The 72,089-nt window shown below is 36.3% G+C and overlaps 1 protein-coding gene across 1 annotated transcript; it reads left to right on the plus strand.

The window, feature by feature from the left end:
• Positions 1-20,715: 20,715 nt before the first annotated feature.
• Positions 20,716-52,085, plus strand: LOC129248847 (uncharacterized). The gene is made up of 6 exons (XM_054888458.1): positions 20,716-20,947; positions 31,168-31,376; positions 37,627-37,762; positions 45,484-45,749; positions 49,720-49,855; positions 49,919-52,085. The coding sequence occupies exons 1-6, from the start codon at positions 20,716-20,718 to the stop codon at positions 50,587-50,589; spliced, it is 1,650 nt and encodes a 549-aa protein (XP_054744433.1). The 3' UTR covers positions 50,590-52,085.
• The last annotated feature ends 20,004 nt before the right edge of the window (positions 52,086-72,089 follow it).

The raw sequence follows: 72,089 nt of genomic DNA on the forward strand, positions 1-72,089 counted from the left end.
CACCTTTTATTGGGTATTTAGTCGAGCTCGTCCTCCAATTTGTGGTTAACGCGTTGAAGTTTTTCCACAAGCAGGTGGACCCATAGTTGTACGCCACCTCCGAATAGCAAATGGGGTTTCATGAGGATCTTTTTTTAATGCAGAAATACACTCGAAGGCAACACAGGTAATGGGGTTAGATCTAATTTAGTTGCGCCTTAAAATTATCTCTATTCAAACCTTAAAACCAATGACAAAATGGGGAACGCTATGGAATTTAGATCACCCCAGTAAGTAGTTCGAATTACGAAATTGCACAGTTCTTTTGGTATATAATAACTCTGCGCAACATTCATTTATCTACCAAGAAAACATTAGCTGGTTTCAATAGATTTCTATAAGCAAAATTCGAACCAAATCTCAGAAAGAAAATTCACTATTGCCATTTTTCACAACTAATAGGAGATAACAAATAACTAAAATGCCGTTGATTTTTTAAGGTAATACTTTTTCAGGTAATACTGCTTCGGAATGTAGACAATGTTTTTCATTTGGCTGCTGGAGAGTTCCAATAAATATTCCAGTTAACTCCAGACTTGACTGAGGCCTAATTTCCCAGGTTGACAGTCAACTTAGTGCTGCACTAGCTTTTTTGCGACGATGTTATCAACGACTCGTAGGTGAGCAATGGCGAAGCCAGTCGTCCGTTATCTGAACAGATACAATCAACCGTTCCATGTTTTGCACCAGGGAGATGCTTCCTTTGAAACAAGTGGAGTGGCAAGCGCTAGAAGAAATTTTTGTTTAAGCTGCTGGACTGTGGCGCGCCTTCTTTTATATCCCAAAGCAGTGTACATATGTACAAAACATATTAAGTAAATATTTTTCAAATAAAGAATTATTTTATTTTACTTACTTTGTGAAAATATAATCGAAGAAACACTCACACACGCAACTATTCGCTCATTTTGATATTTAATTTGACAGAGAGTGGCAAATAGAAAAATATAGATATTTAGTGTTAGCTAACATAAGTTTGTGAATAGCAAAATCGTTAGTGCAAACGGCAAATACTGCAGCTAATAATAACAATTTTCGAATTGTTAAAAGTTAGAGAATCGCACTGCTGAACTCGAAAAACTTTAATGCAACCGGACAGGTTCTGTAATTCACTTTTTAGTGAATTTCTATGCAATTGTCAGATAATTTTAAGTCAGAAATTACTACTTAAAAATCATAACTGTCAACAATGACGGGAGTGCCGATACGCGAGTGCGCCGACTGTTTGTTTGATGACCGGAGGTACTTCGTCTTGTCCTCGTTCACCCCCAGACCCATTCGCTTTGCTTCTTTATCCAGTTTGGAAAAGGCATAACTAACAACGCGGTTATTAAGGCCGATGCTGTTAGTATCATCGATATACGCCTGCAATTATAAAAAATTGTGCCCGAGCGATTAAGTTCGGCGGCTCGCATAATCTTTTCCAGCGTCTGGTTAATGAAGTTACATGACAGAGAGTCACTATGTCTTGAAATCTCGCTTGGGAGGTCTTTCCCAATTATGATTGAGTTGCTGGTATTGCTCAATGCCTTTACACAGCGGTATACGTTTTGCGGCCGCCGTAGCTGAATGGGATGGTGCGTGGGTACCATTCGGAATTCACCGAGAGAACGTTGGTTCGAATCTCGGTGAAACACCAAAATTAAGTCGGAGTCGGCTTGAAACTGTAGGTCCCTCCATTTGTGGAACAACATCAAGACGCACACCACAAATAGGAGGAGGAGCTCGGCCAAACACCCAAAAAGGGTGTACGCGCCAATTATATGCATATATATATATACGTTTTGTGGCATATGACCAACTTCTCTACGTGTGGCTTTAAAATCAACGGAAAGACGATGTGCGTCGCTTCTCCTTTCATGAGTCTTTTCCAAGGCATGGGGTTTTGTGAACATCTGGTTTATTGTGCATTTCTATTTCTAGAGCCACATTGATGTACTGCTGTACTGGTTTACTAAAAATGAATCACCAGAGCCTTTCTCAGTTGTGGTGAAACTGCTATTGGACCAAATGTTTTGTGCTGCTATCAATTTCTTCGGCTTCAGTCATATTGAGCTACAAAAACTCAGTGCGGTTTCAGTTCGGCTTCAGCGAAAAGATCACTGAACTTTGGCCGAACATTTCGGTAAATTTTTTTGTTAAAATTGCTTTTTTAAATGTGTTGTTAAATTTTTAGGATACTGGTATCAAAACCTAGCACGGCTAGCAAAATGAAAACGCCGAAGAGCTAATATTTTTATCTACTACTTTCAGGTACTAAAAAATTACTGCATGCATACATCGAAGAATGAGTTTAATGTAATTGAGATTTATGCACCTTTTGAGCTTTTTTATTAATAGAAATACTGGTTATTTAAAAATCAATTGTTTGTTTATTACTTGAACTCTTTAAAAAGTTTCCTTCCGTTTCGGCTTGGCTTCGGCTGAAACGGGATGAAGTGCGGTGCGGTTCGGTCTTAAAAATTGGTACCCGTTCGTTCTCTATTCCTAATATTGCTTTGGGAAAATAATCAGCTAATTCGCACACATTCCTTTCATCAAGTTCCCCCGATCTTACATATACTGTACGGCGATTGGTGGAGGACTGTCAAACTGTTTTAATAATTCCATCGACCAGATTGAGATGGCTTGCTCTGTATAACATACAAATGAGGTTTTTGAAACACTCACGTATTTATGAGAAGCAATTCGAAGAAAGGCATTAGAATATCATAATCGTCTGCATCTAATGTGAACAGGAAATTTTAAAATGCGAGCGCTCGCAATACAACCTATTTAGAATACTTACTTTTTCTATGTAGTATAGAAAACTAGATTCCTTAAATTAGAAAAATTAAATTCCCATTCCCTCATCACTGCATCAGTCTCTTGCGGCACCACTGGGTTTTTCTATTTTACCGCCACCGTAAATATTCATATCTATAAATACTTGTGCATATACCCAAGAGTCTGCGAGAAGTCTCACTTCATCTCTAGCCATCTGCATGCCTTATTGTAAATTGATTAACCGCTTAAGATGTGGTCAAATTCCTTAAGGAATATCTTAAATAGAATTCCATAAAAGGCATAAGCCAAATCGACGAGAGCCAAACAAGCCGAAACTTTCAGCAACGCTTTTGGTGGGCACTTTGAAGTTCAATAAAATTTATAACCTTACCGATAAGCTACATAAGGCCATAGCAAAGACCGTGTAGGATCAAAAGCAGGGGCAAACGGTTGCTGAAAGTACGCAAGAAAACTTGACTGGTAGCTGCACAGCAGTGAGCGATGAGTCCGGCACGCATTTGTACAGCAGCCAGCAATCATCTTCGGCCTTGTGCGTTGCAGCTGTTTATTGCAGCCATTGTTATGTGGAATTCATGGTTTGGTAAAATTGTTATTTGTTGTTCTTGTGGCTCAACCAGAGTTGAAAGTGTGAAAATTGAGCAAAATCCCATAAGTATTGTTAACAGATTGATTTAGACGATATGCTAAATCCATTTGTCCATAAACGGCAAAACAGCAGCGGAGAGTAACCCAAACCGAAACAGACATGGCAACAGCAAAAGCAGGAACAACATGAGTATCAGCAGCAACAATGATGTTGCTGATGATGACAGTAGCAGCAACACAACACACAAGCACGTTATCAGAAGACAAATCCGAAATTTCAAAGCAATGAAAAATGAACAAACCATAGAAAAACAACAACAACAGCAACAATAAGCAATATTAAACTCAACAAGATAAGCCAAACATTCGGAGAACGCTCTGCTAGCTCGCCCAGCTCTAGTTAAGAGGGTGCACTGAGCGAAGATGGAGAAACATTGAAACTAAGGGCCCTTTAAGTAGCGCACAAAAGGTTACCTGCGGGTTATCTGTGAGATTCATCAACTCTGCTGCCGTTGGTTCAATGTCCGTTGTGTTTGCTACTTTGCTTATCCGCCGCCTAAAGCAATTGTATAAGCAAAAGTATACGTGTGTGTGTATGGGCGTGTGTGTTTGAATGTTTGCAGTTGTTGCGGATGTCGGATGTCGTTGCCATGATGCACAATTATTTTTCAATAAACAAACAATAAACCTACAGCCGGGCTTTACCAGCTACAACAGCTCAAAATCGATTTCAACCGAAAACAAATGCAGCTTTTTACCGCACGTCCCCACCTCTCTAACTTCACAGCTTCCTCTTGAACTGCTACTTTTTCGTCATGCCACTATTTGTGGGGTTTTCGGTAATTTGTCGTGTTTCCTCTGCTCATTTGTTTGGTGTCTACGCTTGTATGTATGTATGCGTATGTGTGTGTATGTATAAATGCTCGTGTACCACCTACAGTGCCATGGCGTCTATTTCATCACGCCGGCATAGATTATCCGTGCTCAAGCACGCTTCAATTTATATCGTTTGTCAACGATTTTAGTTGTTTTTGTTACTTTTACAAGCATCGCCAGAGCATTTCCTGCTGCCTCTCATCGATTATTAATTGTTTTCAATTTATTACCAAATAGAAATTTCGTATAGTTGTTGGTCTGTATGTTGATATCTTTCTTTGTTTGTAAAATATAACGAAACGACCTTTCACTGAGTGATTATCGAATGTCTACCGTTTCTTCCGTTTTCAATTGTGACTTCTTCTTTCTTTCGTATATACGCCTACGGTGCGCTGGTCACTTATACACTCGTAATTGTGTTTGTTGTCAATTTGTAGATTTGTAAATTTGTTTGTCAATTGAGAAAAGCACGTGCAGATTTCTCGTGTATCTGGTTACTCTTCTGAGGATTAGTCACAGATACACATACAAATACATATTTCAGTGCAATGTTTATTTTAAATTAATATTCAGATTTGATAAATTGGTATACTAAAATGCGTTTATATGAGAATAAACAAGTGAACAGGAAGCAAATATTTGTTTCTTCATAATTCATATTCGATTACACGTAGGAAGTGAAGGTAACGGCATAAACGAAGGATGTTGGCGTAATTATGCTGAATTTATTCATCCGTTGACGTAAACTTATTAGCCTCATCTTGCAGATAATTTCAATGTAAGATTCAAAAGTTGGTTTCGAGAATTTTTTTTAATTAAATAGAATAACCCTAAGAAAATACAATAAAAAAAAAATTAAATACAAAAAAAAAATAAAAAAAAAAAAAATGAAATAAAATAAAATAAAAAAATATAACAAAATAAAATAAAATGAAACAAAATAAAATAAAATAAAGAAAAGGAACGAGAAATAAAGTAATATTAATTATTTAGAAAATAATATTATTAATTTAAAAGAATAGTATAACATGGAATAAAATAAAACAAAAAGAAAATACAATAAAGTACAATAGAGGAAAACAAAAAAAAAAATGAAATGCTGAATAAAAAAATAAATAAATAGAGTAATAAAATAAATTAAGATAAATAAAGGAAACAAATTGTAAAATAAAATAAAATAAATATAATAACACATAAAATAAATAAACGAAAGCAAAAACATTTAATAGGGTAAAATATATTGAAATAAAATAAAACTAAGAAAATAAAAAAATATCTGGATACCGGGTCACAGTGGATTCGAAGGTAACTGCAAAGCTGATGAGCTCGCAACAGCTGGAGCTGCGCAATCAAATGTTAGTAACTTACCCACAATCCACATTCCGCTCTCAACATGTAAAATGATCATTGATCGAGAATTTCACAGCATTGCTGATCGGAGGTGGCGAGTGGAAACTACTTTCGTTAGGACCAGACAAATCTGGCCATCCTACAATCTGAAACAGACAAAAACCCTTATAAGTCTTTCGAAACACGAACTAAGGCATATAATATCTCTTATCACCGGCCTTTTCGGCACTCACGCACGTCGGCTCGGGGTTCCTCAAAATGACCTGTGCAAATACTGCGAGGACGAAGATGAGGAAGTATCGAGCAGACATTTGCTGTGCAGTTGTCCCGGTCTAGCCAGAAGTCGACTCGCTCTTCTAGGCTCTCCAGGAACTGACAATCTTTCAGCACTCTCGGACCTGAAAATCGAATCTCTCATCAAATTCTCGAAAAGAATTATAATCTGTGACCAAAATCTATAATAAAAATCTCGGTTAGGTGGGGAAATCATACAAGATAATGAGCTCTAGGATAACACAACGGACCCAACTTGCGGTCTATGTGGCACTCCGATGCGGGGTCACCCTTAAACCAACCAAGAAAATAAAATAGAACATAACAAAATAAAACGGAACAAAAAATATAATATTGTAGCTTGGATAAAAATTGAATCAAGATTAACAACAAATAAAAATAAAATAAACAAAAGCAAAAAAAAAAAAAAAATATTAAATTAAATTAAATAAAAAAATAAACAAAAAAATATAAAATAAAATTGAGAAAAATAAGGTATGTCGAAATGGAATAAAAAAAATTAATATTAAACAAAATAATATAAAATAAAGGAAAAAAATATAATAAAGTTACCATAAATTAAAATAAAATGAAATGGAATAAAAAAATAATAAAATAGAGAAAAAATGAAAAAAAAATATATATAATAAAATAAATAAAAGCAAAAATATAATGAAAGAAAATAACACTGAGAAAGTAAAATAAAACACAAACGAAGTAAATTAAAAAGAAAAATAACATATGAAATAAATTATGTTGTTCCACAAATGGAGGGGCCTACATTTTTAAGCCGACTCCGAACGGCAGATATTTGGCAGAAATACACTCGGAGGTTTGCCATTGCCTGCGGAGGGGCGACCGCTATTAGAAAAAACTTATTTCTTCATTTTGGTATTTCACGTAGTTTCGAACCTACGTCTTCGAAATCATGGTCATGCACCATCTCATTCGGCTACGGCGGCCGAATAATAAAATAAGTAAAAGCAAAATATTGAAATACAAATAAGTTAAAGTATAGTAAAATAAAAAAATAAAAATAAATTAAAAAGGTTAAAAAAGGAAATAAAATAAAACAAAGAAAAGAAATTTTTAAAAAGTGAAGAAAAACCAAACAAAATAAACTTAATAAAGTAAAATAGAATAAAATTCAATTGAGTAAAAAAATGCATAAATACAAATATTAAGTTAAACAAAAAAAATTAAATACTCGTCAAAAATAGACCAACCGCTTGTTGAACTGTTACCAAGGCTGAGACAGTAATGCATTATGGGGGGAGCCTGGTTTATGAGGTCTAAAAATTGCATCTCTTTGCGATTTTTTTTTTTTAAGAAAAAATTACTTTAGCACTGCAAAGTTTTTTCTATCTTTTAATGAATATTTAAAAAGGTATACACAATTTTTGTACTGGTTAAAATAAGTAGAAAAAAATGTTTAACATAGAAATTAGTAGAGCGCTGCAACGCTGGAGTTTCCAACCGGTGTACAAGATACACCTCGTAATTATTATCCACAGCAAAAAATTCAAATGGATTTCTAATTATTGTGATTTTTTATTCTAGATGAACTAAGAAAACTAAGAGAAATTCCAAGATTTCAACTTTTTGGAGGATTTAAAGAAAAAAATGCCTTTCTATAAAAAAAAATTCACTTCAACTTGGTATAAAAATCTTGAAAAATTTTTTTTAATCTATTTTGTTAGTTCAAATAGAAGAGAATTTAATAATGAAGGGAACAAGCTATGATCCATTTCGAAAGGTTCATTAGTTTTTTTCATTCATGTACGCCAATTCAAAGAAATCATAAAAATGAAAAGTCGAGAAAAGAAGATAACGCTTGTACTATAGCTGTCCGGTCACAGCGTAACTACCTAATGCTCGCCTACCTTTGGCTTTGTATCTACGAAAATATTGAGAACTAGGCTCTGTAACTGTGTGAATATTCTGAAATATATTAGGAATCGCTTAAAACGAAATAAAAAATTGATTTTTTGTGATCTTATAAACCAGGCTCCCCCCTTATGGGAGAAATGTATATTGCTTTGAAAGAAGTCAGAACCTATTTAAAACCTCACACTCAAGAATGATATTAAGATTGTCAGGTTTGGACATCCTAAGTAAAAATGTGAGAGTAACAGACATATTCCCACACTCGTCCATTTAGTCGTAGTTCAGAAGGCAACGAAGTAATATAAGAGGTGGCTGTGTTGATTGTTTTCCATAAGTCACCAACTCAGTCTCAGTATTTTTCTAAACAAACCGCTGTCATATCCCCATTTACGTTTGCCAATCAGCTCATTCCTTCAAAATTAGTGAGAGCCGATTAACGGTCTTATGTTGACCACACTTCTGCATTTTAAACATCGTGTCTTGTTATTGTTTTTTAACTTCTTTTCCCATCATACTTATCTGGTCACCCTATATTTGTAACACTAAAGATAATAAGATTACAAAAAATTGTGTTTGTTGCTCGCGGTTGTACAGTTTGAGAGAAAGCCATCCATCCGTCGGTGCGGGAATATCGAAATCAGTAGCTCTGTGAGCTGTCATATGGCCCATTGAATTGTTATTTCTTCTTGCGATACTGATATGAAATAAATTATTATTAATTTGGGTACTCACTAGAAATGTTAAAACTTTGTATAGCTATATAAATCTGCTGTCTAGTACATAAATGGCTAAATCAAAGATTTAAGCTAAAAATACATTTCCCAGCTGCATCTGCGTAAGCTTTTTAGTAGAGAAAGAGAATTCGCATTAACAAAATAAACAACAAAGTGTGCTTATGCGAGAGCTACTAAACGATTCATGAATAAAAAACTTTACTTTACTATGGGTTCGTTCGTATGTGTGTATGCGTGTGCGACAGGCAAGAGTAACAACAAATGAGAGCAGATTAGTAGTCGTAAACGCGTTTATATAAGTGAAGATATAAATGCACACACATACAAACATACATATGCATAAGACACACATAAACAAAACGCGCCAGCTAAGCAATGAGGAGCTCACACACTGAAAGCTTTTGGTATCCTGCGCTTTGCTTGCAATTTCATATAATTGAACCACAAATCTTTCAACTTTATACGTCCCACTGATAATAAATTAATTTTTATTTTTCCCACATGTTGTTACTCAGTGGCCACACGACCACAAGGCCGCAAAAAACACTTAGTTACTTGCATATTCACTTATATACATATATGTATGTGTGTATGCATAGGTTGCATGCTTTACCAAGTGTAACAAGTGTGTATGGGCGAGTTTGAATGTCCTTATATGTGAGTATGTGTGTAGATATATGAGCGAGCATTTGTTGAAGCGCCTTGTGTACATTGTGTGGCCGCTGATGGCACTACTGCCATTGCTAATATCTTTTGCATTTTATTGTTATCTCAGAGCAAATTGCCACAGGTCATCTGCTATGCTTGTATGCATGTGTGGGGCTATATGAGTCGGCATATGCATATATACATACATACATAAATAGAACACTAACATGATTACGCTGGCGCTGGCTGGAATACAAATGGTAGCAGCACACACATGCATGCAAACATATGCACTTATGTGGATGTGTGGTATGTATATTCCCTGAATGCTGCGCTCGAGGCATGAATACGTTATATTTGCGCTTAGCGTGAACTCTTTACCTAATACGTTCTGGGTGATGATGCAAACACAGGCTTACACACACATTAAGGCAGGTCAATTTGTATGGAACGATTTTTTCGACATTGTTCGGAGCATATTCGGATTCTATATAAAATGCTGAGAAAAAAGTCCACTAGAGCATAGTTCTACAGTCAATTTCAATCCCCCCAAAGATATTGAATAAATATTAAAAATATGAAAATAAAGAATTAGTTAGGGCTTTGAAGATAGAAGCAAAAATACACCTCGTCTTGAAATTGGAAAGTATTTAATGATAAATAATTGTATCTAAATATTTTGTTAATTGTAAAAATATTATGATTAATGATTACAAAATGCGCCTAGAATCAGATGCTAGGATAATAGGATTTGCCATCAACAAAAAAAAAAAAAACAAATATAAGGAAAGTTACGCATGCAACGCAACACGCATATTATAAATCGGCAGCTATGGCTTCGAAAAAATCAATGCATTTAAGTACCTTGGAGTTATGCTGAGTATGCAGAAAGATATTAGTTTGGAGAAAAAAGGATGTCCGCAAGGAGGAGTTCTTTCTCCACTGCTATGGTCCCTACTAGTTGATGACTTGGTGCAGCATCTAAACAATAAGGGATTTATAACCATTGGTTATGCAGATGACATATCTGTTATAATAAAAGGCAATCATGAAAGGACACTAACAGACTTAATGCAAAATGCCTTGAACGCAACATGGAAATGGTGTAAAAAGGAGGGGCTGTCGATCAACCCTAACAAAACCACAATTATCCCCTTCACAGGAAAAAGAAAGTTGGAGTTGCCTATATTGAAAATAAATGAAACAATGATAGAACTAAAGGAAGAGGTCAAGTATCCAGGTTTAACCTTAAATAAAAAACTCACTTGGGAGTCACATATAAATAATATAACAAAAAAAGCCACGAAATCTTTGTGGACAACCAAACAATTACTAGGGAGATCCTGGGGTATCAGCCCTAGTATGGCCCTCTGGATATACACCCAAATGGTTGGACCAATCATACTGTATGGGGCACTAGTATCGTGGAGCAAATCTATTAAAAAAACTGCAGCAACCAAACTGGGAAAAGTACAAAGACTTGCTTGCCTATGCATCACAGGGGCTATGAGAACTACCCCAACAACTGGCATGGAAGCACTCCTTAATCTCCCACCACTTCACATAGCAATGCAAGAGGAAGCAGCTACGCAAGCACTCATGCTACACATGAAAGAAAATTTGAAATTCAACCTCACCGGTCACCTAAGTATCCTAAATAAAATCAAAAACACCATAAGCATGGCTCAAGTTTCAGACCACATTGACCCAACCCTCTGTTTCACAAAAGGATACACAGTTACCTTTGCTGAGAGGATGGAGTGGAAAACAAACCCAAATTGGATGAATGATGATTCACAAAAATGGTACACTGATGAATCAAAAACACCTTATGGTGTAGGAGCAGGAGTAGTGGGACCCAGAATCCACAAATCATTCACTCTAACCAGGGACACCACCATCTTCCAAGCGGAATTATATGCAATAATGGAAGCAGCAAACATCATGCAACGTAGAAACCACAAGAGAGTAAAGATTAGAATTCTCTCTGAAAACCAATCGGTTCTAAAAGCTTTAGATAGCTATACCTACAACTCAAAAACTCTCTTAGAATGCCACAAGTCACTCAATAACCTGGCATCCAAAAACAATCTCTCATTAATTTGGGTACTAGGACATGAGGGATATGACGGCAACGAAAAGGCAGACTTTCAAGCCAAAAAAGGGGCAGATGTAAATTTCATCGGACCTAGTCCCATGTTTGGATATAACAAAAACAACCTAAAATATAAAGTAAAATACTGGACTAAAACTCTAACAAATCAGCATTTGAACAACGTAGAGGGTCTTAGACTCCCAAAAAGTTCTTAAGTTTCAATGCTAAAAGAGCTAACATGGCTCTCACGTAAAACAAAAAGAGCATTCGCACTCTCACAGGCGCCCTCACGAGTCACTTCACCTGCAACAAACACTTACATAAATTAGGCATAACTAACACCAGCACCTGCAGATTTTGCTGCGAAGATGAGGAGTCAATAGAACATCTCATCATCGAATGTCCGGGGTTGACGCATAGAAGGAAGAGGTCTTTAAACAAGTTCATGCTTACAGATGAAGACCTTCAATCACTCCCTCAGAAGGAGCTGGTACAATTCATAAGCATACTTAACAGTCAATAGACAGCATAGGGTGCACAATAGATCAATATGGTCGCAGTGCTAAAGGCCCATACCATAACCCTTTACTACCATTAACCATTAACCATTGACCGTTAATACATTATTCTCTCGGTAGATGACTAGAAATTAAAGATCAACCATAAAATAATGGATTTCTTTTTCCCTAAACTAATGCAAATAAGTCTTCGTTCGCGCATACAAAACTGATGAAGAGACTACTTTCCAGAAACCTGAAGCCTCTAACGTAGAAAACCGTCATAAGACCTACACTCACATACAGTTGGGTGCTCAAATCAAAAGAAGTTGACTAATTAATTAATTTCGAAAAATATACTCTCAGAAAGATATATGGCGCTGTCCGACTTGAAGATGATACTTACCGCATTCGCTACAATGACGAGTTAGATATACTTTTCAGAGGTGCAAATGTTATCAGATATGTTAAAGCGCAAATAATTCGATGATACGGTCTATTGTGAATGAGAAACGATAGAAGTGTAAAAACCAAACTTCGAAAACAGGTCCACAAGGCGATAGAAGAGGAGGACGGCCGAGAAAAAGATGGAGAGATGACATAGAAAAAGACATATGAACTATGGGCACATCTGATGTCAAAAGAAAAACTGAAGACCGAGTGACGTTGTTCAATGATTCATCCTGAACTGTGATGCTATGATGGTGATGAATGATTAGAAACAACAATTTTACTGCTACATTTTTAAAGTCCAGTAAACTGTAATTGTGTTTATTTTTTTTTTACAAAACAAATCATTTGCATTTTGCATGATTACAAAAAGATGCATGATTAATGATAAAAAAAATAAATTTAAATATTGTAAATATTAATGATTAATGATTTGTATAAAACAAAATAACAGAAAATGTATAAATAATGAAAAAAAATAGTTAAGCAAAAAACTGTTTCAAATATTGCAAAATTTAATTGTTTTTGGCTTCTTTGCAAGTTTTAGGTTGATTTGTATAAAAAAATATACAAAAAAATTTATGTTTAATGATAGGAAAAAAATGAACCCAAACAAAATTTGCAAATTTAATTGTTTTTGGCAATTACTTCCCGAATGGGCATCCCGGATCTAAACGGCGTAGAACTGACGCTTAAATACCACGCAAAGTACCTTGGAGTAGTTTTGGATAGCAAACTATCATGGAAGCCCAATATATTGGAGAGGAATAAAAAGGCCCTTAACGCACTATATGCATGTGCAAGAATGCTGGGAGTTATATGGGGTCTATCTCCTTCAATAATGTATTGGTGCTACTCAGCTGTAGTAAAGCCAATAAGCCAAAGATATGGTGGACTCTAGAGTGGTGGACTGCATTAGGAAAAATTACACACAAAACACATGTGGAAAGTATTTCATGTATTGGTGAACTTTGCACGACAGGGGCAATTAAAACCACTCCTACGGCAGCACTTGAAAGAAAACTCAACCTACCACCGATTGACATTGCGGCAGAAGGTCTAGCAGCTAGATCTGCCGCAAGACTTAACGCAACAGGGTGATTTACCTCTAAAATATTCGGACATAGTTCAATAAGTATGAGTTGTCGGACCAATACGGACTATATGACTTCGAAATACAGTTGGGTGAAGTGATTCCGAACAACAAATAGAAGAAGAGGTGTGAAAAAGAGGAATAAAACCTAGCCCCAATGCGCTCAACATGTTTATTGACGGCTCGAAAATGATGGACGGAGTAGGTGCAGAGATTTATTGCGCAGAGCTGGATATCAGGTGGCCAATTAAGCTCCCTGACCATTGCAGTATTTTTCAAGCAGAAATCTTTGCGGTAGAAAAGCTGCAGGAATACCATAAGAAGGGCCATCGAGCAACTCCAACATAAATATATAAGTTGACAGTCAAGCGGCAATAAAGGTATTAAACTCTTATGAAAATTCATCTAAAAACGTTCTTAGGACCCGGGAAGTTATAGAGAGACTAGCCGCAGGCAGACTGAAACCTTTAAATACGGTATACAATGACATCGTTGCCGACATAAAAATGCGGGTAGACCTGAGGTGGAACAATCTAGCCGCTTGTAAAACCGCGAAAAGCATGTGTACACAGAATGCAGATAAGTACGCCAGATTCATACTAGTCCTGCCTGATGAAAGGAAAGCAGAATTATCGTTGGTATATTGACCGGCCACAATTTGTTAGCGGCACACGCATTCAAGATGGGAATTGCAAACAATGATAGCTGCAGATTTTGCAATCAACTAGAAGAGAGGCAAACTCTTCAACACCTTCTATGTTCTTGCTCTGCATTAGCTAGAACCCGAATGAAATGTTTAGGAGCTTTACAACAAGAGAGGTTAGAATGTCTCTCGGGGTTAGAGCTTCAGTGCTTACATAGATTTGCAAAAGACGCAGGCTTATTACAAGAAGCCTACTAACTATAATACAAAGAAACGTAAGGGTCAAGCTCCATCTGGTATCAGTAAGGACCAATAGGTCTATGTGATGGCTTTCACCCAGCTAGATCAACCTAACCTAACTTAACTTAATTGGATTTGGTTTTTTGGAAGTTTGAGTTTGATTTGTACAAAAAAAAATTCATAAAACATATACGATTAATGACAAGAAAAAAAATTAAACAAAAGCAAATTTTGATTTTTTGTGCAAATCGAATATTATCTGCGTGTAATTTATTTGCCTGCTGTTGCTTGTAAACAAACCAATTATCAGCCAGTGATCAGTAAAGCAACCCTAAGTCTTCAACCCTTCGGATAGGTATGTAGGTAGTTAGGTGAAATGCTTGAAGTATCAGTCTTATACTCCTCAAGTAGCACTAATGCGCCGTTTTGATACCATTATGAGACCTCGAACAGGCAGATATCTACAGCCAGGCAGAGGTGTTGATATAATGGAGCAGATTGATTGGATTTAGGTTGGCGCACTGCCCCAGGCTGTCGAAGATCAACCCTGTGAACTTAGTCGTCTAGCTGCCGATCCCGGACATTTACAGAGAACATGCTCTATAGTCACCTTCTCTGAATGGTCCCCACAGCTTCTGCAATGGGGGTTGAATAGCAACCCTAGCTTTTCCGCGTGTGTGCCGATCGTCCAGTGACCGGTAAACATAGCTACGAGTTTGGAAATTGAATGGCGAGGAGTCCAAACAACTTTCTAAGTCCTTCGTATATCGTATTGGGGCCAAAGCGTTTTCGAAATAGCGCATGAAGAAATGGAGATCCATCTTTTCCGCGCTTTCCTGAGATATAATTTGTGACGTCGGATAAAATAGAAACAAATCTAAATATTTTGCCGCCGTAAAAATATCCGACGGCAAAAAATCTGTCCCCACTGCAATTCTGTGCAATTTCATGCTACGATATTTGTTCTAATTTTGCCAACGAGTACTCATCAACTCGTTACCCGCTGTCTGCTGCAATTCTGTTAAAAGGGTTACTTTTATTAGCTGCTCCTATTGATTTATAACTCGTAATTTATGAAATATCAATAACTCTCAAATCGATTTTAACCGTTACTTTTGTAACTATAACTCGTAGATAAATAGCTCCTTTGACGAATATGAAAAATAAGTACATATTTGAATACTTTTCAGTGCTGTGTACATAAATTTCAAGCACGAATGAGTTTTATTTTGTGCAAAACTTGTGCAAGATCGGTTTATATTTTAGGTAAAAGTATGATTACCCACTTTAAAAATAGGGTTTTGAGAAAAAAACTCGACCTGACAGGCCTACTTAAACTAATGAGCAACACATCTCAAGGCCTAGTTTCTAATTAAAATACAATTTTGTTAGCATAATTCCGTTTTTTTTTTTTCATGAATACCTACAATTTTTTATTAAGTTTATAAAAAAGTTGATTTTCAAACTCAAGTAGCTTCGTGAGCTATCGTAGCTAACTACATATATACAATTTGGAGCTAAGGCAGTTCAACTTACTACACTGCAGGGAAATACACATAAATACCTATAAGCGAATAAAAAATAGACAAACCCTCTGCTAACCGCTTGCACTGGTGTACTAAAGCTCTCAATCAGACCATACAAAGTAATGGAATGTTACGTACAGCTTCACTGTTAAAGCTCATCTATCTACATACATACTCGAGCTTACATACATACAAACGCATGCATTAATATATTGGTTTGCTATCGCCGTGGAATAACCACAAATATTTTACTTTGACTTGTATTCACCATTTACCGTTTGCCACTTACCACTTATTTATGTATGTATCTGCGTACATATGTACATGTAATTGGTGTACATATAAAAAGCAGACATGTGGGTGTGCGCGTGTGCCATCAATATAAAGAGAAGACAGCTGCGTCTTTTTAAATTACATTTTATTCTGCCGTCTCTCCTTAGGCTATTCATCTCTTTACTTTTGCAAACTTTTATGTTTAAATTCTCAAGGTTTCTTGCTCAAAAAGGGGGATGCTGTATTGGAAATATACATTTTGGTACAGTAACTGCAATTATAAACTCGGTCATGGCACACACCTAAGATGAGTATCAAAATACACGCCGCGAAAAACTACGAGGTGGGTCCAAATAAGGGTGAATTTTCAAATTTCGATGGCTACATAAATTCGATTTTCCATTATTATTATTATTTTTTATGTTGGTACACTCCTCTCGAAGATATCTTCTCGCTTTTAACAATATACCAGGTTTAGTTTGTTTGTGAGAGGCATAAATAAGACAAGTGGCTTGCGTGTTCGGCGATTATCTGCTATTGAAAAAGTGGATTAAAGAACTTAAAGTCAGTTTACTGACGATATTTTAAAGTGACAACGTCATAAGAAAATAGTAACGTAATGGTTGCATTTTTCAAAAGAAAATTTTAATTTTATTTGTTTGATAGATATTTTGTATGGATATAGAGAAGGAGGTAAATGGAATCGCAATGGAATAGGTCAAGTTACATTTACCCAAACTTGAAAAATGACGAAACATTCATCAAATTCATGAAAGATATCTTCAATTTCGATTGTGCATCAGACGTTAATAAGTCAACAACACTAAGAGGCAACATCATCGATTTGGCTTTTCAAGAAATATTACACTCGAAACTCTCCCTTCATTTCCTACTTTTTCTATCATCGTCCTATTCTCAACAGAGAAATGGTTCATTACCATGCACACAGGAAGAAGGCATATGCAAATACAAGTATGTGAATTTATATACCTACATATGCGCATATACATACATATACATACATATATATGCTCACTCAAGTAGGACAGAGCCAGATGTCGAACGTTGCCGAACGCGGGGGCCGATTGTGCCTCTTTGTCGTTTGTTCCGCGCTCTCGCTTGCAGTTCAAGCAAGATAACGACGCATGAGCACGATAACGACGCATTTTTTGGTGCGTGCAGCTGGCTACATCGAATTATAAGACGTTATCACGTCAAAATGGAATGAAGCGCTCAAAGCACTTTACATGTTGACAGTGGCATACAGTGAGAGTACTCTGAATCATATAAAATTTTACAAGTGGTACAAGCTTTTCACAGGAGGTCGAGAAGATGTGAATAACGACGCCTGTTTTGGACGCCCCAGCACATCAATTATCAGTCGATGAAAATGTTGAGAAAGAAAGAAAATTGTTATGGTGAATCGGCGAATAACCATTAGAGAAGCTGATGAGATTGTCGTCATATCGGTTGGCTCATGCTCAGCAACCTTTTCGGAAATTTTGGGCATGAAGCGTTCGAAGCGAAGTTCGTTCCGAAATTGCTGAATTTTGACCAAAAACATTGTCGCATGGGTATCGCTCAGGAATTTTTGAATGATCGAGATTTGCTTAAAAGGGTCATAACTGGTGACGAGATATGGGCATATTATCATGACATCGAAACCAAAACCCAATCGGCTCAATGGAAGAGTGCAGGTGAGCTAATACCAGAAGAAGCATGCCAAGTTCGATCAAATGTCAAGGTTTTGTTCACTGTTTTCTTCGATTACCATGACGTAGTGCATCAAGAGTTCTTACCACGAGGTCGTACGCTAAATAAGAAGTATTACCTTGAAGTTATGAGCCGTTTGCGTGAAGCAATATGAAAAAACGCCCGTAATTGTGGAGAAAAATTCATGGCTTTTCCATCATGATAATGCACCTGCTCACTCATTTTTACTTGTGAGAGATTATTTGCCAAAAAAAAAAAACACCGTTAACATGCCTCAGCCACTGTATTCACCACTTTTGGCTCTCTTCGACTTTTTCCTGTTCCCAAGATTGAAGAGACCCATGAAAGGATGGCGTTTTGCGACGATTGAGGAGATAAAAACCGAGTCGCTGAGAGAGCTCAAGGACATACCAAAAAGTGCATATCAGCACTACTTCGAGGTTTGGAAAAAACGCTGGCACGAGTGTATTATATCTGAGGGGACTACTCTGAAGGAGATAAAATAGAAATGGATGCATAAATAAATATTTTTTGAGAAAAATTAAAATTCACCTTATTTTTTGAGCCCACCTCGTATACTAACAAAACATTTTTTTTTTTAATAAATTTGTGATTTTTTTATATGAAAATGCAGAACACGTCGGTGTTAGTTATCGATATCGATTGTTCCCATGCAGCTAGAAAGACATCCGATGCAAAAAATTCAACAAGCACCGACTTTGTACCTTATAACTTCTTGCTATTCTTGGTGGTTGCTCCGGAGACGCTAATTCGACATGACTGAAAAGATAAAAATCAAATGGCTGCGCGCTTTGAAATTAATTTCGAAGATTGGAAAAATCGTTGCCATGAATTTATTAAATCAGTACTACAATAAAATAAAAAAAAACAATATTTGGATAATAGTTATTAAATGCACTAAATGCGGCCGCCGTAGCCGAATGGGTTGGTGCGTGATCACCATTCGGAATTCACTGAGAGGTCGTTGGTTCGAATTTCGGTGAAAGCAAAATTAATAAAAAAAAAAAAACATTTCCCTAATAGCGGTCGCCCCTCGGCAGGCAATGGCAAACCTCCGAGTGTATTTCTGCCATGAAAAAGCTCCTCATAAAAATATCTGCCGTTCGGAGTCGGCTTGAAACTGTAGGTCCCTCCATTTGTGGAACAACATCAAGACGCACACCACAAATAGGAGGAGGAGCTCGGCCAAACACCTAACAGAAGTGTACGCGCCAATTATTTATTTATTTGTTTTTTTAATGTACTTGAGTCTCAAGTGTGTTTTGTATGAATTAGATATAAATAATATAAATGAACAAAAAAATATTGTATCAGTGGTAGCATCCCGCAGATGATACGATAGACACAGAAGAATAAATAAAGATTTTAGAGATTACAGGCAATTTCTGCCTCCTTTTTGATTACAGTAAAGCAAATTTATAACTCAGTAATATTAATTTCTTCAAAATTGGCATAATTTATTTGCAGAACGTGTCTGTGACTAATTTGGAATGGCAGCAGTGGCTTCCTAAAGTTGCTTGTCAGCCTCGAAATTCCACTAAGCATTTATTTTCACCTTTCATATGCTTCTTATTTTATTCGCAGTTCCTCTCACAGCCACTCTTTTTCGCCTAATCATATTCCTCTGCCTCTATTGGTTTGCCATGATTTATAGTATTAGTTTCACATAGCGCTTTCACTGCCGCTGCTTCCGTTTCTCTACTTCTGATCCAGCAAGAGCAGACAGGCAGCACATTTTTCCGACAAAACGTTGATGGGTTTCCTTTAATATTCATTACAACTGCGGAGCATTGCTTCCGCATTGCCATAGCCTTGTTTTTGCATTAAAGTTAGCAAATAAATTCATTGAAAGAAGCTGTTGCTTATAAATAAATAAACTTAGCAGAGAACCTACAAAGCACTGACCGATATGTACAGCTGGGTTAGCTGGGCCAAATAAGCTTGTTATGGGCTTAGTAGTAGTCGTGTAAATGTACGTAGTTCTTTAGTTATGGTCTTGTTCGGCACGTGTCATGTTGATTTACAGGTTCTTCTGGCAAATTCGTTCTTGTTCAATCAAAAAAAAAAAAAACAACAACCAAAAAGTAAATAAATAAATAAAACAAAAACAAAAGAAAAAAAAGTAAGAAAAAATATAAGTGAAGAGCAGAAATTTTAATACTGATCAACTGCCGAAATAGTTTGTTTTGCTTTCTTAGGCTTGCGGCTTATGTATTTATTATGTATGTGACTTCCGCTCAATACATTCACTTGCAGTCATAGCCGAAAAGGTAATTTAAGTAGACTTTATGAGTAGTGAAACGGAACTCAATAATAAAGTGGCACTAAAATAACTTTGGCAGCTGCGAAATATACGCTTTCTCTGGTAATAGACAGGTCTGTTAATTTATGTTTATTACGAAAACATAAATTAGTTTCATTTTTATATGCATTATATTCAGCAGGTATGCTTTCACTTGTTAATTAGCCCAACATATGTCTGTACAGGGTGTTTAGTCTAGCGTCTGGAATTTAGTTCCACTATAAAAGACGCTTGAGCAGTTTCCATTTTTGTTAGAAAAAGAAAACCTTGCATTTAAACGTGGATTACAATTTAATTGAATTGACTGGCCCATTCTGTCTAATAATAGGTTCACATATGACTCGATTATCTAGTTTTTAAAGCTTAACTCCCAATCCGTTATTAACCCGGCGAGCGTAAGGTTGGGTGAAATTCACCCAGCCTGTAATAAACCGTTTGATATTTTCTATTCCGTACGTCAAAATAAGTTGTGCGTCTGAGTAGCTGCGCGGGGGGAGGTAGGCATTCGTTGTGTTTCATGCCGCAGTTGACCGCCGACTGGCGAGGTGTTTAGATGTTGTCAAAGTTGCGGCCGGGTAAGTTTCACCCACCTTACGCTTCGTGTTACAAATTCGAGTAAATACTTTTTGTTTTATATTCGTTATATTTTAGTTTTATTTTTTTTTTTCAGCTAAATAATTAATATGTCATACGAAGAAACCCAAAGAAGATTATTGAGGGTTTTCGAAGCAGCTGATCAGGATGATTCTTGTGATGATTCTGGTAGTGACTTCGAAATTGATAATGTTGGCCAAAGAAGCTCTGAAAGTGATTCGGAACAAGAGGTAGGATTACCGAATGAGGAAGAAAACGAAGCTGAGGGATCTGAAGAACGTGAAAGCAATGATAACAGACCATATTTTACTGGAAAGAATGGTACAAAGTGGTTTAGTGTACCAGAAAGGTCTAACGTGCGTACGAGATCAGAAAACATTATAAGGGAAAGGCAGGGCGTAAAAGATATTGGCAAAAATGCAAAGACAGCTGTTGAATGTTGGAAACTCTTTCTTACTGATGAGATTTTGCAAGAAATATTGTTACATACAAATAGTCAAATAAATCTGAAGAGAACTGCTTGTGAAAATAGTCACGTAAAGAAATATATCATGGCAGACTTGTCATCGTCAGAATTAAAGGCTTTTATCGGTCTCTTGTATCTTGCAGGACAGTTCAAAGCAAATAAGCTGAATTTGAAGGATCTGTGGATAAGTGATGGATCAGGGGTTGAGATTTTTAGGACAACGATGACTTTGAAGAGATTTCAATTTATTCAAAACTGTTTACGGTTTGATGATAAGAATACTCGGAGCGAAAGAAAAGCTACTGATAATTTGGCTGCCATTCGTTCTTTTTTCGAGAAGTTCGTAGCAAATTGCCAAATTGTTTATACACCATCTGAGTATACAACTATAGATGAACAACTTCCATCGTTTCGAGGCCGTTGCAGTTTTCGCCAGTATATGCCCAATAAGCCAAACAAATATGGCTTGAAAATATATGCCTTGGTTGATGCAAAGTCGTTTTACGTCATCAATCTTGAAATTTACCCAGGAAAACAACCAACAGGCCCTTACGCTCTCAGTAACAAAGCTTATGATGTTGTGGACAGACTTGTGGCTCCAATTTCCAAAACCAATCGCAATGTCACCTTTGATAACTGGTTTACCAGTTATCCGTTGATGTTACACTTATTGAAAGAACATCGTTTGACAAGCACAGGCACTGTTCGAAAAAATAAGCCCGAGATTCCAAGTCAGATGCTCCAAACGCGTAACCGAGAGATCCCCAGCACAGTGTTTGGATTTCAAAAGGATATATCTTTATTGTCCCATGTGCCAAAAAAAAACAAGGTTGTTTTGTTGATGTCAACATTACATCACGATGATAGCGTTGTTGCTGATACTAATGGCACACAAAAACCAGAAATGATTATTTTTTATAATCAGACCAAGTGAGGCGTTGATGTTGTAGATGAGCTGTGCACCAACTACGATGTTTCGCGAAATACAAAGCGCTGGCCAATGGTGATTTTCTATGCAGTTTTGAACATGGCTGGTATAAATAGCATAATAGTTTACAAGTCCAATAATAGTAGCAATTTGTCACGCCGAAATTTTCTTAGAGACCTGGGTATTGGATTGGTTTCAGAACATTTACAAAACAGAAAGGAAAATCAGCATTTACCCCGAGAGCTTCGCAAACGAATTCTGGACCAAGTGGATGAACCCTCACACTCACAACGACCTCCAAATAAAGTTCCTAAGCCTATCAGGAGATGTCAAATATGCCCTACTAAAAAAGATCGCAAGACTAAACACACTTGTTATAAATGCAATCGCTATTTATGTATGGAACATGCTGTTTTCACGTGTCAAGATTGCGCTCAAACTGAAGATGATTACGAGAACTCTGAATAACTATATAGTAAAAGTTTTGATCTCATATGTTTCCTAATTTTATAAGCTAGAAGTAAAAGCTATTCGTTTTGTTTTTTTTTAGTTTCTTTTTTTTATAAAATTATAATACTAAGTGTTACACTTTGTTTAAATGAAAGAAAATATTTTTGTTAATTTCATAAATAAAGATTTAAAAATATTTGTTTGCTTTATTTTTCCTTCCCAATCAGTTCTTGGGTTATTACATAATTGTACTAGTAAATAAAAACATATAAAAATATTATGAACACATTAAAATATCTAGCTCAATATATGGGTTTGTTACACCCAGCTTACGCTCAATGTAATAAATATTAACCTTACGCTCGCCGGGTTAAAAAGCGCGATTTCCCATACAAAGATTCTCTACCGAAATCCGAGATTAGAAAATAAAATTAAATCTATCGGCAATTATTATACCAAATGTAAGGAGCAAGGTCGAAGTAAAAAGTGAATAAGCTTTTTATTTTTTTTATTTTATTTTAAATTTACATTGCGGCTAATTACTAGGAAAAATTGTATTAACTAACGAGCAATTTGAATTTTTAATATGAGGTACCTACATACAACACTTAAGGTGTGATTTAGTTTAGTCCATTAGGTCCATTGGTTTTTGTGCGTGTCAATATTCTTCCCCAATTAGTTGGATTAACAAGAATAGAAACATCTGTATTGACGTGGTTTTTAATTCTAATATAATTTGTGTTAAATATTGGGAGTGGGAATAAGTTTCTGTCCTTTCTTAGCTTAAGTTACGAATTATTTAAAAAATTAAATAATACTTGATGTTATGTGAAGTATGTGCCATTGGAAGCTACAACTTTACTTCATCTTTCAAGCAGCATTCGGATTTCTCTGGCGAAAAATTTTGACTTGATTTATTCATTGAGCCAGTTTGCGATGCTCTCGTAAGCAGTGAACCGCTCTCCAATAAGGGCTGACTGCATTGATCGGGACAGATGAAAATCCGAAGGTGCAATGTCTGGGGAATACGGCGGGTGGGGCAAGATTTCCCTCTTTTCGAATTCAGTCCCTCTAAACCAATTAAGCAAACTGTGGCCTGGCGTTGGCATGCAGCAAAATCAGTTTGTCATGTCTACCGTACCACTCCGGCAGCCTTTCTTTGAGAGCTCCATTCAAACGCAATAGATGCAGTCGGTAGCGATCACCAGTGATGGTTTCAGATAGTTTGAAGAGTTCATAATAGATGACACCCTTCTCTGAACACCCTTCAACCTTTAAGGCATGAAAATTTTTTTTTCGCTGTCGATGGACCTGGTTCACCTGGCAGAATCCAACATTTTTGACGTTTAGGGTTTTCATAACAGATCAATTTTTCATCGCCAGTGACAATGCGTTGCAGAAAACCTCACACGCCACCAAATGTCTCTCAATATCTACTTCAATCGAAAAAAAAATATCGCTCTTTGATGATGCCACTCGAACAAAATTCACACCCAATAGTCTCTCGTTTTATCTTAAATAGCAGTCAATGTAAAAAAAATTGGTAGCTCAAACAAAAATTGAGATGAATCACCCTGTATACGTATGTATGTATGCAAACAACTGAGATAAAATACCATGGTAACAGCATAAAGCAATTTGTTTATTTGCAAATAATATTTGTCCGGTAATTAATACGAAATATGACGAATTCACGAAGTTGTATTGAAATATCATAAATTGGCAAATATTAATTTGAATTTTTGACTTTGAATTTAAAAGTTTATTTACTGAAAGGGATTTATTGTCAATCAGGTTCCCGTGTGTATGCAATTTATGGTTAATAACGTCCAAGAGTGGCCGCCGAAGCCGAATGGATGCTGCGTGGCTACCCTTCAGTAATTCATAGGTTCGAATCTCCGTGCATGCACATAAAATAATAAAACAAGTTTTTAGTAATAGAAAGAAAGTGTATTACTGCTATGGAAAAGTTCCTCACAAAAGCCAATTGTCGTTTGGAGTCGACTTTAAACTGTAGTTCCTTCGATTTGTGGAAAAATATCAAGACGCACACCTTAAATTGGAGGAGCAGCTGAGCCAGACACCCAACGAAATGGTGTAAGCGCCAATTATGTACATATATTTACAAATATAAAGTCAGAGAGCTATAATTGTGTGCACGAGATCTGTTGAAAGAAAAGGCAACCTTTAATTTTCTTCGACAAATATTCATTTATCCCTCAATATATGGTATATTCTGTGAACCTCAAAATAGTCCTCAATCCAGATATAATACATTACATCTATGTCAGCTCTTTTTCCAATCCTCGAAGCAGTTCTGTCTCGGCCTTCAGCATTTCGATTTTGTATCTTCAGTTCCAGAAAATTGTCTTCTCTTATGAGCCTCTTCAGTTTTACTAGGGTTGCCTTTTTTATTTCGTGCCTTTACAGCACTACGTGTGATGAGCTGTAATTCGATATTTTTATCAAAAAGTTTGATATGTTGTAGTTTAACCCCTACGAGCTTCATTTGTTCTTTTTCAGTTGAAAAATTCATCCCGCCTAAAAGATGGTATTAACTCATGAAAAATTTCGTACATTGATTTATTGCGATTTTCGGCTTGGACAGGGGACCAACATTGGCTCTGTGAATACGAGTATGAGCCAGAAACCAAACAGCAATCAACAGTATGAGTGTGCCAAATCAAGCTTAGCCCGACAAATGTTGGTCCCGGAAGAATCACCACAAAGCAAATCGTCAACTGTTTCGGAGGTATTCAGAAAATCTGGTCATGTTGCAATTGTATTACTCGAAAAACTTAAAACAGTCAATACTGAGTAGTAAACTACCATTTGTTTGCTTGAAGTTTCTAGAGAATTAAGGAAAACCAACCGCCGAAAATAAATTATCCTTCACCAATACACCGCGAGGTGTCACGTGTCGGCTCACGCAAGAGAGTTTTTGAACACTCAAAAGATCGAATCAATGAACTATTTGCCTTACAGCGCTGATTTGGCACTAAATAATTTTCTTTTGTTTCCGAATATCAAAAACAAAATGCGGTGTCAACATTCGTCATCACCTATGAAAGCTGTTGAAGCCTTTAAGCAGCTCGTTTTGGAGGGTTTCACTTCTGAGTGGCAAAAGTGCTTTCAAAATTTGTTTTGGTGAATGCAGAAGTGTATTGATTTCCAAGGAGAGCATTTTGGAAAACAAAAAAGCTATTTTCGTTGCAACCCTCTTAAGAATAGAAAAAAGGTGTAGGGGACAAAATCGAACGCAGTGATATTTTTGGTTAAAATATCATATATAGAACAAGCAATAATATGAGAGCTGCTGCATTTGACACCCCATACTCCAAATGGGAGTTAAAGGAGCCTATGGTATATATATGATGCATTATCTAGGTGTATTATCCGTGACTGATTGTTCCAAAATTTTTTATTACGCCAAAAAAGTTTAGTTTCAACGAAATTCCTGATTGACCATGCAACCTTCTGCTAGAACTCAAGATGTAACATGCAAAACATGTCGTGGGACAATTAAGCTTAGGTCATATCCATATCGCCATGTTGACAGATTCATGTTGACGTCTGATCGATGCTCAGTAAAAATTTAAGAATATCGCATTAAAATTTGTAAAGAATGCCAGAACATATCAAATGTTTATATCTGTCAAGAAATTCAAGTTTTGATATGTTAAGAATTTGAAATCCAGAATGTCTTCTTCACCGTTTATTTAAGAATTGATTCTGCTATGGCCTATTTTTATATAGAAGCATATTTTATTACATTGTCTGATCTGTTTTGCGTGCCGGCAGATCCCGACGTCCAGCACTCATCCCACCCTTTTGGCGGTCTTCCGGGTCGATTATACGGGTCTGCTTCTATTAGCTTTGCCGTAGAATCCTATCTTCTCCAGATGCCCATTCGGCATTCTTCGGACGCGATCTCTCCATGCCTTTCTTCGATTTCGGGCCCATTTCGTTATTTCTGCTACGTAGCAAATGTTTCTTATTTCTTGGTTTGCCTTTCGGTACACGATGCATCCAGCTATTACACCCTTGTTTTCTCAGCATACGGGAGCATTGGTCGAACTTGTACTCGTTTCTCCATATAGCAGTTCTCAGGTAGCCAGATAGCGATACCGCTTTTACTTTACCTCTATTGTTAGATCTCTATGGCTGGTGATTTTGATTCGAGATAGGTAATTTCAAGAAACTGTTCTATCGGCTGGTTACTGACTACCAATTCACATCTTATGGGTTCCTTGGATACGATTAAGCATTTGGTTTTTCAGCAGATATTTGCATGCTGCACACTTCAGAGCTTGCTAACATTTAAAGAGAAGTCTCTGTACGTTGTCCTCATTCCTCAAAATAAGAACTGCTTCGTCTATGTAACTAATTATCTTGTAATCGCTGGGAATCGGATCCAGGTGTGGCTATTTGAACTTGATCAATTATGTATTTCGTTCACTATAATCTTGGACTCAGGCCACCTTGCCTAATTCCTGATGTTATTGGTATTAAACATGCTTGTTTTGAGTTTATTTTTGTGGCTGCTTTGTTCTCACAGATTATTTCCAAGATATTTTTTGCAACATGTTTCTTTTTGCAGATCAGCTCTACTACGGCTTTTCGTCTAACATTGTCGAAAGCATTAGTAAGATATACAAAGCATAGATAGGCTAATTTTATTTTATTCTAACGATTTTTCTCATAATGAATATGAAATCACTAGCTAATCTGTTTTTCGGAAGCCTTGTTGCTCTACGCACATACATTGAAAATGGGAAAGGATTGATCCATGATTCTGCCGATGTATGTAGTTGTTATGTTAACAAGTTCGTCAATAGGATACTTGTTTTAATTCGGAGCCATTTCCCCACATTTTTTTGGCCTCCATATGTATTTTGTTCCATTTCTAAGGTGAAAGTCTCCCAAAAGTTCTCTTTTATTTTGGTGATTTTTGAATCATCTCCCTTTCTGGTTGAGTCATTTCGGATCTTCTCTCATAGTGCATAAAGCAATAAATTTTTATTGCAATAAGAGGATAGTGGAAACCCTGAAAAACTGCAGACTTAGTGATAATGAAACCTTTTTTTTAACTAGCACTAAGAAATTATGGGTATTGCAATTTAGTGGCAGTAAAAAATGCCCAAACCTGTTCCAGAGTTTATTGAAAGAAAATTATAGTAATAAATATATCGAGTGGAAATATCACCTAAAATTTATCATATCAGTGGTCAAAAATAATATATACATATATATACATACTTACACAAGGTGGCACAAAATTAATCACCCTATCATTTTCTTATAATTTTTGCAAATGGGGTCGTACGAAGTGCATATTTGGACAGCTGCAGCTTACAAACAGGCAAGCAATGGAGTGCTTTAAAGTCAAAATAAGATTTCCATCACTCAAAGTCATTGGTTTTTATTTAATAAAAAGTTATTCAAAAACAAACCTTGTATGTATCTATTTAGTTTAGGCGGTCAGTTCAGGTTAGGTTTAGGTAAAGTTTTATATATTACGATAGAAAACTTATATTCACGACTTGTGAGTCTTCGTTAACCCACCTAAAATTTTCTGACAAATATTTTTGTACAAAATTTGAGCACAGAAATGTTCTTTTTAAAAGATCTTATAGTACTTTTCTTGTAAAATAGATCAAATTTACCTTTAAAAAGGGAGAAAGGAAGGCTAAGTTGCTCCGCAAATATTATTTTCGTGAAATTTATAGAGTATTGGCAGTACTGAATATTTTCCACATGTTATACGAAGACTTCTACAACGAAAATGTGTGAATTTTGATCCAATTAAAAAATAATTGAGGCGGATAGACGGTTAAGATGTTCCACAAAAATTATCACCGTAAAATTCTACTACAGAATATTGGCAATAATATTTATATCTCAAATTCACTTATTACATTTTTACATATACAAGAAAGGTTTTGTGGAATCCTTGGCCTACCTAAAAAAAATTTTTTTAATGTTGCAAAATTTTCGAAAATGTTTGGTAATTTAATGTGCTCCCAACCATTAAAGTCTTTCTACGCTTTTATACTAAACTCTTCTCTTGCTGCAATGACACACACACCCAAACACACACTCATGTACATGCGTGGTTACGTAAATTGGTTTATCTTTGCTTTAGAAAAATTTGTATATCTGTGCAAAAATTCTACAAATATTTATCTTCAATTTGCATATTTTTGTTTACATATCAATGATGTACAATAATTTTCAATAAATACTTAAATAATGGATAAAATATTTGGTCATAATTTTACTTATTTCCTAAACAAGTTTCGGCAATTTGGTTGCATTTATTGTTTGTTTATTAAATGATGCGTGCAAAATTAAATTCATATTGAATATTTAAATATTTTGATGAATTTCATTTTCCAAAAAAACAAAAGTTTTTCATGTATTGTGGCATTTCTTATTTACTTTAGGTGCTGTTGCACTAATTTGTTGCAGTTCATATGAAAACATTTCAACATTTAATTTATTCCCCCATTCGAATTGTAGTCAAATATTCAGCATTTCCAATTTTTAATCAGATTGTGATTAAAAATTTGTTTGTACTAATTTGGTGGGATAATTTTTGTGAATTAATGGAAAAATTGAATTTTTATGGTAAGCAAATACTTAATAACTTATTTGTAATGTGACATTGGAAAATTTAATGCAATCGATAGCAACATTTTTTTGAGTATTCTCGTATCTGCTCTTTAAAAGTTCTTGCACTTGTTGCAGTTGATTGGGGCATCTAAGTTTTGGACACCAAATTATCATAACACACTTACATATGTACGTATGAGCATGCAATATTTCTTGGTATAAAAAATTATCGAAACAAGTGACCTAAAGTAAAATAAAAAATGATTTAAGAGCCTTACTATAAACACGACACATGGTGGTGCAAAATAAATAAATTTTGTTCATCCAATTCCGGCCATAAAAAATTGTTAATCATCTCTCGATATCAATAGATAACACCTGTTATTGAAAAAACCTTTATCTATTGCGTAGTCGAAAAAGTCTTTTCGTATTTTGTCAATAGATGTCGTTGGAGTCATCTATCTCCAGTGCTACCAATCACATTCTGTCATATCTTATGGTGTTAGAAAGGTGACATTTTAAGCTTCATTTAACCAAAAAATAATTAAATTCGGAGAAGTTGAAAAAAAGTTATAGCTGTTCAAAAATGTGTGAAAATAATGAAGAAATTCGCTATATTTTAAAATTTTGGTATAAAAAAGGGAAGAATGCCACGCAAGCCACCAATGAAATTTGTGAAGTTTACGAAGACGATGCTGTATCAGTTCGTGTAGCACAACAATGGTTCGCTCGCTTCCGTTCTGGAAATTTCAATGTGAAAGATGCACCTCGCTCCGGTCGATCTATCGTTGAAAAAGTCGATGAAATTATGGAAAAGATTGACCAGGACCATCACATAAGCTGCCATGACATCGCCAAGGCTTTTAACATTCATCCTCAAACGGTTTTGAACCATTCTAAAAAGGCTGGTTACAAAAAGAAGCTCGATGTTTGGGTACCACATGAATTGTCTGTGAAAAATTTAATGGACCGAATTAACATCTGCGATTCTTTGCTGAAACGAAATGAAATCGAACCATTTCTGAAGCGAATGGTAACAGGAGACGAAAAGTGGATCAAATATGACAATAACGTTCAAAAAAGATCATGGTGCAAGGGTGGTGAAGTTCAACAAATGAACGCAAAGCCAGGATTGACGCCTCGAATGGAAAGGAATCATCCACTATGAGCTGCTCCAGCTTGCTCGAACGATTGATTCTACACTTTACTGCCAACAACTGATGAGATTGAAGCAAGCAATCGAAAAAAAAACCGCCAGAACTGATCAGCAGAAAGGGCGTCGTCTTCCATCGGGGCAACGCTAGGCCACACACATCTTTGATGACTCGGCAAAAACGGGGAGGGCTTGGCTGGGAAGTTTTGATGCATCCACCATATAGCCCTGACCTTGCACCATCGTAGTGCCATTTGTTTCGGTGAAAACAGAAATCCCTTAATGGAGTAAAGTTGGCTTCAAGAGAAGCCTATGGAAATTACTTGTCGCAGTTTTTCGCCGAAAAACCACAAAAGTTTTACACTGATGGAATAATGTCTCTAGAAGAAAAATGGCAAAAGGTGGTCGACCAAAATGGTACATATTTGGTTAAATAAAGTTCATTATAAATATAAAGAAAATGAGTTGAAGTTTGATTAGAAGTACGAAAAGACTTTTTCGACTACCCAATATATACTATTCATAGATATGCGAAAACTTTCCTGGCTAACTAAAAAAGTAGATTTCACGTGGTTTTACTACACTTAACATTTTTCGGTGATAAGAAAAGCATCTCTACTGAAAGTGAAGACTTCGGCTATACTAATTCGCGTACAGGCCCAGATATTCTGCATTTAAAGGAGAAACTTTTAACGCTAAGCAGCTGGCGATTGCTGGTATTGGGTGCATACGTGCCCTTCTAGTGCCGTACGAGTCTCTGTATAATAATAGGCACACAATTGTCGTACAACATCGTGGCGAAAATATAAAATACAAATTCTCTTATAAACTTAATTATATCTCACACAATTTTCCAATTCTTTTACTCATACTTTTACTTCTTTACTTCTTCTTCCCTCTCACTTTCTCGGCGCGCAATTCATTTCCAGATTACACACAAAGTTTACGACTCGTCGAAGTGCGAATACCAAATTACGTGGTTAAGGGCTCGTCAGCACAACTGGAATGCCTTTACGATCTGGATGGCGAGGCGCTGTACTCTGTGAAGTGGTACAAGGACGGCAATGAGTTCTATCGATACGTGCCACGAGACATGCCACCGGCGCAAACATTTCTGCTGCCCGGTGTATCAGTGGAGGTAAGTCGAATATACCTACATATACAATTGCAATAACAGTACATTAGGATGCGCGTATGGAGTATACACACACATGCATAAGTAATGGCAGGACAAAGAGCGTCATAGATTTACGCCCAAAATTTAAGCTGACGCACACAAATTCATAGATGTGCACAAATTATGCATGCAAATGTATGCAGAGGTGTGAGTGTATGCGCAAAGCCATTGTAGCAGGTGATGCCATCGACGATCAGACGCAGATCGCCGATTGTATGCAAAACTTTCGTATAAAATCTTAGTCAGGTGCCGAACACACTTGCTCTACTGCATACCGGCACACCTGCGCGCCTGCAAGGTACACATACAAGTGCGTTCATGCAAAATTCATGCCTGCTTGTGAGAGGTGTGTCGGTGGACGAGTAGCGTGCAAAAAGCGAAAGTGTAACTGCACAAGTTTTGTCTTTGCATTTTTATTTTGCTGATAAAGGAATCGTGTGTGCGCCGCTGAAATGGACGAAAAAACAGAGAGCCTGGTGCGCCATGTGCATTTTGTGCTTTTTACTCAATAAGGCGTGGGAAACTTTGCGCTTTTTATGCACCACATACTCAACCGAAAACGATAAAATTCAGCAAAAGCGTTGCGCCAACGTGAGTGAAATAGCAACAACAACAACAAAATGAAACAGCACGTTTTGACAGTCAGGTGGTAGGTTTTTTCTTGCCTTTCTTCTTGTTTTAGATAAACTGCAGTGAAACTCCTTTAAAATAGGAAAGTAAGCAAGTGAACACGTGCCTGCTTCCAAAAGTTACGCACACAAATGCTGACATGTTTAGTATGCTCGCATACAAGCGCATAGAAGTGCATATGTTTGCATAGAAAGTTCACGAAAAGTGACTTGGATGTACTTTGCAGTACTTGAGCATTTGCTTACATGCTGCCCAGAAATGTACAACGTAAGGCGTTTGCCCAGTCCAGTCACAAAACTACTCACAAGTGTAGTGCGTGCTCGCTACTTGGGTGCATTCATGTATAGACTTATACATGTGTATGTACAGACGCAGTCGAGAAAATAGTAGTGGAGCCAGGGTAAAGGCTAAATAGATTATAAAAACAAATTTTATAAATTTTTTTTTTCTCAATATATATATATAATTGGCGCGTACACCCTTTTTGGGTATTTGGCCGAGCTCCTCTTCCTATTTGTGGTGTGCGTCTTGATGTTGTTCCACAAATGGAGGGACCTACAGTTGCAAGCCAAATCCGAACGTCAGATATTTTTATGAGGAGCTTTTTGATGGCAGAAATACAGTTGGAGGTTTGCCATTGCCTGCCGAGGGGCGACCGCTATTAGAAACATTTTTTCTTAATTTTGGTGTTTCACCGAGGTTTGAGGCCATGCTCTCTCTGTGAATTCCGAATGGTAATCACGCACCAACCCATTCGGCCAAGGCGGCCGATAGCAGCGATAATTAACTTGGGAACTAAGCTGTGAGAGAATTTCAGTTTAATATAAATAAAATTTAAGTAACAAAAGTACATCGTGAAAAAGTACAGTATCTGTCCAACGAACCACGAACGTTAAAGAAGTAAAGGGTTTACCAATAACAGGTGTTATCGATCGCTATCGAGAGATGCTTAACGATTTTTTATGGCCGGAAATGGATCGTATTAATCTGGACAACGTTTATTTTCAACAAGGCGGCGTTACCTGCCTTACAAGCAACGAAACCATTGATCTTTTACGGAACAAGTTTCCGGGCCGTGTTATCTCTCAAAGAGGTGATCACAATTGGCCACCGAGATCTTGCGATTTAACACCTTGTGATTTTATTCTTTAGAGCCCCGTAAAAGAGAAGGTCTACGTCAATAGCCCAGGGTCGATTCAAAACCTCAAAGATGGAATTCGTGAGGCTATCGAGGCCATAGGGCAGCCACTCCGAAATTCGGTTATGGAAAATTTCATGAAAGGGATATTGTCCTGTAAGCGTGGTCGTGGTGGTGATTTGTCTGACGTTATTTTCCATTATCAACGGCATACCTTTCTCTTTATAATGAAATAAACATCCTATCATTTGTATTAAAAAATAGTATTTTTCTTTGAATACCAAAATAAGACCTATTATTAGATAACCCTATATTATAAACTCCAACTAATGAAATAAAAATACACTTTGAGAGCCACACTACCCGTGGGCGGGTTGATTCCAATTTAGCGATTTTTTTAATGATTATTTTCATTAATGACCGCCGAAGCCGGATGGGTCTGTGCGTGTTTACCATTCGGTTGCCTGGGCTTTCATTTCCAAAATAGGCATGACACATCAATTGGTTTAATTTTTCCACATATCAGCAATATTTCTTTTGGAAAATTAGAATTACTTGTATTACTGTAATTTACTGCTACCTTTCTACACCTTCATTTTAAAGAAGAAGTAGACATTTTGCGTGATTTTCGGTAAAATAGATAAACTTGAATGTCGTGCGTTTTGAATGCCGACCGAAAGCAATCGACTTACGCAATAATATTTATATCAATTCATTCGACTCATTCGATTTGTCGCACAACATTAGCCGAAGCTATAGGTGGAAAGCCTTTGGTTTTTTTTTGTTCCTTGTTCACTCCTCTTGAGAGCATAGGGTCTCGACAAGACTTCTCTTTGGTTTCGTTAATCCAATTGATATCTGACAGGGTCGGTGATTAGCTTGCCACTATCAGTCATAAGTAGTGGGAACTCCCACCTATTGTTGCTTAGGAGCAACGCCTTCTAACATCTTGGAGCGCCATCTGTGTGTCACATTTTTCTAACAGAAGGATCATATAAATGGTTGAGGACTTCGCTAAATTTGGCGTGTCTGCGCTATTATCGCTATTGCCCGCTTCCTATTGCTGGCGCCACTCATGCATTGTGTAATTGCGTGTTTTCCTTTGTTTTTGCTTGTTTTAGCAGCCACAATGCAAATAATGTACTGACCATTGTGCGGAAGAAAGGATGGGAGGAATAAGTTTTTGGGGTTGAGGAATGAGATTTTTGTTTGTTTGTTTTGTTTTTTTTAGAGGGAAAGTAGGTAAATTTGGAAAAGTGCGAGGACCGTGCTTTACGTGGTTTCGAACCCACAACCTCTGAGATGGCAGACTAGTGCATTTACACTAGACTACCGAGGCCGCTGAGTAAGTCGGTGGTTTAGGGTCAGAGAAAGTGAAATCGAGTGCATTCGTTGGATATGTCATGGCCAGTGTGTTTTGTGATGCAAGAGGTATCTTGTTTAGCAAATAAAAAGAAAAAAAATCGTCTTTCAGCAGCACAACGTGACAAAAGGAACTAAGAAAACTGCTGGATTTATGATTTAATTTGCATGACCATGCACTCTATTCTCCTGATTTGGCTCCCTCAGACTTCCTTTTGCTCTGAAACAAAAAAAAGAACATCGAAGAAATTTGTTCGTGGGAAGCGCTTTGCTTTCGAAGAAGAAACTGAGAGGCCCGTATATCGATATTGACATAGTCTTTTAGGCTCTAACTTCTGGAATGGAATACTGCTGTTGGAAAAATGCTGGACCAAGTGGGTTGAAGTCAAGAGCGATATTGCAGAAAAATAAAATAATTTTTCAACTAAAAACTGCAATTTTTTAATAACAGGCAGAGGATTTTTCACCCTACCCTCGTAGATCTAATAATTTTTAAATGAATTCAAATCAGATTACTATACGACTTCGGTAGTATACATTACTTTAGGGAGACATTTTATTTCTCGGTAGATATCGATATCTTATTATCAAAGTGACATTTCACCCTAAAAAATTAGTTTACCTTTTTGTTTGTTCCATTCACAGATGTTGGCAATGGAAGCCAACGGTACATTTTGCAGTTTTTCTTTGATAAAGACGAAAATGTCAGCCATGCCGCTGAAATTGTGAATGGTTTTATGGCGCGTTTAGCTGTAACAGCTAATTACGTGCAATTTCATTTTTAGTGTTAAAGGAAATGTCGAAAATGTCAATAAAATCACAGAAATAATCGCAGTTGACCAGCGGTTAGTGGTCGTAGTATCGCCCAGGAGCTAAAGATCGACCATAACTTTTAAACCATTTGCGCAAAAACTTGTACGCAAAAATAATGGATTTCTTTTTCTCCAAACAAAATCTATGGCTTATGTTCCAAAGTTTTTTCACAACTTTTCTCCACTCAATCCACGGCGACCCTCTTTACCACCTGCAGTTAAAGGTGAACGTCGATGACACCCAATTGTCGGCCGTGAACAATCGCAGAATTTTCTGGTTTTCTTTGACGATTTGCTCTCTTTTTCGCCGCATACAATGGCAATTTCTCGCAAAACCGTAACAAGGTCCTCAAATCGCTAGCCCATAGCACTTGGGGTGAGGACAAACAAATGTTGCTGGCAAAGTTTAAGGCAATTGGTCAGTCGATTCTGAATTACACTTCGCCAGTCTGGGCGCCTGAGAAGAAGCTCTGGATATCTTGTTTCTTCAATTAAACTTTTACCTATCCAGAATCGGCCTCGCCATACTCAATGTGTCAGTATATCTGGAATGTGAATATATCACGCGCGTGACTAACCTATTCACATGGCCTCTTAAATCCGCTCACCTAGCGCCTCTCTTCCTTTAGAGTCAAATCGCCGAAATAGCATGTTTCTTGGGCCTACCATTAGATGAGATAGACGATGACGAGCGGTATCTGTACCTTACTGACAGGGATTGATGAACTGCTGCAACAACAACAACAGCTTTGGTAGTATCTCCAAATTTTGCTCGGTTTGACTACTTATGTCTGCCTTGTCTGAGTATGTAATATTATACATATAATCGTCTATTGGATTTTCTGGGGCACAAAAGTGTTTTAGATCGAAGTACAAACTTCTTATAATTCTGTTTCTATTTCTAATTGATGCTCTGTAGAACTTAAATGTGTGGGTGTTCTATTACACGCCTAAGTGATTTCAATTCACCTTTAGCTCGATTTGCTCAGTAAACCGAATTATTATGTATGGAACGCATTTTTTAACCCTTTGCGGTTGATGGCACCAAAGTGGCGGCATTCGCAAATTGTCGTAAAAGTCGGGCAAGATGCCACTAAGTGGGAGTCAAAGATTTCCAGGATGAGTAGAGTTGAGATCAGTAGGAAGCACAAAAAATCAAAGCCAATAAGCCACTTTCAACGAATTCACTGATTTTTAATATCCACAAAGTGGTTTTACATCACTCAGGGAGAAATAACTATCAAAAGTTAAATTTGCTCCGACTAGCTGGTACTCTCATCAAAGAAATTTGGCGATCGCAAAAGGTAAATAGTTGTTGCACTAAATTCCTTAATTTTAAAATCTGGGCCTGTTGGGCGTTTGCGTATTTTACTATAAGTAAAATAAAATTCGTAAAAAATAGATGAAGAAAAGTGAAATGAAATGCTTACTCACTACAAACACTACTACTTTTTTGATCGCGCCTGTACATACAGTTTGCACATATATATATATATATATATCATCTGCTTTTATAGCAGTAACTTTGGCAGCTAAAGTTCAACGAATTTGGTTGGAGTTGTTAGCCAACTTCACTTTCAAGTAAAATAGCAATAAATTTGCTGATTGCGGTGCATGCACTTAAAAGTGAACGAGTCGAGTTAGTCGTTCGGTGAGTGAAGCAGCAAAAGAGATGAGAAAAAAGTAGTGCAGGAGTGTACGACTATACAAAATAACTAAATCACGCTCTAATAGATCAGCACACAAAAGATTAAGTAAACACAATACAACTTTTCGTAGCTACTTACTTAGTTAGTTAGGAATGCGAATAGAATAGACAGCCATATCAAGAAATGCATGTAAAAACATCGGTGCATAGAAACGGAAGTACGTTTTGGCTGTCAATTTAGTGGTAAAGTTTGGTCAGCAAGATAAATTTTATATGCGGCCAATTCTCAACTAAATTTTCCGTAGTTATGCGGCAAAGTTACTCATACGCCCCGTAAAATATTTATGCGCATACTTGCTTAATGCCTTTTGGGTGTGTATATGCACATGTATATGTACACGTTTGCATTGTTATGCACTGTTCTTATTTGAATAGTGCTATTTGTTTACGCTTTTATATACTAATGTGCATTTTTGTTATGTACTTTTGCACACAATTCCCAAAAATTCGTTCACCCGTTTGCGTTTAACAAACTACTTCTACTTTTCTATGAGTCTCTGTGTACCTGGAATTTGCTTTAATATATTTGCTATTCACATACATTTTTTTACTCTTTTTTAGCTCCAAAATTCTAGTGATGCCATTGTTACATTGCGCAATGTCAACCTGCAGTCGGCGGGTCGTTTTCGTTGTGAAGTTTCCGGTGAAGCGCCATCTTTTCAGACAGTCACTGAACATGGCGATATGGTTGTGGTCTGTAAGTATAAAATAATTTCAAAAATTTACGAATACACATGTTATTTAGATGTTTAAGTTGGTGTGCAAGTAGTTGAGGTAAGGTAATGCGATGCAACTGTTCTCCATAATATGTTATCACTCGCTTGGTTGCGATATTTCAATCAGTAAAGTGTAGTACTGGAAATATGCGATTCTGATCTAATTACGCATCTAACTGGATAATGCTTTTCTGGGAATTTTTATAGAAATTAAGCTAAACAGAAGTTGGTTATAGACGTAAGAGGCCGAGAATTATATCCATTATTTGGTTTAACTTAATTTTTTACCAATCTGTTGTATGCAGGTTATAGAAAACTCAACTTATAATTAAAAACTTAAATATCGGTGGACAATATATTAGGAAATTGCACATATATAAGTATATTTATGTATAATTATACAGATATACATACATATATGTTACCTCCAGTTGAAGCGTAGGGCCAGTCTGGTTTCAGGAAAGAGCTTATTTCGAAAAGATGGGGGATTAGCCTAGGTTTCCTAGTCGAATGGTAGGGCTGCTGCTTTTGATGGCTCATATAGCAGCCACTTAGCATATCGACATGACTTTGATGCTCATTTATATAGTGAGCCGCCTGATACAAGACAGATGCCTGTTGTAGCTATTACTACGCTATAGATAGACGCTACTTTGTGCTTTACGGTATATATGTGTTACATGGATTGTTCTTAGCTTCGGTGCTCACCTTCGACGCTACCGGCTTATGACACATCGCTCTCGGGGATCATTGCACTTACTGAGTGCACTCATTATGACAAGGAGGTAGCAAATTATGGATTTATGTACATTGAGGGCCTGGCGAAAATTAGAGTTACCTTAGGGTTCTTCATTTTTATAATAGTTCAGTAAAATATATTTAAATCTAACGCTACACAATACCTCAAACAAAGTACGCTCAAAATACTGAACAAAATTCTGCAACGGTTTCAAGTAAAAAGGCACAAATTTTCTATGGGCGATCAAACCTCACCTCTTCTTAGGGTAAAACGGCATGCAAAAATGTAAGACCCGAAATCTAAAGTAAAAGACGCTTTCAACAATTTCATGTGGAATACTGCGAGGATAATTATCTTGAAATATATTAACGGTCTACCTTCTCAATATAAGAATATATTTTTTCACTTTCAGGAAAAATAGAAAGAAGCATATCAAACAACAGGTGTATGATGGTTTAAAATATATTAAAAAAAATTTTCTTATAAAATTCCTGCACATACTTGACCGCTCAATAGAAAATTTAGTGTAATGTAAGTTTAATGAAAAAAATATATTTTGATAAAAAAAGTTACTAAATTAATTTAAAAATTAAAGTTAGAACTTTTCAATATGTAGCGACCTTCTCACTGTATGTAGCTATAGAAAACCTAAAAACAAAAAAAAAAATTGGGGAATTATATTGTGCGATCTAGCCACCAAGAGCTCCTATTTAGGATTGTACGCATCCAAGTTTGAAATGGACATCCTCTGCACTGGCTTCTATTTATGTAGGTTTCATTGAAAAGCCTCTACTGCTTGCCTCAAAAATTCGGAAAAGCTTCGAAAACAATTTTATTTTCATTTGTTCCGATTAGTTTATCCACGGATAAAAACGTGCTCTTTTAATTTTTTTCAAATATTCTACAGAATGAAAGAAGAAAACAAACGGCTGCATTGACGAAAGTAAAACTACATAGGATTTTGCGGGTATTCTGATTATAATTTAACAATTGAATATTCACACAAAAAAAGTGCGTGCAGCGTAGTACACATAACAGAAGTGAAACTTTCAAGGTAGACAAGGAAAGAGGGCGAGGCCCGAGAGAGAATGACACAGAGAGAGAGAGAGAGAGAGAGAGAGAGAAAGAATATATCTAAATAAATTCACAACATTTGCAGAGAATACAAATAGACAAAATTTATAAAAAATGGAAAAGGGTCGACCAGTGTAGGTAAACGCCCGACACAAACCGTGGCAACAACGCGCACTACTCCCTGCGTTTATTACCCGCACAAACGTAGCGATTCCAGGACTGCAGCAAAGACACAAATTATCGCAAGGCAATACCAATAAATCAGACGCCGAAATGGATAGCACTCTTTAGTACGCACAAGCACTAGCCAGGAAACGGAAATAAGCGGCAAAAAGTAGGCACCAAAAACAAAACGCCAAAAAAATTGGGACCAAAACAGGCCCCACAGAGTAGGCACCAAGGAAATACAACGCCAAAAAGTAGACTACAAGTTTACGCCAACAAACAAGCGCCAAAAAGTAGGCAGTGTTATTTCTCACTAGAAATTAGCAACCACAAGGAAAAACTCTGAAAAAATAGCCTAAAGTGTATCTAAGATATATATTATTTAAGGTATAGCTCTCTCTCTCCTTTTCCTTTGCGTTATATCTTTTTTCTCTCTCGCGGAACGAAAGTGCCCAAAACGTTGCATGGCCATGAAATTTTACTTTCCATTCTCGCTCGTCCATCGGCGCCTAAGAATTTTCAGTTCAAAAAAAGAAAAACAGTATGAAAAGCGATTGTTTTTTTTTTCAATTTATGTAAAAGAGGAGTAGCGAGGAATATTTATTTAAGTTTTTGTACACACTCTTAAATTTTGTAAATGCTCATTTGCTGATGATAAATCAAAGTTTGCATTTTATCTTCCTTTTCGGTTCAAAGCCCAATATCTGAGCGCGAAAATGTTATAGAATATCTCAATAGCTATGAAAAAACAGATTGAATGCTTGATGTGAACTGTTTTAGTGGTCTTAAAATTTTAAGTTTTCGTATCGATTTTGTAAGCTCAAGGCTGATTTAATACTGCAAAAAGCAACCAAGTATTTATTTGTGAAATTTTCGACCTGAATTAGAAGTCATCATCGCTTTTTTTTTTTTTGTTTTGCACGTTACTTCCTAGGATTTGATTAAAAGATCTTAAAAAGAACGGATTAATGCTTAGGATTTATTTATTTATTTTTATGGGTCTCCAGTACAAACATTTTTAGCTGAAATACAGCTTTTTCAAAAATTACAAAAAATTGAAAAAATTATGTCTACGATGCCTCAATAGATGAATAAGTGCAAGTATGTGGAAACACTTCCACAGGTCAAGCTCAAAGCGCCCGGAACGTTCGGAAAATTGTGTTAATCATTCAATTTTGCTTTTAAATAGCTTTTGGCTATGGAGATCTTTATTTTGACCTTTACGAGCTCCATTGCCATTAGTTTGCACACTGCAACTGTCAAATGTGATTGACGTAGGGCACCAGTTGCAAAAAATATAGATTTTTGATAGGGTGATTAATTTTGTGCCACCTACGATTCTTTACAGGCGTTTGAGGCGTTGGTGACAAACAGCCGCTTCAAATATTAGTTGCAATTTGATGCACTCAATAGCTCTTCCCATATTTTATATAAAGTTTTGCGTAAAATGTAGACAATCAAATAAACAGAAACATTTCTTATTGTACTCGAAGAAGGTCTACAATGCAATAAAAACATTAAATTTATTTGCAATAAGAAGAGGCAAAAGGGGGCAAATGCGCAGATATTTAGAGCAAAAAATAAATAAATAGCAGCAAATGTTTGTTGCAAATCATGAAAACATTGAGATTAAATGTTACGCCTGAAAATTATCGTACCGAGTTACCTACTTTTTTTGCCTGCGACGCCTGCTGCTGGAAAACAAAAAAAAAAAAAAAAAAAACAATACTGTCAGAAAACCAAAAAAACAAAAAAAAGTAGTTTGCGTTCTTAAAAAAATTGCTTTCTTAGTTCATTAATACAGCGGGTAAAACAAAATCTATAATAGGCATTTGGGCTGAGCATTTCCCCCAATTTATGTTATAATAATTATGTCTATGCGATGTCTACGAATCGCTAATTGGTAGCCTTTATATCAACAGCGCACTATTTATGCCACTACTCAACCTCTGCACTAACCGTATATTAGTTACTATTCTATTAGTAACTAATTCGTACTAATTGGAACAATAAATTATAGTTCAATGTGGTGAAAATCGGATAAGTTTGAAAAATAATTAAAAATTGTTAAAAACATAATTTGTGAATTATTGTATAATATGACTCACACATATTTCGTATTTCTAAATTTCTTGTTGCTATTGTTCTTCTTTTTTCTCAAACTTACACTTTTCGTGAGATTTATATTTAAATTCTGTTAATCAATAGTATGAATTTTGTCCGTAATGTATAAGCCAATACTTTTATTCTGTTACCTTACTCTGCTCTGTTAGCTTGTTAAGTTATCCGTTACCTTTCTGTGAAGTATTAACTTGCACTTTTAGAATTCATTACGCAGATGATTGACTGCAGTAACATTTATCTTCATTGCGTGCGTCTTTCAGATTAGAAGTATTCATATTTAATAACTGAATTTATCTGATAGACAGAACATTCGAAATTTGCACTAAGCTGAATCCCTAGAAATAAAAAATAAAATCCAAAAACTTTGCATTTACATATTTTAAAAAATTTCCTTTTGGTGTAACAAGTTCAATCATATTTCTTTTCAGTTTCTAGAGACTCACACTAATTTGCTTTAGTATACTAAGGGCAAATGCGTCTAGCAAAAGAAATGAAGCGAATTTCCCTCCTTCTTTCGTTTCTTTATACTTTTATGCGCTTTTTTATTCGTTTTTTCTCTTTTGTTTTTGCAATATTATTCTTTCGTCTGTGGTTTTTCCAATTGCACTGGCTATAACTCAATTTGTCTGGTAGTGAGCCAATTTACTTTTCTCTTGTTCCCCCTAAGCACTTTTCGTTGTTGTTATATTTCTCTGCTCTACCTGTATTTGGCCTTTCTTGAATTTTTGCACTGTTGAACTGAAAACGGAGATTTAATTTGTTCATGCAGTTTGGTATTGCGGTTAATCGAGTGTGTGCAGAAAAGTTGAATTTAAAACTTTTATTAAAATGAAACCAGTTTATTTAAATTTTTTTCTCCTTTTGATTTTCATTACTATAGAAGAAGGTAAAGATAATTTCGATAAAATAAAACTGCAAAGAATTAAATTTAACTCAAAAAACGATTATGCTTTTTAAGGCATTTATTCTGTTTTGTTTTACTAGAGTGCTCGTTTGTTGCTGTGTACAGCTGGGTTCAAAATAATAGGTATGTTCATTTGAAAAGTACAAATTGTTTTATTTTCAATGAAAAATTTTACTTTCATACAATAAATTTTCCGAATTGTAAGGCCTTTCTCTGACCTATATTTTTGTATTTCTGGTTTTGTTTGCGACAATAACACATAGATGTGTTTAAGGTCAGAAGATGGGGCAAACCACATCATCAATTCTATCTCATTGTCCCTATTAAAACTGGGATATATCGAGACCTACTGACTGAAAAGCTGTATCGTTCCTTATTTCGAAATAAATAAAGTCCGTTGAGGTTGCGATCTTTGTTGGATTGCTTTGTTAGAGAGTTTGATCCAAGCCGTTAAGCCAAAAATGGGATGAAGTTCTTTGGCAAGCATAGGCATCTGCTTAGTTGTAAGAATCTGACGCATCACCCAGTATAAGCTAACAGACTTTCTAATATAATATATGCCAATACAAGTATATCGGCAGAGAAAGAAAACAGAGAAATAACGACAGAAATGAAAAGATGAGTTTTAGAATTTATGCTGTCGACTTAAATCGATCATAATATACAATAAGTTCGCAAAAGTTCATATGAAACCCCAAGGAAGTCGCAGGCGAGAAAGACCAGCGAACCCCTGGAACGACTGCCAAAAAACCATGAAATGCGCCTTAGCTGGAATGAAGTTAAGGGATGGGCGCAGGACAGACCCGAATGGAAGAAATTCGTTGTGGCTCTATGTTTCAACTTGGTTATAATGTAAAACTGTAGTTATTACTAAGTTACTATAAAACTACTTACTGCAACTTTTGAACTAAGCTTATTAAACTATCTAAAACTAAGTGATCTAGGTCTACATCCTATGCCCTATTTACAACTGAGCCGTAATGTGAATCACCGCGTGGATGCCTAAAAAAGCACGTATTCTATACGAAATATTCTAGAGATATGCTCTGTTAACCTTAGACTTGTCGTAAGCGCCTCCAATACACGTGTATCCAGAATGATCTCGCGATTATGCCTAGCAATCGCTGAGTTGACGCGAGGTCCATTTTTGGGAACCTCAATTCCAGTTTTGTAGGACCTGTGTGAAATTATTGCAGTAGTGAAGTGCGACTACGAATGAGTTAGGAAAACCAACGAAACTCTTATAAGTCGAAGTTATTTGATGAAAAAAGTTGTAGCTTTGATCCATGTCGCACGTCACAGGAAATCACTGCCCAAAAATAATCACGATTTCATTTCGTTTTTTTTAATTCAAATTTATGCTTTAAGTACTTGAAGACAACACTAAAAGCATTCCCAGAATAACATGTTCTTGGGACGATTATTATAAAAAATGTTAAACTATACATCAACAATAATAGGTTTCACATATTCACACTGGTGTTGGTCAAAACTTTAATAACAACCAACGTATATGCATAATTTCTGCAATCACTGTGAATGAGTTAATTAATTTATTATGAGATATAAAACTGAAATAACTTAAGGTCTTAGAAGTCATACGTATCTCTTTAAATATTTTAAGCTTTTCTAAATAAATAACACCTGTTACAGCTTTTTAGAGTTACCTAATAAACGAAAAATGTAATATTTTTCTAATAGCAATCGCCTCTCGGCAGGCAAGGGCAGCTCAGCTCCGGTTCAGCTTAAAACTGTAGAGGAGAAGAAGCTCGAAGAAATACTTAAGGGGGTATTTTAGTGTTGAGGCATGAATTTCACCCGATTTTTGAACCGCTGTACAAAGGAAACAAAAAAATTGTACCATCAATTTTTTTATCATTTGTTTATTGATTAGTAATTACACTGTGCTACAAAAAAAAAACAAAAACGAAATACACCTGACAGTAGTTTTAGTGTTGCACCGTGTTATTACACTAAAAACTAACCCAAAAAAGATTAAAATTGAAAAATTTATGCGCAGTTAAAATAGGGGGTTCAAAAAAAGCGGGTGTCCTGCTGTGCATGATTCTAACCGTCCTGATGATCAGAATAATAAAAACCAAACGGACTCTTAATTTTTATAAATGCCGCTATCGAATGAGCATTGGACAAATTAAAAAAAATTGTTCATAACATAGCGGCTGTTTTGCATATTTTTCCAACAATTCCGATTTTTTTTAAATACTAAATAAAAAGTTATAGTTTTGAGCTAGGGTCATCCGATGAAGGAATGTACAAAGAATGTCCTGTCTAAATTTAAATTAAATAGGTGTATTAGAGCTCGAGATATCCTTACCACCAGCTCGAAAAAAGGTAGTTTTGAGAAAAACGCGTTCAGGTTGAGTTGAAGCGGTCGAATCGGAACCGTTGCCATGCCAAAAAGGCTATAACTCATGAAGTAGTAGAAATTTAAAATTTCCTCAATGACATATTCTTAAATTTCTGTACTTTGAAAATATGCAAAAAAATTTTCGATTTTTTCAAAATTCTAAACTAGAATACCCCTTTAACAGAAGTGCACACGCCAAATACTTATTTGTTTATTTTAAATCTTTTTTATTAATTATTAATTACTTTTTTTCTGCATTTTAACTTTTCCAATCATTTAAAATTAAATTTCGTATAATATTCCTCTATCTTCATTTATTTCATTTTAGCTTTGCCTGATCAAGGTCCGCCCAAAATCACCGGCGGTCGCCCGCGTTATCAAATTGGCGACTGGGTACGAATAAATTGTACCGTTGGCCGTTCGAAACCTGCTGTCCAGCTCACATGGTATGTGAATGGTGAGCCAGCTGAGCCGCGTGCTTTGCGAAAATACGACACCATCATATCCGGTCGTGAAAATTTGGAAACGTCCGTTTTGGGTTTGCAATTCCGAGTAGAGCAGCATCATTTCCGAAACGGCGATATGAAATTAAAGGTTAGTACTCTTTAAAACAAGCTATGTACATACAAATGCATTGTAATAACACTGTGCCACAAAATGGCACAAAAAAAATATAACAAGAATGCAGTAAAGTACTTATGAAAGAGAAAGACCTGCAGAATTCTGGAACACTGTCGTTTCGTCCCTAAATGTCCCTCATAAGTTTTTTTATAGTGTATTGTAGTTTTATTAATTTGCTGTCAAATTTATCTAAACTATTTGAAAAAAAAAACTAGTATAAAATTACATTACCCTTAAATAAAGTCTGTAAGTGTCTATAAAAAAATTTAATACCGCATATTTTCGTAGAACATTTTTACCGCATTTTCTTACCCGTGTGGATTATTTTGACCCTAATTTTTAAAAATCTGATAAATATTTAGTTTGAAGGGCCGATAGAGGGTTTAAATATTTCTCGGAAAATTTCACTGGTTGTCAGTCAAAAATAGTATTCGGTAGCAGATAAAAATACAACATTATTTTGTTTCTAACACTATTGAGGCAGGCAATCGTACTCACTATCTTCCCAAATGGATTATAATATTATATGTGCATTAGGACGGGTCGATTTAAAAATCGCTCATTGCTCTGTGAAAATCGTATTCTAAGGATCAAAATAAGAGAAGGAACCATACCTCTAAAACAAATTCTGATGTCCCCCAATTTGGGTCGAACGAAAGATCCCACTTTGACCCATTTAGAGTGCTCCAATCGAGTCCAAATATATGACCGAACCCCACTAACTTTGGACGGCCGATCCACCCATGCCAGTGGCACCTCCTGGAACTCCCCTTGGGGGTTCCCCATACAATCATTTCAAAATATCACCATTTTTGGCCTTTACATGAGAAAAGAAACTAAAAAGTTCGACCCAAATTGGGGGACATCAGAATTCGTTTTATAGGTATGGTTCCTTCGGCAAAGTTTCTTATTTTGATCCCTAGAATATGATTTTTACAGAGCAATGGGCGATTTTTTTGCCTCCCCACAAATCGACCCGGCCTAATGTGCATGCATCTATGAAAAACTCTTTTCGATACCACATTGCCCTAATAATTTTTAAGGTCCAAAAATTCTGAAAAAATCAAAAAATAAGTTATAATTTTTTTGTTTTAGTCCTTTACAGGTGTTGAAAATGGATGTACTATAAGATCTCATTGTCCCATAATCTTCAGCGCTTTCTCTTTCACAGTTGTTTGCTTGACTTTGGCATTGTACAGTGTAATTGGCGAGTTTTTGTGTCCAGAACAGAAAACTGCTACTAAGTCTCACCGAAATCTTAAACAATTAAAGTTCAGATGCTGGTAATTAATATTTTTTTTTCGAGTAGAAGATCCAACTACAAAGTGGCACACAATTAATCATCAATTTTGTTTTTGAATAACTTTTTTACAAAATAAAAAGAAATAGTTTGAGTGATGGAAATTCATATTTTGACTTTTACGCGCTCCGTTGCGTATATGTTGTTTGTTTGTTTATCTAGCAGGTCTCTAGTTCGCCACTTGCAAAAAGTATAAGCAACCCCCGCTTACGCGATTTTGGCCGAGTTTAACAAAGAGCGCCAGTGGGACACACCGAGTGAAGCCCAGTCCTTCTCCACTTGACCTTTCCAACGCAGAGGAGGCCTTTCTCTTCCTCTGCTACCAACAGCTGGTACCATATCGAATATTTTCAGAGCCAGAGCATTTGCATCCATTCGAACGACATGACCGATCCAACTTAGCAGCTGGATGCATCATCGGATGTTGTCCTCGTCCAAGCTTCTGCGCCATATGTTAGGACGGTCATGAAGAGAGTTTTGTGAAGTGTTAGTTTTGCTCGTTGAGAGAGGAGTTTACTATTCAAATGTCTCCTTAGTGGTGATTAATTGTGCGCCACCTTATAGTATACATTAAATGCATATTCCCTATCACGAGGGTAGGGTGTTCAGTTGCTTGGAATTCTTAGGACTTAGCCTTTGTAAGACACACTGGAGGCAGACTGGTTTGCCAATGATTACTTCTAATAGCTAAAAATGTACCGTTATCTGTACTTTAGAAACGCAATTTTTATACTTCAAATTCAAAGAATAATTAAGCCTTTAAGCTAAGACGATTAGTTTAGTTATGATTTTTAATAACTATCACACCCTTTAATTATACATAAACAGAAAAAATAGGACGTTGAATTAACATAAAAAAAATTCTCGTTCAAGTTAATTTTTTTTTAATAATATTCAAAATCGAATATCCTGAAAATGACTAAGTTTTGATCGCTATCCAAAAATTTTGTTTGTTGGATCAAAATATTAATCCAAAGTGACCTATATAAGATACTAACTTATGACACGAACACCTCAATCTGACTGCAGCGTGTGTAGCGGCAGTTTTCTCTGCGATGACCTCGGGGATCACATTCAGTATAGCGTTAAGCGCTAGAATATTCGTGCTCCGAAGCACCTCACTGATTTCAATGAGGTCTGTCCTTTGGATCCTCTTCAGCTTCTTAGCAGATTTCGTCGATATTTTGCCGATAGCGCACCTACATCCATAAAAACTACTGTTGTCTTCCTGATTTTCACCTCAAAGTTGTGCTTCCACGTTAGCTCTCTGCCAAGAATGAGTCATAGGTACTTCACCACGTCAGAGAGCACCAACGGGGCAGCCGATATTGAGAGGGGTTGAGCTATGGGTAGTTTATATTTCCCCGTAAATAAGGCGAGCTCCGTGTTCAGAGTGAATAGGCGGCCCATTTTACAACTAGATTTAGAGATGTCTGCATCAATTCCATAAGAATGTCCAAAAGCTTCCCTCTGACAATAAGTGTCACGTCATCCTCTCCTCTCCAGCTCCTCTAGCAAGTCGTTTAGCACAACAACCCAGAGTAGTGGCGAGAGAACATCGCCTTGAGTAGTGCCTATGCTCACGTGCTGGCGTAGATAGGCGCCGCTCCACTCTGTCACAACTGTTATGATCTAAATAGGTGGCAACACCAACTGAAATTACTTTTTTTATAAGTCTGAAATACCTTTATCTCATAACCATATTATAGTATACAAATCAAATTTGTCAGATGTTACTATTTTGTCAATAAAATATAGGTGGTAACGCTATCCAAAAATTTTGTTTTTAATAAGCCTTAAGTATCTTTTATCTGATTTTCATATTATAGTAACAAATCAAATTTGTCAGATGTTACTATTTCGTCAATAAAATATAGGTGGTAACGCTATCCAAAAATTTACTATTTCGTCAATAAAATATAGGTGGTAACGCTATCCAAAAATTTTGTTTTTAATAAGCCTTAAGTATCTTTTATCTGATTTTCATATTATAGTATACAAATCACATTTGTCAGAAGTCGCTATTTTGTCAATCAAATATAGCAGGCAACGTTATCAAAAAATATGTTCTTGAAATGGATTTTTCTTAAAAATACCTTACTTCAAATACTATGTGTATTTTTTTAACAAATACATTTTTTTAATACAAACAGCTGGCAGGGTTTTTTTGTGCGAATACTGTATATGTATGTATGTATGTATACATATGCATATATATATATGTATGCAAAGATAAAAATTTGTAAAAAAAATTGTAATTAAACAGTTTCTTCATTTTGTCCAGCATGTCAAACATTTTAACGTGTCTGATTTTCACTCCGACTTTCGGTATGTAAGCATGACTGTACATATAAACAAATGTTCATAAATATTCAATGAAATCTGTGAAAAAGAAATGCGTAACCAAGAAGAGAATGAACTGAATTTTCCATCTCCTTTATTAATTAAGACTTAATGAGGCGTATAAGAAATTATTTCCGCTTTCCGTTTGGTCGCATCGGTTATTTCTCATTAATGAAATGCATTTTTCCCCACATACACATACGCACACATGCATGCATGCATATTATATGTATGTATGTATGTGTGTATGTATAAAAGCATTACTTATTAAAACCGATTTTCTTTTATTCTTCATTTTAGTGTGTTGCCTCTCTGTCCACCTTGTATTGGCGCAGCAACGAAGAGTCCGTCGAGGGCGATCGCCCACAAAAAGCGCCCGTCTTAGAGTCGCGCGAAACCGTTTACGCCAGCAATTCGCGCGCCGATCCAGTGCAAGGTATGTCACTCCGGGAAATATTTGTTACCAAAATCTTATCGTTTTTCATTCAACCAAATGCAGCCAGCAAAACGGATTCACATATAGTGGCGCATGCGCCCAGTTTATTGTTGCTGGTGGTGGTGGCGTCGGTTGTAGCCAGCGGTTGTCTGGAACAGTTGCATATGTGGCAGAAATTGTTCGTGTCCAAGCAATGGCTGCATAACAATTTCAAGCAACAGCAAGAACAACAAGAAATGCGAAGAAAAACCGTAGAACGCCAACAACAGCAGCAACAACAAAGTCTTCAGCAGCATCAACAACACCAACAGCAACAGCAGCAGGGAAAGACAGAGAGACAATTGATGCGGCGACAGCTTGAAAAGCGAATTGTTTCAAGTGAAGACCAGCACGTGATCAGCTCAGGATATCAATCGGTAATGCAACTCTTTCCAAAACAACAACAAGAAAAGCATCTGGTGCAACAACAACAACGAGAACAAATATGTCGACAGCATTGGCATGTTAATGAAAACGATGAAAGCGTGGAGCGGAAATGCAAAGGAGCGCACGAATTGAAATTTGTTAATTTATGTGCGGAAATGCAGCCAGCGTTGACAGCAATGACAGCATCCTCTTTAGCGACATATGCCAGCGTCGCCAATGCTCACAGCATCGACGCCACATCGGAAGCCGATGTTATCGCAGCTGTCGCAGCGGCGTTGCCAATTAAACAAATGCTGGCTGCAAGGTAACTACGCTGAGCAGAAGAGGAGGGAGTATAAGCAGATGACGAGGCGTCGCAGGCTACCACCACTTTGAGTTTACTTTGCCTTGCTGCGTGGCTATTGAGGCATGCAATGAGCTATTGGCGAAATGCAAAATGCGAAAGGCAAAAATAAGAAGAAAAAAAAAAGGAAAAAATTAAACTTAATAATTTTAATTTGAAGAAATACGAAGGAAAGCATTTCATTCGATTGCAAATGTTGGAGAGAATGCTTCGATTTAAAAAATTTATATGCACACATACATATGTACATAAGGGTACTGATTAAAATTACTGCAGCGACTGGAAAGAGTGGGTGTGGAAACCCAAATTTTACGTAAATCAAAAGCAGCAAAAATTAAAGTCTTTCATTCAAGTGAATTGTTTGTAACAAAAATTTTATAAAAAAGTAAATATGTAAAATAATTTCAATATGAAATCAATTCAAATCAAAAGTGCATGTCTGTATGTATTGTTTGTTCGCATGAGTCTGTATATGGGTGCCTGGCTGTTGTGCGTGAGTGTTCGTATGCATGCAGAGTCCGTTAAATTGCAGCAGCTAAAACAGCGAATATACTTACCTACTAATATAATATCTAATAAATGTAAGTGTAAATAAATTAAATGCAATTACTGAATTTTTAAGATGTTCAAAAGCTAAATGTATGGAAACTTCTCAGTAAAGAAGGCAGCATACAAAGTTAGGTTTAGTTCAATTGAAATAGTCCTAGAATTAGACTCAGTGGCTAGTCTAACAAAAATATAAACAAAAAATAAAATAAAAAACTAGAAATACACACTCAGTGGCTACAGTTAAGTGTAATTAGCTAGCAAAAATTAAAACAACACAGAAAATATATACATCTATATATAAGTAACGGCTATATTTGTTTCAACAGCGTTAAAGTACAATGAGATTGAATTTGAATTGAAACAATTTTTGAAACTCAAAATTTATACGCAAATAGTATCTATGAAGAAGAAATTGAGTCGGTATAACACCTCCTCTGCGATTACCCTGCACTTCAAAGAAGCCGTGCCAAATATTTTGGGCGATTATTTGTTGGAAGACCTGGGAAATTTGCAAAATCTCTCACTGGGGAGACTAATTGGGAGATGGAAATCAAATGCAGGCATCGCAATGGACCGATTGTCTTATCTTAGACAAGCAACCTGGCTAACCTTACCTAACCTTTAAGTGCGTTATTACTTTAATCCTTATTTTGCACAAATATCAGCACGATTTGATAAGTGCTTAAAAACGTAAATAAAAGAGCGCTTTTCAACAAAAAATTTCATATTATTTTTAAACGCCACCTCGTCCTTTTAACTTGATATAGAGCCCTTCATTGGCCCTCTCACCAATTTTGAGTTTTTGTTGCTCTCTTTAACATACGATTTCTCGAGGCACTCAAAGGTATTCGACGAACTACACTTAGTTAAATAACTACAGGACAGCAAGAATGTTGAGAAGATTTGAAAATTTCTTTGTTTCTTAGGAAGCTCTACTATTTTTCTTTCGGAAAATATAGTTCTTATTCCTAAAATCGAAATTTTAAACTTTGCTCTAATTAAAAAAAAAAAAAAATCCATCCAAATTTCACATTTTTTAATCAGAATAAAAATAAAAACGCAGGTTTATAATCCATTAAATTTTGATAAAATAAAGTGCAAGTTGCAAACCGCGTTGATTTTTGAATTTTTTTACCTACTGTTTTGGGTGTATTCTCAGTAAACAAACAACAAATGTTGACCATTCGTTATATGCAAAAAACTTTTCAAGACCGCAGGAAAAACAAAAATTGTATCTACTTACCGATTTGATAAGTGGTTGTCGGTTAGTGGCAGAGAAGCTGCTTCGTACACCGGAAACTACTACAGAGTTCGCACCTAGCAGCCACTATGTAATCTGGCTTCATGTAATGCAGTCAAGAAATGATCAAACAACGACCACTAATTTTGAGTGAATATCCTGTCTAATGAGATTGAGAATGGGATTTGTGCGTTCAAAACATATTGACGTCTAAAAAGTATTGACAATGGGGAAGTAGTTTTCACAGCTAGCTTTGTTTCGCATTTTTTGGGGAAGTATCAGACAGGGTCATACCGTGTTGAGGTAGACGAATATAGAAATTCAAGCATCTCTCGGACTTCCTATCTAGCTTTGATACATCGGTGTTGATATACACATGTGAATATACAAGAACAAAAACTGCGAAGTATACCAGCGTAGAAACTTCATTGCTTCAATTCTGATGAAATTTGTTGAATATACTTTAGTGTACAGTAGCATAAAGTGCCCAAAAGAGAGGCAGAAAATATGGAGTAGCTGCCGAGTTATAGGAGTTCAAAATTTACATTTTTTTGTGAATGTTGTTTTTTTTTTTTTGGCTTGAATTGTATATTATGTCAAAAAATTTTCGGTCTAAGTGAAAACAAAATAAATATTTTTCGTATTTTATGAGAAAAAATTTACAAAAAATAATTTTCAAACATTTAGTAGTTTCTGAAATATAAGAGTTCAAAATGCAAATTTTTTTGTTTAAATATTTGAGCTTTGAATTGTAAGTTAAATAAGAAAATAATATAAAAGTTCTTTTATTATTATTATTATTTTATACTCCTTTAGGAGCTTAAGAATTCAACAAAAGTTTTCCAGACATTTCTATTTCTAAACATAAATCTCAGTTCATTAAACGATTTTCAAGTTTCATTGCGGATAGTCCTTTGCCAAGTTATCAATGGTGCTGCCTCTTCTTCTCGTTCCTTGCAGATTTCGAGTCAAGGCGGCATGCGGCTTTTCCGCATAAGACTTTCGCGAAGAGTTTTTTCCATCCTCCATATTTTCCAATACAAAATTAAAAAAAGATATCGATTTTGGTAACCTTTTTTCTTTTATAATATTGAGTGGTTTCTGAGATATGTGACCTGAAAATGCAAATTTTTTATGTTCGAGCGTGGCTACCATTCGAATGTGCGTAGGTTCGAAACAGCATGCTGCATGAAACAGCAAAATTATAGAAAAAGATTTTCTAATACCGGTCGACCCTCGACAGGTAATGACAAACCGCCAAGTGTATTTTTGCCACGAAAAGCTCCTCACAAAAAATATCTGCCATTCGTGTCAGGGCACGACTCCGTGCTGCTATACGTGGACTTAACTAAATGGATCTGACTTGGAAACAAAAAAAAAAAAAAAAAAAAAAAAAAAACAACATCATCTTCACACGAGATAGTGGTAATAAAACGGTGCTGGTCACTAATTAGGAGCATTTTCAGCTCAGAAAAGTTCAACCACCTCAACAACAACAACAACAACAACAACAACGAAGTCGACTCACAATTGTAGGTCCCTCCAATTGTAACTAGAATAACATCAAGACGCACGCCACAAATTTCTTGTTTTTTTGTTTTTCTTTTTTACCAAACACTCATAAAGAGTGTAAGCGCCAATAAGTGTTAAGATTTTTCCATTATTTCCCGATAAAAAATATATTTTTTAAAAAGAAAACTAAACGTTTTTTTTTGGTAAACATTTTCGTAAAAATTAATTCTCAATTTTTCTCTTTTTGTTTGCGCTTTTTTCCACATTTCGACAAATTGAACTTATTCCAATTATGCTAAACTGAAATTCTCTAGTTTTCCGTGCGCAGTTGAAAATAGTTATGGGAATTTGAAGTTTCATCTTGACCAGCGCGCTGTTGTTAGAAAAAATAAATAAATTTACAACAAACAACTTGGTTCTTGCTACCTTCCGCAGTTCTTTGTTTGCCACAATTTGTACATTTCCTTGTACTTATTTGCTCTCCCTTTCCGTACTAGTGATGCTTCTTCTGTTGAGTTTCTATTGGTAACAGAATGTACGCTTTCCATGCTCTATGCTGCCCATGCTGGCTTCCTTTCTTATTTTCTTTCTATAAAACTGAGCTACATATCAAAACTACAGAAAATCAAAGTTCAATTGTTTAAGGGCGCGTACTGCATTTCGAATTGGAAATTCTCAATTGGAAATCTCTCAGTCTACCTTGAGTGGTATTTCGCGTAAAAATATTAGTGTACACTTCTTATAAGATTAAATTAACTGAAGAAGTATCGTCATAGTAGCTCAGGTGCAATATCAAACGTGGAATTGCTTAAGTTTTTCCTTTTCTTGTTTGGAAGAATGTCGAAAAGTTCACACTAAAATATGAATCGCTGCAAACGATGTACAGGATGGTTAAGTTTCAAGGGCTGGTGTTGATTTTGACTCAAATACAATTTTTTTTGGAAAATGTTATCATTTCTCTTTATTCTGATAATATTGGTATGGCTCAATTACGTATGGAACAAAATATCGGTTAAGTGGCCGCCGCGGTCTTAGCGGCACACCTCCATCCGATGGTCCAAATTTTTGATGACACTGAGGCATAATTGAGGTTCTATGCCGTTAATGTGCCGAATTATCTCATCCTTAAGCTCTTGAATTGTTGCTGGCTTATCGACGTACACTTTTCTTTCAAATAACCCAAAGAAAGAAGTCCAACGGTGTGAAATCACGAGATCTTGGCGGGCAATTGTCATCGGCGCGACGTGAGATTATTCGGCCATCAAATTTTGGGCTGTGGGAACCACATATCGTCCACATCCATATCTTCCAATTCGGGCCATAAAAAGTTCGTTATCATCTCACGATAGCGAACACTATTCATAGTAACTGCCTGACCGGCCTCATTTTGGAAAAAATACGACCCAATGATTCCGCCGGCCCATACACCGCACCAAACAGTCACTCTTTGTGGGTGCATTGGTTTCTCGGCAATCTCGGCTTGGATTATCATTCGCCCAAATGAGGCAATTCTGCTTGTTGACGAATTCACTGAGGTGAAAATATGCCTCATCACTGAAGATGATTTTCTTCGAAAATTGGTCATTCACTGTTGCCATTTCCTGCCACCATTCTGACCATTGAGGACGCTTGAAATGGTCAAGAGGCTTTAGTTCTTGAGTCAATTGCACCTTGTAAGCATGTAAATGCAAGTTTTTATGTTCATCAACGACGAGCGTGAGAGGTGCAATTGTTGGGCACGACGACGAGTTGAGGTGGACGGCTCTTCAGCCACACTATCGCGAACAGCACCAATATTTTCTGCAGTACGAGCTGTACGAGCATGCACTGGTGTTTTCAGATCCCCTACAGACCCGGTTTGCTCAAACTTTTGCACAATTTTTCCGATTGTACGCACATTTGGACGATTAAATTGTCCGAAAAAATCACGAAGTGCGCGATATGCATTTTGATTTGAATGCCCGTTTTCATAATAAGCCTGAATAACTGTAACGCGTTGCTCGATTGTGTATCTTTCCATGGCTCAAATTGAGTTAATCTGAGATTGAAAAATTTCAAATGACATGCAGAGAAAGCTTGACATTTAGGTGTGGTTCACATTCAATATCGGCCCTTGAAATTTAATCACCCTTTATATACAAGGTGGTGCAAAATTAATCATCTGTTGTAATTTTGCACCTTTTTTATTAAATAAAAAAAAATTTTTTTGAGTGATGGAAATCTTTATTTTGACCTTTGTGCACTCGATTGCTTATCTGTTTATGTACAGCAACTGTTTAGTTCACAAGCCTCAAATATGATTGACGTACGACGGCTATTTGCTAAAATTTCAAATTTTTCGTTAGGTGAAGATTTTTCTGGCCAATCTTGGTCCAAAGCCGAAAGACGTGAATTTAATATATTTCTGTCAATAGCTAACGACTTGCGCTTCCAAGGAGCTCCCTTAAATTTAATTTTCTATCGATTTATGGATATAACCTTTTAAAAAGGATCCTCGAACAGCACGAAAAATGGCCGAACCCAGGTGTCCAACCGAAGATTTTAAAAGGGTGTTTAAGCGAGGAGTAAACCTTTTGTTAGGTGTTTGGCTGAGCTCTTCCTCCAGTTTGTTATGTGCGCCTTGGAGTGTCTGAACAAGTGACAATTGCGAATTTTTTATTCAAATTCGACAAATTCTATACCTTAATTTAAAATGTGTAGACCGTACACCGGTAACATGTATATGTTGCTCCCCGAAGTTTTAATATAAATCTATAAGGTCCCTACTAAACACTTGTTTCACTTATATATGTAAGTATATCTTCGATTCTTGGGGAATGAAATAAATGCTCTCATATCTGCCCAATTCCACGATTTCTATGATTTTATCGCTTTTCTTAGGTAATGGGCCTACCAGAGCGTGCCTCATCTTGTGCGTCTTATAACTAGTATATGGATATATAAATTCATATGTAGGTTTCTCTAATTCCCTGTTGGAGTCCAGGACAAAGAAAATTGGAGTCTCCGCTCTACTATCCTTGGAATTACCATTGTATTCCCTCATTAAATACTGTTTTGAATTCATAAACAGCAAAGTCGTGTTTTGTTTTTGGCTGTCTGCTCTGACTGCCCACCTTGATGATAGTGAATCCCTGAAGAATTTCTAACCTTTACTTTGAAATGTTGTAGTACCAAATGTGAAGTTTTAAGCGGTTTTTTTGAACGTACTTTCAATGGATACCCGATGCAATGATTACATAGGGAGATATGAAATTGAAGATTGAAAAAGGCGAGACAAGAAGAATCGAGAGATTGGTAACTTCTAAAATATTCAGGCTAAAAAAACCAAGCCCGGGGCCGCGGATTAAAGCTAGTTATATATAAAAATATATATAAAAAAGCCATTATATTCTAAGTTCTGGAAAGCAAGAGGATAGAAAGCCCAGGAGAAAGGAGAGCAATGACAGGAGGAAAGAGATAGGGCAGAGTAGAGAAAGAAAGAGAGACGCCTAGTCCTGTGAGAATTTTTCAGATTCTTTAGCAACTGCAAATATGCTCCAGTTTTAGAGAACGAATGTTACTCATTGTCATGACATCGGAGCCCGAAATGTGTAGTATTGCTCTAGCAAAGGCAGAACACTCACAGTGAAAATGTTCAATGCTATCCGCCTCTTCTAAGCAAGCCAGGCAAATCGGGTCGTTAACGATTCCAATGGTGATCATATGCTGACTCCATGCATTGTATGTATGTATGTATAATTGGCCCGTACACCCTTTCTGGGTATTTGGTCGAGCTCCTCCTCCTGCTTGTGGCGTGTGTCTTGATATTATTCCACAAATGGAGGGACCTACAGTTTTATGCCAAATCTGAGCAGCAGTTTTCGGTTACGGCGGCCGAGACTCCATGGATTATGCCCTGTAATAATACCGACCCTCGACCGAACGACTTTTCTACCAAGTTTCAGAAAACAGTTCGACAGTTTTCTGTTCGGGCTTGCCATAAAACACTTTGCAGTTCTGCAGCGTCCTAGATTGAGGAATCGCTCTTTATGTAAATTGCATTTATAATCGCTGATCCACTTCTTGATTCCTGCTGAACTGATTCCGATTGTTGGCTCTGGTCCTTGTAGGGAAACCGCTGATTCGCAGTTGCCTAATTCATCGAGAGTTGCATCTTCTATACTATAAACTTCTGTTGCGGCGTCATGATCGGTCTGATAGCCGTCTTTATACCATGCATTCAGAAGTTTAGGTGCTACCTTGTTTCATATCTTATTATTGTTATTATGAGGGAGTTTAGTACTGTTGTGCCACCTTCATGGATTCAGAGTATTTCTCTGAGCCGAACTTCCTCAACAAGTTTTAGCATTTATCCTTTTTTATTGGGTTTTATTTCCTACTCTGGTGAGGTATGTTTATCCAGGTGTTTGTGCCGCTTATGCATCAGCGCTGGGCACAATGTCAGTACGCGTTTGGGGGTTTCAGCTTCCATATTTTATTGCACTGAGGAGTATTCAAAAGAATTATATTTCCAGAAACGATTGTTCCAAAACTATAACTTTTAGGAAATCAAGCATTCATAAATTAATTTAGTTAGTTTCTATTTCAATGACTTTCAAACAACTTTTCTGTATATAAAAATAACATCTCTTTTGTATTGTACTTTAATGCACATATTTTGAGAGTGAAATTATTGTAAATTAAATATACAATAAAAGTATAAAAAGGAAAGCAAAATTGCATATTGTAAAACAGAAGCATATACCTAGTATGTGTGTGTATATTAAATAAAAAAATATGTGTAAAAAAAACAAACATCAATTAAAATGTTGTGCAACAGAAAAAAATCAAAATCAAACTCCATTACTGTTGACTAATAAAAGAAAGTCTTAAACTTAAACACAAACATATCGAACATTTTATGCATTGCCAAAGTTTTTACTTACATACATACATACATATATGAATGAAGATGATTACGATAAAGATGTTGAATAAGATAACACAAAAAAAATATCTATAAAAATATATATGAAATCTTTTGTCGTAACTACATAGTAGATATACGTATACAAATATTTTTGGATAAGAAATTTATTTTTCAAATTTACTTATTTGTAAAAAGGAAAAGTTGGTATTTATGGTAGCAATGTGTAAGGTATGCATGATTTCAAACAATTTTTTTTATATAGAAATAACTCTTTAAAGCCATAAACATTCCAGAAAATTTGCCAAATCAACAGTGATACAAAATCATACGTGCACACATGCATACATACACACATACTCTCACAAAATAAGATACAATTTTCGACTTAAACTTGAAAAATATTTTATATCTTCTCCATGCAGCCAATCAAATCAAAGTTACTTCATTTCTGTGAAGTCAAAAGCAAATATTGTAAATTCTATGCCACAGCAGCAGCAACAACAAAAACAGTAATAGTGTGTGATTTGCTTTTAGAAAATATTTAAATAACGTGCAACTTACACTAAAAATATATTATACATTAAATTCTTTGTAAATAGAAACTTTGTAATTTAACTTAAATTTAATACTTAACAAATTTTAAATTACATACACACACACATACATATATACACAAAAATATATATATACATACATAGATAGTAAATACTAGTAGTAGGTGGAAAGATGAAAAAAGATAGAAATAGAGAGAGGGAGAGATAGAGAGAGGGAGAAGGGTAAGGAGAAAGAGAGAGAGAGAAAGAGGGATAGAGCGTTATTAAAGCGCAATTACATGCATACTAGTACATATATATCGCTCGTTGGTAGAAAAAACGTCTTAACTCGAAAAACCGAAAATTCAAGAAAAATGGCTGCAAGGTTTTAAATTAATTATACCACTCTAAGTGAAAGTATAGAGACACATTTTCAACTAATCTGATACCGTTCACGGGTAATGCCATGAATACATCTTACACAGCTTAAAAAAGCGCGGGTGCTCATTTCTGCTTACTTTTCTAAATTTTTTTTTTTATATTTCTAAATTTTTTAAATTTTTTTCCAGCGTATTTTACCTGCAGCACACAAGCGATATATATGTATGTATGTATGTGTGCAGCGTGCTAACACAAAATTCTGCATCTATCTTCAAAGTGAAAAGCAAGAAAAAGTTTAAATTAAGCAACAAACTAAATCCAAATAAGCGCCAATCTAACCAAAAATTATTTATAAGTACTCGTACAGTCCAAATTGTCTATTTATAAGTCATGTCGTGTCATGTCGAAAAAATTCAAATTTCTGAAATCTTTGCAAAAACAAATTAACTTACATATATGTCCGAGCTCAATTAAGCGCTAAACTAAAATTTAAAAGCCGATTTAAAAAAAAAAAAAACAGAAACAAAAAACAAGCAAAAAAGTAATGTGTTTTTAATAATAATAATAATTCCTATGTATTCGTAACTGTAAAATAAATATTGTGTATTTACTTGAAAAATTTAATAATGCATATAAAATACAAAATCAATGCCATAATGACTCAAATACAGAAGAGGAAAAAAAGCAAAAAATAAGATAAAAATACAACAACAACAAAAACTAGCATGTATCATATGTAGTTAAGTACGATAATTGAGATATTGTAAATATTTACCATTACGACTATTGTAATTCAGTGTTTGAGCAGGAAATGATGTGGAAAAAAATTATTAATACAAATACGAGGTATAATAATAAATATTTGTTTGACCAAGATTCAACAGTTTTTTACTCAAATCTGTACAGAGCAAATATTATTTACAAACAGGTAAGCAACAGAGCGGCTGGGGGTTTGCGATTGAGTACCATTCGGTGGTGTTCGCGTGCAAAACCAAGGCCCAGGGATGTAACACCAAATGACGTTCGAAATTCGTTTCACTTACTCGGGAGGCAATGTCGCGAAAAAAAGGCTCGCATTAAAAATCATATGCCTTTCGGAGGTGACTTAAAGCAATAGGTTAATAGCTCCATTTGTAGAGCAACACCAAAAACATTCGAATAGCTCCTCCTATTTGTGACGTGTGTCTTGATGTTGTTCCTCAAGTGGAGGCACCTACAGTTTCACGCCAAATCCTAACGGCAGATGTTTTTCATGACGAGCTTTTTCATAGCAGAAATACACTCGAAGGTTTGCCATGTCGATTAGGTCTTTTCAATCGATTTGCCTCATTCACGCGGTGTAGCTGGGCCCTTTTTGAACGTGGCATTATTTTCAAGCATTTCGCAGTGCACCATACCCTCCCAGTCCTACCAAACACATTTCATGATCTTTTTGGATGGAGATCCAGTTTGAAGCTCGGCTTTGGCGTATCTCCTGGAGCAATCCACTCCTTTTTTTTTTGCTTCATATTGATGTACGAGTATAGGCACCATTTCTCATCTCCCGGGACGATTCAGTACAAAATGCGCTCTTCATGACCGCGTGTTGCTCGATGATGGACGAGATGCTGAGAAGTAATTTGAAGGTGACTTTCTTTGTTTGTTTCGTTGCGCTCGCGACGCACCCAGGCTCCTAATTTTTCGGCTTCCCATTGAATGAAAGTGATTGAGAATCGTTTTATGATCGCAGTTCATTTTTTCGCCAATTTACGATGGCTTCGGCTACCGTTCTCCTTCGAAAGTGATTTGAGACGTTGTTCATCGTATTCAAAAGGCCTTCCACTGCGATGTCAAAGTCGCTATTTTTGATTTTTGCAAACTATACCCGTGCTATAGACTCACCTATGACACCTTCTCCATACACGTCGCAAATGTCCCGGGCTACTTCGGAAGCTTTTTGACCTCAATGAAAAGCAAAGAAGAGAAGATGTCGAAAATCTTAATTTTTGTCTCCTGGGTATTCCATTTCTAAGCTTCAAAACTAAATAATAAAAAATTAAGTAACTCAAAAATACAACTAACATAGTTTTGTAGAGCAAAAAGAGTTCTATCAAATGGATACTTACCCTTTGAACTCCGTGGGCTTATTCCCCAACCGAATAGATAAAGACGAAGTGAAATGGAGAACAGGAATTTTTTATTTTTTCTGATCAATTAAGATATTAATTATAACAAAACTGAATAACTACAGAATGCAGTAGTAGCTACAAACATTGCTTTGACCCGTAATCAAGGGCTTTTTATAACATAAATCTCATGAGATCTTTGGTCACCTTTGCGAGATAACCCCTTAAGCGATTTTGGCCGAGTTTAACAAAGCGCACCACTCGTGTATTTCACACAAAATGAAGCCAATTCCTTCTTCATCTGAACTTTTCAATGCAAACGAGTATATCCAATCCAAGCGTATCCACTCGGACGACATGACCCAGCCAACGAAGTCGCTGGATCTTTATTCGCTGCGCTATGTCTATGTCGCCCTAAAGCTCACACAGCTCAATGTTCCAACGCCTACGATACTCGCCGTCGCCGAGGTGAAAAGCTACAAAAATTTTCTGCAGAATCTTTTTCTCAAAACGCTATAAAGAACGCCTCATCGGATATTGTCATCGTCCAAGCTTCTGCGCCTTAGGTACGTTAGGACGGGTATGATGAGAGCCTTGTAGAGTGTTAGTTTTGTTCGTCGAGAGGGGACTTTACTGCTCAGTTGCCGACTTAGTCGCAAGGAGCACTTGTTGGCAAGAGAGATAGTCCATTGAATTTCAAAGCTGGCATTGTTATAGGGGTTAATGCCGGTTCCTAAATAAGCTAAGTATCTTAGAACTTAAAAATCACAACTGTCAACAGTGACGTAGGTGCCGATACGGGAGTGCCCCGACTGTTTGTTTGATAGTAGGAGGTACTTTGATGTGTCCTCATTCACCAGCAGATCCATTCACTTTGCCTCTTTATCAAGTTTGGAAAAGGAAAAACTAACTATCCAATGGTATAAGTCATGGTACTGAGCTTATTTTAGGTATTTCTTGGATTGCACTCTTTAAGGAGAGCATTGCTTTTACATTTGCTACTTCTTATCGAAGCTGCAAAAGAATTTGTAATAAAGGGTGATGAATTTAGAGGTATCAGATTTTGAATTGAAAATAAAACGAGATTCAAATTGATTGAGCAATCTTTGTTATTTTTCCGTAAACGCCCATTTTTAATGACTCTCGACTTGCTGGAGGACTTCGGTCGGTATCTCGGAATAACTTTAGCAATGTTGGCTTCCAAAGCATTTAGACTATACAAACTCTTACAAATAAATGTCCAAAGGTGTGATATCACACGGTTTTGGTGGCCAATCCACTGACCTGGGCCAGAGAGATAAATTGCTCACAGAAACGACGGCGCAGTAAATCTATTATTTCACGGGCTGTATGACAAATAGCACCATGTTATTGGAACCATGTTATGGACATCACGGGCTTCAATTTTCGGCATCAAAAATTCATCTATCATTCGCCATTCACTGTTACTTTCGCGCCAGCTTCGTATTTGAAGAAATATGAGCCGATGATTTCTTCAGTCCATATACCGCACCAAACGGTTGTTGGAATGTGTTGTAGCTTCGGGTTGTTCCTCTACTTAAATGTGCAATTTTGCTTATTGACGTAACCATCTAGCCAAAAATGGGCCTCATCGCTCAACACCCTAAATTGGCCTGAGCGCGTGATGAACTTTTTTGTCAGAATTGACAATTCAAAGGTTAGGGAAAGAGTTTCAAGAAACTAGTAGAAACTGTAGACGTGATGAAAATGGTGGACATTCAAATGATGTATTTTTTGTGTACAATTGTTGGAACCATATTTTGAATAAAAAAGTGAAGCCTGAAAGAATACAATTTTTCACACGTTTTTTTCTAAAACCACATCTAAGTGCGTCTTTTGAAAGAACCTTAATAATTTTTTCCAAATTTCCAAAATAATTTTTTTTAAGGAAATATGGGCACATCTACGTTTTTAAATCTTCTTGAAAGGCAACCCTTTCATTTGCCCAGCTTTGGATATAAAAACGCACTAAAATGCCCATTTAAAGAAAATAAAATACCAAATTCTTATTCAATTACTTAAAGAACTATGTATGCGTGACAAATTGTCTCTCTTGTCTCTTGATGCCCCATGTCCCACTTAGAATTGAAGGCCGGAAGAAACGATTACACCTCTATGGTTTTAATTCACACTCAGTAAATTCAAACGCTTTTTAAAATGTGTAAAAGAGTTTTCTGTTTTAAGAAGAGTTGAGAGAAGAGGATTAAATCTTCTTGCATAACCTTAAAAGCAGCAAAAAATTAAATTTGTACTTCCAAAATATCAAATTTTATAAGAATCAATAAATTTTAATTTGCACTAAAATCTGTTCAGATTGACCTTTTTTAATCTTATTTTTAGCTTTAAATTAAAAAAAAAGAAACAAATACCAAACTTAAAATTTTCGCATTTTGAGTATCAAAAAGCATTCAATTTATTGCGAAGAGCAAGTGGCTGGCAACACTTCGCAACTCAGCTAATGTGACATCATTCACTCTCTGATGGGTGCAATCTTGTTTCTATTATTCTTGGGGTATACGTACATATATGCCCCACCGTTATTAAAAAGTTAGAGGGTAAATTTTATGTTAACAAGCCGAGCACCATAGAACTTTGAACTCTTTGAGCAGAAATGGCAAGATGATAACATATATAGAGGAAAGTAGCACAAAAAATAACTCTCTTTTATTTGTGCGGCTTTATATTGGATTGGAATTGAAATTTGAGGCGATCCAAGAAACACCGAGAGAATGGGAATTCCTAAAACTTCTTCTTCTTAATTGGCGCGATAACCGCTTATGCGATTTTGGCCGAGTTTAACAAAGTGCGCCAGTCGTTTCTAAAATACTCAAGATAAAAAGCACCCAGTATTCAAATCTCTGGAAAGCAAGAGGGTAGATAGCCAAGAACAAAATGAGAGAAGTAACAGAAACAAAGAGATAGAATAAAATAGAGAACGAAAGAGAGATGTACTACTGGACTGGAGATTTTTCAAGATTCTGCGGTAAATCTGAAAATATGCTCCAGTTTGAGAGAACGAATATTACTCTCTCATGACATCGCAACCCGAAATTTGTAGTCATATACTGACTCCATGGATTGTGTCTTGTAATAATACCGACCATCAACCGAACGTCATTTCTACCAAGTTTTAGAAGAAAATTCGACAGTTCTGTATTGGGGCTTGTCACAAAACACTTTGCAGTTCTGCAGGGTCCTAGACTGAATCAAAAGCGACTTTCTTCGAAAGATATTTTTTTAGAAAATAATTGAAGAAATCTGTGTACGGGGGAGCTTAATGAAAAACAAAATTCAACATCTATTGCATATTTTCAAAGTTATTCAGAAATCCCATTGACTAAAATTGATTAATAGGGTTGCACCCTGTATTGTCTACAATATGTCGAATTCTTAACAAATTTATTGTTTTGCATTATCGTGCTAATTGGAGTGATGTCCTGATGGTCACACACAATTGTGTCCCACAATGCTGCTAAATTCATTTGTAACAATTTATGAATGTCTCCACAATGGCAGCATTTTACATACATACATACATACATACATACATACATACATACATGTATACATGCATACAGCAATAGATACATACATACATACATACATATAAGCGATTCCACACAAATTAAGACATAAAACCACATAAGATGCAGGTAAATAGTGTGTGGCTGGACATAATCCTATTTTATTAATCGTCAACCATAACAAAGTAATTTCCAAAAGAAACAATCTACTCAACTTCACGCTTATCAAAAAAGAACAAAGCAACACTTATAAATCCTAACAAATTTGCCCATAGGACAGCACATCGACAGAAATTTATTAGTCTTAATACTTTAAACGGGATCAAGTAGGAGGAAAAAAAGGTAAAAACAACAACTACATGAATATAAATGCTCACAAATCAGAAACATATACTTATTTACATACATACATGCATACATAGATACGAGTATGTATGTATAGGTGATGTATTATAGTATAAGCCACTAATGGACGGTCGGTTTGGTTTGCTTGCAGAGAGACACATTTTTACAAGGGTATGGCAAATTTACGTACGCACTGCGCAATCAAGAAGCAAAACTGAATCGCAAGTTCAAGGTGCTAATCTGGCCAAATTCAAGGTAGTGTGAATTCTCTTGTGTATGTAGACTTGTGTATTTCTACTTGTATATTTAAGTAAAATAAGTAGTTAGGTGTTAAGCTGGTGTGGAGCATATCTTAAGAAATATCGCTTGGCGGATTATGTGGCACATTACAGATGCACACGAATCCATACATACATACATCCTAATAAATGGCGGTTCGCCCTCTTGACTTGTGTGATGGCTTAGCAAGACTTCGAATATCGCATAAATCACACTTGTCATTTCGAGCGCCGCTTCTGGTTTGTGTACGTATGTACGAGTGTGTATGTATTTGATGCATGCACAGCTGCTAATATGAAAATAGCAGAACCACTGGACTTTTTAGTTTTCTTTTTTTTTTTTTATTGAAGCGGTGAACAGAATTTTCAGCTTAAATAATAGGACTATGGTTAAGTTCGTGCGGTTTTTTTTCGAAATTTGAAACTTTATTGACGTAAAATGGTTACAAATTTAATATTCAAAGTATTGTCCATCGCTTACTACTACTTTTTCCCATCTTTCTGGCAATTCACGGATTCCCTTTGTGAAAAATTCGGTCGGTTTTGCCGCAATCCACGAATCGATCCATTTTTTGACTTCATCGTAATTACGGAAGTGCTGGTCAGCCAGGCCATGTTGCATCGATCGGAAGAGATAGTAATCGGATGGCGCAAGGTCTGGACTATACGGCGGGTGGGGTAGGACATCCCATTTGAGCGTTTCTAAGTATGTTTTGACCACTTGTGCAACATGTGGCCGAGCATTGTCATGTTGCAAAATAACTTTGTCGTGTCTATCGGCGTATTGCGGCCGTTTTTCTCGCAGTGCTCGGCTCAAACGCATCAATTGTCGTCGGTAGACATCCCCCGTAATCGTTTCATTCGGTTTCAGTAGCTCATAATACACAACACCCAGCTGGTCCCACCAGATACACAGCATAACCTTCAGGCCATGAATATTCTGCGCCGACGTCGATGTTGAAGCATGGCCAGGGTATCCATACGTTGCCCGACGTTTTGGATTGTCGTAATGGACCCACTTTTCATCGCCAGTCACAATTCGATGCAAAAAACCCTTTCTTTGTGCCGTTGAAGCAGTTGTTCGCATGCCATAAAACGGCGTTCAACGTCTCTTGGCTTCAATTCATACGGCACCCAATGGCCTACCTTTCGGATCATTCCCATGGCTTTTAAACGTTTGGAAATGGTTGATTGATCAACTCCCAAAGTTTTTGCAACCTCTTCTTGCGTTTGAGCCGGATCTTGATCGAGCAATTCCTCCAATTCGGTATCCATGAACTTTGGCGGCGCACCCTCGCGTTCTTCGTCTTCCAAGCCAAAATCACCACTTTTAAAGCGTGCAAACCACTTCTGGCACGTTCGCTCAGCTAGAGCATGCTCACCATAAACTTCCACCAAGATACGATGACTTTCGGCTGCTTTTTTCTTCATATTAAAATAATGAAGAAGAATTCCCCGCAAAAACACATTATTTGGCACGAAATTCGACATTTTCAAGTGTGGTAAAAATATTGTTGTTTACGCTTCAAATAAAAAACTTATACTGACGTTTGTGCCTTACGACAGTAGCTCTCCAATGAATGTTTGGAAATGTGGATCGATGGAATAATAATCAAGTTACGCCATCTGTTGTAAAACCGCAAGGAACTTATTCATAGTCCTATTAGGAATTTGGTTTACTAGAATGGCAAAGTATGTAAAAAGTACTGATCCTTTTTCGCTAGATGCATGTAATGGTCTTTATTACAGTATAGCATGGCTTTTTTCAGGATGACTTTTTTTTCGCTAAGAGGAAATTCTCATGGGTACTGCCATACTAGCATAGCTACACCTACCTACTAGAAACTTTTCCATTATCTACCACCCTACACGCGGGACTACCAAATAGGTATTACCTCACGGTATAATAGTTTCAGTTGATGTCTACGAAGCTCCACGCAACTTGGATCATTACACTGTACAGCACTGGGCTGAGTATAGGACCAAGCCAATTTTTTTTTAAAGATTGAGTCATAACTAGAAAAATAATCGAAGTTAGCCTCCGAAGTTGAGATATGGCCCTTCGAAGTTCGAAATAGGGGCTTTTGTAAAAAAAAATATTTAAAATTAAAGTGTGCAAATAACTAAAAAAGGAAAAATATGCTCAAGAGGATCTCGATCCATCTACTTAAATAGGCTATCACTTTTTTCGCATAAAATTTTATAGCAGGTGCTACTAGGGGTAAAAAATCAGAGCCTCGAGAAAATAAAAATCTCATATTTAAATAAAATTTGAACCGATTTTTAAAAAAGTGATAATGTTGTAAGTGAGAAATTGGAAATTAACTGTGACCAAACGGAGAAAGTCCTTTTTCATTTGATACTCAATTAAAAAAAATTTTTTGGTCCAATACCCAGAAAAAATGTTGATTTTTTCATATAGTGTAATGAATATGTTTTACATTCCAAATTCCAGCTATCAGCCAGCATAAAATCTAATATACAATATTTTCTCCGTTTAAAATTTTAAAGTTTTCGCGTGCAAAGTGTAGGCAATGCCCCGTGCCTTGAAAGGAATTGAGTTAGTCGGTAGTATGTTTCCTCATGGTTCCGTTCTCACCAAGTCGCAAAAATGGGTATGAATTCATGCGTCTATCTACCATTCGGTGATCTGTTCTACCGGTCTTGCCAGTTGGCGATCGAACGACGCCTTTTTATCTCGCATAGGTTCAAGCTATATGAAATTTAAAAGTAGCATAAAATTTCGGAATTATTTTTTGACAATTTTGTGTTAAGTGAGGCCAAGTGTGTCTTACAACATTTCAAAATAAATGCAAAAAAAAACAAAAAATTCATACCTTCTTCAATATATCTAAGACTAAGGAGAAAAGTCATAGCAGACGTTTAAAAAAAGTTTTGCGGTTGGGTCCAACGTTGAATTCTCTAATGTTAACTTCGAAGTTCAGTCCTACTTTGGAGGGCTAATCGTCGAATGATTTAGCAAAATCATGAAAACCGTCGGATTCGATCTGTAGTTGATCACTTATTCTCTTGCTCAGTAGCTAACATATATCCAAATTGCCGTTAACCACCATAAAACTGGGCTCAAGAAGGCTATTAAAACGTAGCGTAGTTGATTAATTTTTAAGGCATATGGCTACTGGCGATGAAGAATTTGCATGTGAGAACAATAATCGAAAAACGTCATAGTCAAATTGGATGAGCGGGTCCAAACTATCGCTAAGCATTAATTAACCACCAAAAAGCTCTTAAATATTGTTGGTTCGGGGGGATTGGAAGATAATATTTCTCTATGATCTACTCCCATTAGGTCAAGCATCATTCATCGTATAATCCTAAATATGTACGGAGAGATAATACGTACAAATCTAATATAATTGGTACTTACACCCATTATTTGGTGTTTATCAGAGTTCCTCTTTCTATCTGTGATCTGTAGCCGATGAATTGCCCAACCGTGGATCAGCGGTGCCCCAGAGCCAATAATCCGAATCAGTTCCGCAGGAATCAAGAATTGGATCAGCGATTATGTAGGCAATCTACATAAAGAGCGATGGTCCGGTCTAGAACGCTGCAGAGCTGCAAAGTGTTTTGTGGCAAGTCCGAACAGAAAACTGTCAAACTTTGTACTAAAACTTAGAAAGAAAGACGTTCGGTTGATGGTCGGTATCATTACAGGACACAACCCATGGGGCCAGCATATGACCACCATTGGAACTATTGAGGATTCAATGAGTCTGTCTTGCTTGGAGCAGGCGGATAGCACTGAACACTTTCTCTGTGAGTGTCCTGCCTCTACTAGAGCAAGGCTACGAGGTTTGGGTGGTTCCGATGTTATGAAAATGAGTAATATTCGTTCTCTAAAAGTGGAGGATATTTACAGATTTGCCAAATAATCTGGAAAATTCTCACAGGTCTACGTATCTCTATCTCTGTCTCTATTCTTCCCTATCTCTTTCTCTGATACTTTTCTCCTTTCCCCCTTGACTCTCTACCCCCTTTCCAGAGCTTTAAATACAATGGGCTTTTTAACCTGAGTATTTTATGAGCCACCAAACCTCCTGGTGCTCTTTGGCTCGGCCTTTTCAAATTTCAACTTTAAATTTTTTTATATCTGTGATGTGCGTCTTGATGTTGTTCCACAAATGAAGGGACCTACATTTCTAAGTCTGCTCCAGAAACGAATCGCAAACTGCCCGAATGTGACTTGCAGGCATTTAGCCCACTCGCGGACAATAGCTTTTTTTTAGCCCCTCGAGACTGGTGAATCTATGCTCTCCGAAATGGCCTAAGGAGAATAATCAATCGGATTCGCGTTTGGTGAATTTGAGAGCCATTGTGTGGACGTTATGAAGTTCGGAATGCTATTTTTTAGATGGCTTTTTATGAAGAGCTTTTTTATGACAGAAATACACTCGTAGGCTTGCCATTCTAGCCGAGGGGCGATCTCTATTTGAAAAAAGAACTGTTTCTATCATTTGGCGTTTCACGCACAGAGATTGGAACCTGGACACTTCCAAATGGTAGTCACACAGCAAACCATTCGTCGACATTAACACATCTTGAAACATTTGCACAATATTTTGACGGTACAAAACTGGTCTCAATAAGGACTTAAAGTGAGCTGTTCAGCACTTTTCCCAATATACAAGAGGACTTCTTCAGTCACCGAATTATGAAACTGTTTTAAAAATAGGCCAGTCAAAAGGCCGTAATTTACCTTACTTGTCGAGTTCGAATACGTCCGGATTTTTTATTTTTTTGACAAACTTCCATTCTCCAGAACTCAATTACATACATTATTATTATTAATATTATTATGAGCAGATTTTGCACAGCCACCTGAAAAATCAATTGTGCCTCCTTTATGCATATAGAGGGAGTCAAACATCCTCTATTTTAGTATGTGTCCTGTTTTATTGAGATTTATTTATTTCATGTTCTAAGAAAATATTTTTACACAGGCGTTAGTTACATACTTTATTTGATAACAATCTTATTTAAAAGAAATCTTTTTTGCTTATTTATATAGCATTTAGAACCTCATTTCGTGGATATTAAAGCACACCTTTCGCGATTTTTGCCTGTTACTCATAACATTATCGTCTTTAAAAATTGGAAAAGAAAATTCGAAAAATTATTATAAACAGATCAAAGGTTTGAGAAACTAGTTAGTTAAGCGAAGTTTTTTGTATTTTTCTTTGTCTTTATTATAAACTGATTTTTTACTAAAAAAATTATGTCTTCCACAGAGAAATAAAAGTGTGGCAGATCAGTCACTCCCTATTAAGAATTTCACTGATTCACTTTAGTTCACATCTGCAAAAATTTGTAGCAGCTACAAATCCACCTTGTTATTATTATTAATATTATGAAAAAAAAAACAATAATAATAATGCAACTATTACTTTATATTATTTGATGAGAAACAAAAGCTACTGAGGCTTTCGGCTTAATTCCATATTATTTGAACCAAAAACTGCAAGAAGAGTTCCTGATTGAAGAAGAAGAATTGCAGAGATAAAAAAGCTTGGTAAGTAAAACCGAAATTGAAAAATCGATCGACTGCAGCACGCCCCCGTACATTAATTGCAGATGAAGAATAAATAGCCAATCCTCTTACAAAAGCATTAGCTTTTAATCGCTTTCGAGTGCCTTCCAAACAATCTAGGAAGGACCACTATGCCATTCTACGTTTCATTTGGCTATTTCATACTTCTATATTTATTGTACTAAATAAATAGCGATATGGATATACACTAGTTATATCGGGTGTTTTTTAAGAGCTTGATTATTTGAAATGATAATACAAAACATAAATATTGTTGGAATAAATTTTTTAGATAGGTAGATAATTTCAGGGCAATTATTTTTTGGCATATGTCCGCCGCGCATTCTGAGTTGCATGGTGCATTCGATCAGTCCAATTATTGACTACTTTTTCCAATAAATCTGGCCGTATGGCATCAATGGCCCAATAGCGTTTGGCATACATCGTAATGGCAGATCCTTCCTCATTTCGAAAGAAAAAAGGGCCGATGATACCGCCAGTTCTCTACGAACTTCGC

Source organism: Anastrepha obliqua, chromosome 5 (genome assembly GCF_027943255.1).
Source record: "Anastrepha obliqua isolate idAnaObli1 chromosome 5, idAnaObli1_1.0, whole genome shotgun sequence".
NCBI classification, from domain to species: Eukaryota; Metazoa; Arthropoda; class Insecta; order Diptera; family Tephritidae; genus Anastrepha; species Anastrepha obliqua.

What these genes read in the sequence shown, in the direction of transcription:
- LOC129248847 (XM_054888458.1), top strand. Translation starts at nt 20,716, where the DNA reads ATGTCATACGAAGAAACCCAAAGAAGATTATTGAGGGTTTTCGAAGCA. An exon ending in TGCCCGGTGTATCAGTGGAG is followed by an intron (nt 31,377 to 37,626) that starts GTAAGTCGAATA and finishes ACTCTTTTTTAG; the next exon opens with CTCCAAAATTCTAGTGATGC. An exon ending in GCGCGCCGATCCAGTGCAAG is followed by an intron (nt 49,856 to 49,918) that starts GTATGTCACTCC and finishes AACCAAATGCAG; the next exon opens with CCAGCAAAACGGATTCACAT.